This window comes from Vulpes vulpes, chromosome 1 (genome assembly GCF_048418805.1).
Source record: "Vulpes vulpes isolate BD-2025 chromosome 1, VulVul3, whole genome shotgun sequence".
Lineage (NCBI taxonomy): Eukaryota > Metazoa > Chordata > Mammalia > Carnivora > Canidae > Vulpes > Vulpes vulpes.
Window position 1 is genome coordinate 90,201,489 of NC_132780.1, and position 72,089 is coordinate 90,273,577.

The window sequence follows — 72,089 nt, forward strand, 5'->3', positions numbered from 1 at the left end:
CTTCTGCCTGTGTCTTTGCTTCTCTTTCTCTCTCTCTCTCTAATGAATAAATAAAATATTTTAAAATAAAATAAAATATGCCAAGTAAATAACGGATATGGAATTCATATGCAGGCTACCTGTTTTCAGACTTATAGTCTTAATTATTATGTGATTTCTGTTTCCCTTAAATACATAGTAAGAAAGTATAGAATTAATAAACTCATTTTTGAAAAGAAGTCTTAAATGAGTCATTTAATTAATTCTTCCACACCCTATGCAGAAATTTCTTCTTCAGAATCTCTAAAAGAAAGAACAACTAAGGCTCTATGAGATATTTCTAGTATTGAAGCTTCTGATCTTGGCTGATAGTTCATTTCATTGTTAGACCACTGCGATGGTTAAACAGATCTTCCTGACTCTAAGATGGTATTGTAAAAATCTTTCTGATCTCTTTTTCCTAAAAAATCTATAGCAAACAAGAACAAGAAATAGAAACTTATACCATGAATGAAACCAGAAAAACTGAATCTGTAAACCCCAAACCATAGTGAATGAGGATTAGAACAAAAGACATAATGGTAAAAAATCAAACAGAAAAAAGATGCTTGACAGAAATGAGTTAGTGAGCTGAGGGAAAGTCAGCAGGAAATGTAGAAGCAACATAATTTTCCTGATAGCCTCTGAAAAGACTAAAGAATTTGAGTTTAATAGTCAGCAAACAGGAGTACTATCAAAGTAGTAGTAAGGCTGGTTTTTTGTTTAGTTGGGTTTTAGTTTTTGGGTCTTAATTAGCAGAATGAGCAGTCAGATCTAAGGGTCCCCAATCCCACCTCACAAAGTAAAGTAACTTCTCTCTACTCTTTCAAGATACCTCAGGATTGTTCTCTGGGAAGTTTAACCAGAAAGACTCTGCATTCAGGGATATGAGGCCCAGAGGAGGAAGAAGGTAAGCAACAATGATAAAGGGGGAAGGAAGCTAAAGCCATAAGTCTCCAGATTTAAAAACCCATTAAGCATCCAACACAATAAATGAAAAAAGATGCACATCAAATTTGTCATTGTGAAACTTCAGAATATAAGGGATAGAGAGAAGATTCTAAAGGTTCCCTTTGTAGGAACATATAAGGATCATATAAGAGATCAAGAATAAAAATGACTTTGCACTTTTAAGAAAAGAAACCTAAAAGACAAGGGAATAATGCCTTTAAAAATTCAATAGAGGGATCCCTGGGTGGCGCAGCGGTTTGGCGCCTGCCTTTGGCCCAGGGCGCGATCTTGGAGACCCGGGATCGAATCCCACATCAGGCTCCCGGTGCATGGAGCCTGCTTCTCCCTCCGCCTGTGTCTCTGCCTCTCTTTCTCTCTCTGTGACTATCATAAATAAATTTAAAAAATAAAAAATAAAAAATAAAAATTCAATAGATATGTAAAAAAAGTTTTATCAAAAACAGGTTTTTTTAGATTTTGTAAAAAAGTTTACATCTATGGGGATCCCTGGGTGGCTCAGTGGTTTGGCGCCTGCCTTTAGCCCGGGGCATAATCCTGAGGTCCCAGGATCAAGTCCCACATTGGGCTCCCTGCATGGAGCCTGCTTCTCCCTTTGCTTGTGTCACTGCTTCTCTCTCTCTTTCTCTGTATCTCTCATGAATAAATAAATAAAATTTTTTTTTAAAGTTTACATCTAGCCAAGCAATCAAGTATGTATAAGTAACATTTGAGACATACAAAGTTCCCCATAAACGATTTCTCAAAAAAGCCCGTGGACAATACATTTCACTAAATGAAGAAGTACACCAAGAAAGAGGAAGAATGGGAATCAGGAAACAAGAGAAAGGTAAAGGGAATTCCCAGAATGACATCCAGGGAAGTGCAAGGACCACAGCTGTGCAGCAGGCCAACAAAGTCACCAAATCAGACTTAACAGGAAGTCAAGTCTTTGGGGATTTTTGTATATGGGGGTGATATTTCCAAGAAGATACTAGAATGTATAAACTATCTGACAGATTATATCTTAGGGAAAATTGCATAACAAGGCATTTTACGGACCTTTTGTGCAGTTTGGGAAAACAGAGTACTCTTAATACTAAACAAATGAAAAGAGAAAATGATCATTAGCAAAAAGTTACAAAAGAATGGAATTGTATGTAATCACAGTGGTTTACCTAATTTGTCAGTGAACATTTTATCAATAATGAAAATATAGAGTATTGATTAAAATGAATTATATTTTATGAAGAAAATGAGGAAAAAGGAGGTATAGCAAACATCTTTATCTATTATTATGGGAAAACAATAGATAATGTCAAAATGGGCGAGTTGACAGAAGGCAATCTAGATGTCTTATTTATAAATGAAAAAGTAAACCATAGAAGAAATTTCTGCTTAGTTTAATATTATTACCCCTGGGGAATATGACAGGGTTGGAGGAACAGGATGGGGAGGAGAACAAGGGATTATTGATAAACATTTTAGCATTAGTGACTTTCTATTTTCTTATAATATTTGCATAAAAATTAAAATGTTATTTTCCCAAAAAAATTCCTTACAATAAAACAACATTGAATTCTGGGATGCTTGAGTGGCTCAGTCAGTTAAGCGTCCGTCCAACTTTTGATTCTTGGCTCAGGTCATGATCCAGGATCATGAGATCTAGCCCAGTGTCAGGCTCTGTGCTCAGTAGGGAGCCTTGTTGAGATTCTCTCTCTCCCTCTCTCCCTGTCCCTCTGTCCTCCCCATATCAATCTCTCTCTCTTTCTCTCTCACAAAAACAAATAAATAGATCTTTAAAAATAAATAAAATAAAATAAAATACTATTATTATTAATTTGTTTTCTTTACATTCTCAGTTCTTTGGCCTTCTACCAGGCCGCAGATGGGTTCTAGAGAGCTATAAGTTTGTGTGTTTGTCTTCATTTCAATACTAATTGAAAATGTATAAGCCTATTTTGGATCACCTGAATAATTGTCATTTGGTGCCATCACTTTCTTGTGTATCTAATCAACTTAGCTCAAAGTAGCACTACTTTTTTTTTGGTAAGTTTTTATTTCAACTCCAGTTAACATACAATGTAATTTTAGTTTCAGGTGTATAATTGTTCATTCAGTGCTTCCATACAACATCAAGTGCTTATCATAAGTCCATTCCTTAATCCCCATCACTTATTTAACCCATCCCTCCACCCACCTGCCCTCTGGTTACCATCAATTTGTTCTTTACAATTAAGAGTCTGTTTCTTGGTTTGCCTCTCTCTTTCTTTTTCCCCCCTTTGTTCATGTTTTGTTTCTTAAATTCCACATATGAGTGAAATCATATGGTATTTGTCTTTCTCTGACTTAATTTCTCTTAGCATAATACTCTCTAACTCCATGCATGTCATTGCTAATAGTGAGATTTCATTTCCTTTTTATGACCAGGTAATATTCCATTCTTTTTTATTTTTTTTTCTCAGATCTAGGGTTAGGGTTAGGGTTAGGGCCAGGTTTAGGATTAAGATTAGATTACAGCCAAGATGAGGATATGCAAGTAGCACTACTTTAATAATCGCAAGAAAGTAAGAAAGAACTATAAATGATACATTAGTATCAAAGAAAGTCCAATTAAATTATGGCAGGTAATGTGAATGAAATTTATGTAATAATTTGGATGAATCAAGTATTGAGGAAATTGAGTCACTTCATAAGATGCACTGAAGTAGAGTGTCATAAACTCAGTAGGACCAGCAGGTATATTCATGTTGCAAGTAGCAATTTGGATTCAGCAAAATACTATCTGCCACATAAAAGTAATGTTCATTTGTGTACTTATTCATTTGGTAGGGTTTTAAAAATAATATATATTAAAAATTTGTATCATATAATAACTATAAGCAGCAGAATTTTTTTTTTAATTTATGATAGTCATACAGAGAGAGAGAGAGAGAGAGGCAGAGACACAGGCAGAGGGAGAAGCAGGCTCCATGCACCGGGAGCCTGACGTGGGATTCGATCCCGGGTCTCCAGGATCGCGCCCTGGGCCAAAGGCAGGCGCCAAACCGCTGCACCACCCAGGGATCTCAGCAGCAGAATTTTATACCTATTTTTACATTGGTACTTATTGGTACAAATGATAATATAATAACTTAGTTCAATCACGGAGAGTTCTTTTTCTGCCTTTAAATTAATTTCAACGTTAAATTATTCTGTTAAAAGAATATATAAGTTACTTAAATTTGAGAAGAACTGACTTACTTTTTGTATTCACTGAGAGATCTAACTACATCAGTTTAATGCAATCCAGTATGCCACCCATTTGAGGCCCTCACCAAATACACATTAATTTAGAAAGAAGTTCTTTTTTCTCTCACCCATTTTAGTCCACCAACTTTATCATCAAATGATGCAGTAAAAGGCCTATTGTCCTCATTACTGGGATTCTTTATCCTGACCTCTACTTGTTGGGAACCCTTATCTGTACATACCTTATGCCTCTCCTGAACTTAGAGAAAGGTATGAGAAAACATTTGGGAACAGAATATTTTAGTTTTGACACATTACTCTGACCTCTTTTGAAGTCCTTTTCTGACTCTAACCCTTTGACTCAGACCCTTATTTATTTTTAAGGACCCTTGCGATTACATTGGGCCCACCCAAATAATTCTGGATAATCTCCCCATCTCAAGATCCTTAATTTAATCACACATGCCAAGTGTCTTTCAACATGTAAAGTAACATACTACTGGTTTCTGAAATTTGGATGTGGACATCTCTCTGGTGGCACTGTTCTGCATATCACAGCTGGTGTCATTATGCCCAGCCAGTCCCAAGAGCAGGAACTCTGATGGAGGAGCCTACCTCGGAAAAGTGTGAGAACACGTTCTCTAGAAACAGAAAGGAAAGGGCACCGATGTGAGGTAAGAGAAAGAGGCCATTTTGCAGTCAATCAAGAGAAGGTTCTTTTTCTGACAAGCATTAAGGAACAAGCTGAAGACATAAAAAGGGTGGACAAACTTGGGAAAGCAGCTGGTGGAAAAGTCTCCAACTTAGGAAGAAAAAGCGACTGCCTCCCCAAGGACTTATCTGAGACATGAAGGTGGTGACATGCTTCAGACATGGGATCTGAGGCCAGTTAGGCCAGTTACCGTGTCCATGAAGATGCCACTAAGCCCAGTGTCAAGAGAGCCACCTCCATTTGTATTTCGAGTTTTATAACAAACCAATAACATCAGAATCAAAGGAGTTTTCCCACCACCTCCCTATTGTTAAGCCACTGGGTTTCCCCCCCATGATTCCTATAAGAAACCTGACACTAATTGGACTAGCATAAGAAGGGGGGAAAAATGAATCACAGATCGCACTGGAAATAAACTAAGGAATAAGAAAATATGACCTCTGCCCAAAAGAACAAAGATGAAAAATTGCACTGAGGGGCTATATATAGTGAGCATTTAGATTTTTAAAAGGACAACAAAACATGGAGTCTGATAAGATCTACCAGCTGTTTCTCTTTCCTCAGACCTTTGCCCAGAAGACAGCCACTGAAACTTGGGTGTACCTCTCTCTTGCTGTGTCATACACGGTTCCTTTCCTCCACCCCCCTCCCTGCTCTCCTGCAGCCCGGGCGCCTGTGTGTGTGTGTGTGTGTGTGTGTGTGTGTGTGTGTGTGGTTTCTCTCTCCCCCTTGTAAGAACACAGCTGCCTGTCTCCTGCTGTCACCGCTCCTCTGACTAGCTTCTTGCTGCCTCTTGCCTCTCCTTTCTGCTTAGCTCCTTGTCTTCTGGTAAGTGCGACAATCGCTCCCCCGAACCCTGTGAGAAGCTGTAGGGTGCTGTAGGGTGCGGTTTGTGGTGTTCGAAACTTGCAACTTTGAGATTGCCCGGTGAACTCTGAAGAACTTTCCATTGTTTTATTTATAATTGAAATGTGTTGCTCAGGAAGGGATGTGTGTGATAATTTGCTGGACTACCCAGTACAAGTGAAAGATTCTGAGGAGAGAAAAAAGGCAATAAAGTTTATTAAGAAGATAAAATTTAGAAATAATTTCTTGCTGTCAATTAATTAATATGGAAAGGAATCATTTAAAAGTAGCAGAGTTCTCGGACTTTAATTTTCTCCCTCTTGGTGATTTATCTTGAGGCTACTTTTAGGAATTGAGTTGTCTTGTGGTTTACAATGACTCAGTTATTCTGTATTAAAGTAAATGTGGGCAATGAGTTTAAAGGATATCCATGGAATTAATATTAAAAACATCAAGGACTGTGGCCTCTGAGGAATGAAGAATAAATCAAATACAAGTCAACTTTTGCATTTTAGACTAACCATACTAAAACTCCTGTGAGCAGTCAGTGTTAAATTCATTGCTTTGAAGTTGGGGTTTACTTTAGATTTTATTTCATACTAAGAAGCCTCCCTAACACTTTAAAACCCACATATGTATTTAAGCCAGTAAATGTTTACTGCTTTTAGTTTTGATTTTAAAAGGATTCTCTTCCCTTAATTTTCAAAGAAGTGCTAAATGCCATGGCTCCTTTTAGAAGAGCTTAAAATAACTTCTGGCTGGACAGCAGGTGCCATGTATCTTTCTCAGAGTTTAGGGGAGGCGTAAGTTATATATAGACGAGTGTGCCCAACAAGTCGGGGTCAGGATAAAGAAATACCAGTGGTGAAAACAATGAGGCTGTTTACTGCATCTTTTGATGATAAAGCTGGTGAATTAAAGTAGGTAGGAGAAAAAAGTACTTCCTTCCAAGTTAATGAGCACTTGATGAAGGCCGTAAGTGGGTGGCAATGGCTGTAGGTTGGATTTTCCGTTCTTATTGGGGTTCAAGCACTTGAGGTCCCCTGCCCTGAGAATGAGAGGAGGAAGCTGTGCAGTGCATGGAACAGTATGTTTTTGGTTTTCTTCTCGAGCTACCACAACAGCAAAACCTGTGCATTATGAGAAACTTGTCAAATTTTTGTGTCGTTCATTAGCAGCATCCCCATTAAATACCATTAACAAATAAAAGGCCCCATAACTCCTAAGTCAACTCTATTGCAACCCTAGAAATGAAGATGGCCAGATTCCTAAAATTCTTTGACTCACCTTGTACTTCAGCCCCTCTTTCCAACGAGCCCACATTATATGTGGATTATTTCCCAAGTTTATCCCCTCCCTATTCATTAAACAGTGCTATTTCTTAAAAATTAAATTATGAAGTTAGCCTAGAGCTTCTTGACTGAGAAAAAAGGAGTTGTAATCTGTGTTTTTTTTCTTAAAGAAAGTCAGTTTTTACATTGGAACACGAAAATATTAATAAAATTCAAGAAATTATTATTATGACCATCGCCATGGTTCCATACTAGCTTGTTGGTTAATTTGTACCTTCCTTCATTCTTCATTTTATCCAAAAATGGAGCTAGTTTGAACCTCAGAAAACGTGTTTTGCTGATAGATGATTATGTGTTGCTCATTTGAGGAAAGGAAAACACCAGAAAAGCCACAAAGTATTTCCTGTATGTAGTATTCATTTATTTATAATTCATTCATTTATTTATCATTCATTTATATCAATGTATTCATATTTATCAAGTCTTCACTTATGGATTAAAATAGACTAGGATTAGGACTGCTGTTGTTATGAATGATTTTAGTAAGTTCAGTGGCTCTTATATTAAATGTTTTAACTTTGAAAAAAATAACAGCATTTTAAACATTTTAAATACAGCCATCCATCCATGTACTTCCAATGACTGTAAGTCTACATAGAATAAAGTAAGAGAGTGATAACCAAATTGGCTTAAGCAATATGACAAATATAACATGAAAAACGATATCTTGAATTACTCCATTAATGTCAATCATAGAAATTTCTACTGGAATTTAAAGACCAAAACCAAAAATATGTTCACAGTATGACTTGGTTTGGAAAAATGGCTTCCTACTGTTTTTACATAACTAATTGCAATATCAAAGGTTTGCAAAAGTACATTCATTCTATGTTAGAAGCGATAATTAATAGGTGCCCTTTGGGGGATATCCTTACATTTTATGTGTAACTTGGTTAACTATATAAAACCTGACTATGCTTATCACTAGATACATCTCCCAGTATGGAGATGAATCACTCTGTGCAGCTCTCAGGGGAACCCCAGTCAACACCTCCAGGAGACAGTTCATCATTACCCAGTCAAAATGGCTTGGAGAAGCAAGATGATAAGGATTCCTCAACCTCACTCCAAGCACCAGAAGGGATAGCAGGTGTGCAGTCCAAACAGGGAGCTCATGATATCTCTGAGGAGTTGAATCGACAACTGGAAGACATCATTAACACCTATGGGTCTGCTACTGAAAAAGAGGGTCCCACCAAGGCAAAGGAGCAGCCTGAGAACACAGAACCACCCGACAATGAGGATGGGGACTGTGATGAGGCCACTGAAGAGACTGACAGAGAACCCATGGCTTCTGGAGAGCTGGCCACAGCCAAAGAACCTATCAGCAATAAAGAGCAAAAATTGGAAAAGAAAATCCTAAAAGGATTAGGCAAGTAGTTATGTTCTAATGCATGACTTTTCTTTGATTATTCCTAAAAAGGGACACTTCCGCTAACCTTTACTAAAAGCCACATCTCATTTTTGTATTGCTGTAATAGCTTCCTTCAGGGTCTCCCTATACTTCCCTTGCTCTATGCTTGTGTTTAGCTGCTTCCCCTGAAAAGAGTGAACTTTTCAACATGTTGCTCACCTACCCTGTCTCCCCAGTGATTTCCCACAACTCTTAGGACAAAGACTAAAATTCTTAACATGATCTTTTAGGCCCTAATGTTCTAACCCAAACCAGTCTCTCTCCAGCTTTATCTCCCATCACTCTACCGCATAATCCCCCTTCCTGAACTCTCTGCCCCTATCACCCACTACTACTACTGCCTAATTGCTAATCATTCTGACCTTCTCTATCAGTTTTTTAATGTACCATGCTCCATCTACCACAAAGCCCACATACATCCTATTTTCTCTACCTAGAATCCCTTCACTTTCAGCCCTTTGGGGACTTAACTTAGCAGTAAGCTCACAATTCAAGTGGCATTTTCTTAGCCTAACCCTAGATAAGGTCTTCTTGTTTTCTGTTTCTGTTGTACCATGTATCTTTCCTTCCAAGCATTTAGCAACATTTGAGAGTGTACACTTACTTTTTTGTGATTATTTGGTTAATGCTTGTCTTCACTTCCCCTAGCTCTTTTAGAACAAGAACAGGAACTGTGTGTGAATTCAGACATCATTGGATGCCTAGTGTCTACAATAGTAGATGACATATGCTAGGTGCTCAGTAAATATTTGTTAGAAGGATGAATGAACAAGAGAAATTGTGTAAAGCAAAGCTAGTGGAATCTGGATTTAAACAAAAGATAAATATAGAGATGGTTTGTATATAAAAGGATTGCCCATGAGATTAATGAGTGGAATGTTCTATTACTATATAAAATATTTTTTAACAAAACTCTTTAAAATGTTCAGTTATAGAATGTCAAAAATTATACAAAATATTTTTACTCTCATCCGTTTATTGATTCAGCAAATATTTGCTAATGCATAGTCTTTATGAGGTACTGTGCTGGGTACACAAAGATAAATAAGGCCTTTTGGTTAAGGAGCTCTAAGTATGGAGAGAAAGCAGAGGTGTAATCTAATTATTATATAGGATAACTGCTAAGAACAGGTACAGGAAAATTGAAGATTGTGAAGGATTTTACATAAAAAATGGCTGTGAGAAAAGGATGAGAGAGTTAATTTTTCAGCTACTAGTGAAAGCACGTTACTGTGCATAGGAGAGCCCCTCTGCCTGTCTTCGTTGGTGAGTTTCACAGCGACACTCAGGACAAATACCACCTCCTCTATGGTCCATTCCCTGACATGCCAAGCTATAGTTAGCATCACCTCCCTTACTTCTCCATTAAATTTTCTGCAGCAATCATTTGTTTATATACCTGCCTCCCAAAGGAGGTAGAGAATCTATCAGAAGACGCTCTAATGTCTTACTCATTTCCGGAAGATAGTGTGGCAAAGTGAAAGATCACGGGCTCTGGAGTCAGAACTGGGTTCAGATTCCAATAACAAGCTATCTATAAACCCCCAAATATGTCTGTGCTGGCATGGGATATCACTACGGTACTTAAAACCCATTGTGGGCAATACTTTCAAGAAAGGTTAAAAGACATTTAAATAAGACACTTGATAAACACAACATAAAGAATAAAATAACCCAAATAATACTTTTAAAATATCTACCAAGTTGCAAAGTGCAGGACTAGAATCACTCAAGGGTTTTGATCTTTGGGAAAGAGAATAAGGTTGTTCTGTGTTCAAAAGCTGTTTTTCCTTATCTATCCAAGACATTTCAGAAATGTCCCTTTGTATTAGTCATTGTTACATTTCTTATAAGATAGTACAAAGTCACATCGTGGAGGTGAATGGTTTCAAGTGTTCCTAATCCAGAAAGTTCTTTTGCTTTATCACCCTACAGCTATTTCTACAGAGGAGTGTGTATGTGCTGTATTGAGGGGATATGAAAAACATAGGGGTAAAATCAAAGATGACCACTTATGGTTTCTTCTCTGTCTTCCATGAGTTATTTCAAAATCTATGTTAACTGTGTAGTTACCAAATCAAAAGAATTGTAGAGAAAGAAAAAATTCCACAACTCTAATTCTGCCACTATCTACAAGCTACCAGATTTCAACTGAATGTTTGCCCAGAACCAGTGTTTGTGAAGCAGGGTGCCCATTTGTGCCCACTCTATGTACGTGTGAACACTGACCCTTCCATGCTCTTCCTCTGAGCACCATCAACGTATTCTTCTAAACACTGTCATGTTTTGGCTTCATTATGACAAATATCTTTAGGCTAATCAAAACATGGAACCACCATTTTCAACATGATTCCAGCCATCTGCAAGTAGCTATAGCAGGGTTCTTAGTTGTTTATCAATTAAATGGCACTGTGCTATCATCTAGACCAGTGTTTTTTTTTTTTAATTTTTATTTATTTATCTATTATAGTCACAGAGAGAGAGACAGAGAGAGAGGCAGAGACACACAGGCAGAGGGAGAAGCAGGCTCCATGCACCGGGAGCCTGACATAGGATTCGATCCCAGGTCTCCAGGATCGCGCCCTGGGCCAAAGGCAGGCGCTAAACCGCTGCGCCACCCAGGGATCCCTAGACCAGTGGTTTTTAAACTTAACTGTGCATTAGAGTCAAATACAAAATGTATCAAAAATGCTCTTGAGCACTGAAATTCAGAATTGGGAGGAATGTAATGGACCGAGCCAAAATACCAGGGTAGTTTTGATACAAACAGGTTGTGGAAGCAATGATTCTGCTGCTTCAGAAAGTGCTTCCTCCCCCCTTTTAAAGAGAAAGTGAAGTGCTGGCTGTGGTCTTTCTTAGAATCTATTTGGACCTTTTATAGAATTTTAGTAAATCATTTGACCAGTACCTGAAAATATATCCTTAGATTTTACTTAGGTCCTTGATCAAAGATACCTCTAATTGCTGCATGTTTATCAGATAATATCTGCTTTATTGCTATCTTTGAGATGCTGACATGTTCTGGCTCTCTAACCCAAAATTTTCCATAGCATATACTTTGGGATATTTGAGGTTTCAGACAAAGTCAAAGTTTCCTTACTGCTAGAGTTCTCTGACCTTTAACATACAACAATAAAAATCCCCAACAGAGATGGGCATAGTTTACATTTCCTGGACTTATTGGACCAAAGAGATCCTTCTTTTGCAGAACACCTTTGAATATTTGGGAAATGTCTCCACAACCCATGTATCCAGGACTCATTTTTCCTTTAGAGACTGCATATCCCACAATCACACACTACACACCAAAGCAATTGGAAGAATATTTTTAAATATCTTTAGTTGACAAAGTCACTTTCCCTTTGGCGTCTGAACTGAAAGAAACAAAAACAGAGTCCTATTAGACACCACCATGACACATCATGTCAACATCTAAATCATCCCCCTTGCCTTCCCCACCCCACCCTCCAGACTCACAAATATTTTATTATTCACTTCTCTGCCAACAGTAGGTGGGCTGCATGGGCACCCCATAGTAATAAGCATAAAACAATGATAAAATATAATATACATTCTGATATTTAGGTTGATAACTGATCGAGTAGGAAATCAGAGGTTTGAAGCCTGGGAAGAAAACAAAGCTGATCCACAGGTCCAATCTGGGCTCAGAATACATTGAGTCAACCCACTAATTTTATAAAAAGGGAAATTGAAGCTTAGAGAGTTTAAGAGTCTACAAAAAAAGGTTACTCACCTAGTTGATGTGATTTTGAGAGTATTCATAAAGAAAGCAAGGAGCAGAACTGAAGCCACTAATATTGCAGGATTGAGTATACATAAAAACTAATTGGTGTGTTGGTTAGGGAGCATTTACTATATAGCTCAGTTAATGGGTTCTGTCTTTAGTTACAGGTGACTTTCAGTTGTATCGTCTGAGGACTTTGACGAGGACAGTGGATTCTGAAACATCTTTAGAAAGCCATTCACTTACTCTTCCTTAGAATGGGCACTTTTCCAGATGATTTATTTCATCCATTTTAGCTTGATTTCTAGTGTCACTGTGAAAGGGGAATAAGCTGTTGCCTTGATACAAATCCTAAACTTTGGGAAAAGATGGTAGGAGACAGGAAGAATTCAGGGAAAAGAGGAATCAACAGAGATTGCAAGATTCATGAGTAGATTCACAGGGAAGCTGGATTTTAGGCCAGGTCCTTAAAGGAGAGAAAGGTTTAAAGAAATAGGTTGAATGGGAGAGAAAAACATGACTTGAGAAAAATGATTAGTACTATCTTCTGATCAGAATTAGGAATAGATGTATTCATTTCTTACTGTTCTTTCTGATATTTTTCTTTCTCACTATAAGGTTTTGCTTTATTTTGTTTTCCCTGGAATAATCTCCTCATTACTAGACTCTTAAAGTTATTTTTTCCTTTTAAGAAAGTTTTCTTTATAATTATAGCCAAGAAATTGCTAATAGTTCAAACATATCATCAACTGACCTAGTAAGAAGTCCAGGTCCACTCCCCAACTGAATGAGAGGCCAATGTTCCAAGTAAATATAACAAGGTGACTAAAACATTTTATACAGAAGGTATAAAATGTTGGCCAAATAAAAACAATGTAACTAGAAAATATAGGGCAGGTAGTATTTTCAAAGCTGATAGTCATTAAAACTAAGCAAAACAAACAAAACTCAGACAACACGAGGTGAAATGAGGGATAAGAGAATCCTGATAAATTCTTAAAGTTTTTTATTTTTTTCCCCAGAACATTTTGGGAAGACAAATATACCATCCAAATATTGTTATTTTTCTTGTTGTCTAAATCAAGCCAAAAATGGTTAAAACTATTCCAGTCATGGAATTTTACAAATCCTAAGAGCTAAACTCAGAATCCATTTAGTCAACTTACTAATTTTATAGACAGGAAAATTTAGGCCCAGAAAGTTGAAGACTATAAAAAACAAAACAAAACAAAAACAAACAAACAAACAAACAAACAAACAAAAAACTAGTCAGTGACACAGTCTGTTCTAGAACCCAGGGTCTAGTCTTTATGCTGAGTCCATTGGGAGTGTCCTTTTTATCAACATACACAAATCCTATTTCACTGAAGATGTCTATAGATACTCAGGAATTATTTGTATCATACTCACTACTTTTAAATTGTGTTAGAGAACAAAATTAACACCGAAATATAAATCTGGGTCTAACATTTGAAAGAGAACCTTCACAATCTTTTCAAGCTTTTAGCTTCTGCCACAGCACATGGAAATCAGGAAGGGGGAAGACAGGCACACCTGGGTATCCAAGACCAAATTTTAAGCCCAAATTTTAAAAGACAATTTTGAAAGAGAAAAAGCCAGGTTTCAGACACTCATCAAATCTTTTTTTTTTTTTTCAGGTACACTCATCAAATCTACATAAAATTAGTATTGATAGTTATCACTATGCTAAAAGTTTAAGAAAAATCCCAGTCCACATTTATATATCCAGCTGATTTCATTATCTCAATTTAAGTGTTTTAATGTCTTTGATGTAACAATCATTCCTTCGTATACCAATATTCCCTCAGGCTACATCTGTGCCATTGGTCATAGCCATGTGTGACATGGCTGTTCTTGTTGCTTTGGTGGTCCTACTTTCTTGTAGAGTTTCTTGTAGAGTGTTTTGTGGACGGATGGCCATATGCCCTTCATGTGCCTTCCCTGGCTTTAATGGGGACTTCAGGTCTGTCCCTTGCTTTTTTAATGACTAATCTTACAATCACACTGTTTTGGAATGACACACTGGGGAGAAGTCAGGTCATTCCCTCCCAATAAAATATCCCTGAAAAAAGTCAGTTTGTCTCTGGTGTCTGACACTATCACCGAATGACCTCATTTCTGTGGAACTGTAATTGCAGCCTTTATTAGAAGATGAGCAATCTCTGTCTATTTTTCTTCACCACGATAATCCCACACAGCATTCTAGTCCAGCAAAACCAATGCAAGTTTAAAACTAAGCCCCCTGATGTCACAAATTTTTTAATCCTGCACATGCCCACCTCCAATTTCCTGGATGTTTTTTGCTGTTGAATGATAGACTGATGCCTCTGAATGTTAACCTTTTATACATTATATAAAATAATGGGGTATGAGAGTAGAAAGATACCTCAGTGAATGTGCCCAAAACAAAACGGAACAAAACATAATCCTCTTCTCACAGCTGAAGAAAATAAAAGGAAAGAAGATTCTTAATGTGGAGAAAAAAAAGAGAGAGAGACCCATGGGACTCACTCAAATGTTTCTATCTCCCCCAGATGAGACACATAATGTTTTATGTGCTAGTACTCGGACTGAGAAATATCCTAAGTGTATATTAAATATCACAGGTGAGAGTAAGACCTGTCTGTCCTCTAGTCAGTCACAAAGTAGTCTTCAGGACAGCGTTCATTTCATTTACGTGTTACTGGTGAGCACAGGTTGGCTTTGCTCTGTTCCACTATTACCAACATTTACTGAGAACTTACCATGGACAAAACATGTGCTGGGTTCTGGGCCAAATCTGATCCACAACAATCTCTTTCCCCTAATAGATGACACTCACTCAGGACAGCAGTCTTCATCTGGGTGCCTTTCACAGACTGAAGACAAGGGATGTCCTGACCAATGCACATCTCTCCCTGGCTGCTAGAGAAATAGCTCACAGCGCAGGTGCAGTGGAGGTGGGCAGCAGGGATTCTCAGCTTAAATGCAGCACGAGGCACCCAGGCCATAATTGGAGAGCTGGCAGGTTCCTCTCACACCCACCTTCTCCCCGTCTCAGGTCAGGTCTCTAATCTGAACTGACTCACTGGGCAAAGATGGACAAAACCAGCTGTTAGGAATGAGGTCATGTTTTTTAAGAAAAAGTTTTCTTTTATTTCTCTGGGTTTCCTGGCATCCAAATTCCACATGGGAATGGAGTGATTTAGAGCAAATAGACCAACCTTGGACTCAAGCCTCAGCTCTGCCAGTACTAATTATGTAACTTTGGTCTTCTCTGGGCTTTAGATTTTTAATCTATAAAATTAACCAGTTGTCTGGCTGCTCTTTAAAGTCCTTCTAGACCTAAAATTCTTTGATGCCATTAGAGTTACCAGAATTAGCAAATAAAAATACAGGATGCCAAGGGGAATTTGAACCTCAATAAACAATGCAATTTTTTTTGTACAGTCATGTCCCATGTCCTGTATTTCATCTGGCAAGCCTAATTCTATGATTTATCTGTCTCTCCAGGATAAAAGCAAATATTTTAGCAAAAGGGAAATGCCTGTTCTTGGGAAAAGGTTGTCAAAGTTGTTAATATTCTTACATAGATTTAGGCCAGGAAACATGGCCTCTACCGTGTGGTTTGACCTTCCGATTCTAATTAGCCAGAGTGGCTGTCACTCTGTTCCACCTTGATCAGACTCTTTGAAAAGGTATCATCAGTGGTACATGCAGGCCTCAGGGTCCCTCTCCTCCCCACCAACACTCAGACCAATGGCTAACTTGAAAACAAGATTTCTAGGCCCACAGAAAGGCAAACAGGGAGGCTGAGCTGAAGAAGACGAAAGAAAGAACAATGAGGAAAGAGAAGAGTTTGAGATTTACCATCAAATAATTGTGAACAGATGACTCTTAAATTGTAGCATAAACTTCAATGGGGACCGGACAAGGAGACTCCCAACAAATATTAAGGCCTGGGCAGGAGGAATGAAGGCCCAGGAAGGCAGAAGCCATCATCACAGAAACACCAAAAAGTCTGTGGAAAAGGCCCTCCATGTCTTGGCTTGATTTTCCTTCTATGTAGATTTTATTCTCTGCTAGATAGGAAATACAATCAGATCATTCCCACCCAAACCTATCTCATGGAATGCATTCATGCACAGGAACAAGAGAATGATTCCCCCAAAAGAGAGAGAAAAAAGAGGTACTAAAAACAAAACTAACCAAAAAATGGCATACTAAACTGTCAAATTTCTGTGCTTTGGGCTGGAATTCTAGAACTGCATGTATCGATGCTGGCAATTTCATGGGAGTCAGAAATTTTGATTGGCTGTTTTGCTTTTATTTTTTTTAATTAATTAATGAGGGGAAATGGATGACTTAGCCTTATATAAAGTCAGCATTTTTTATTCTTTTGAATATTTTCAAAACATTTAAAACACTTTTTTCATATGTCTTTATGGTTTTTATTTTCTTTGAAGGCAAAGAAGCCAACCTGCTAATGCAAAATCTGAACAAGTTGCAAACACCTGAAGAAAAACTTGATTTTTTATTCAAGAAGTATGCTGAATTGGTAAGATCTCTGATTAGCTTTTTCTGTCAGAAAGATTCAGGCTCTGGCTAGAGCTGACAAAAAGAGGCCTTTTGTTTTTCAGGTAGCTCATTAGAGACCATAGCTGGTTGCCTCACGCAAGCCAATACAAGAATCCATAAAAGCAGAATTTTTTTAAAAGGAAAAAGAAATAGAAAAACTGAGGAAAAACAGGTCAAAAAAGAAAGAGAAGAGAGTTGGAGTCTATTCTGCCTTCAATTATATGTATAATTTGGGGAATGGAAAAGAGAATTATAGAGAATTGAAAATTGTGGATATTTTAAAGTTCTTTTTGGGTTTGTAATAAAAGAGAAATACACTCAATATAAAGGCGGTATAGGCAAGAGAAGGTGACAGGAAAAGAGGTAAGAACAGGTGCATAGGTGTTTTGAGAGGCCCCCTCAGGAAGGGAGAGGGATGAATTTATCCTACCTTCACTGTGTAACACCTTCTCATTTGGCCTGGAAAACTTTATTTGTTCATTCAGCCAGTCACTCAGTCATTCAACCATTCATTCATTCTCTTTGATCTACATTCTTCTCCCTGCCCCTCTGTGGCAGTGCTTGGTGTGGATCACTCTGTGCCTAGTGCTAGGTCCTCCCCACGGAGGGTCCATCTGGAGGCCATTCAAGAGGCTGGGAAGCCACTCAATGGACACCAGAGAACCGGCAAAGTGCACTGCCTCCCCACTGGTACTCCTTCAGTGGATCAGTTGGGGAAAAGAGGAGGGTTCAGTGTAGCAGCCTCTCCGCTAAAGCAGCGACATCTGTGCCCTACTCCCCCGGGTGTACGGAGTATGCAACCCACTGCTGGGATGTGACATCCGCTCAAGTGAAGCTAGCCAACATGCTTCTCCCTCACATCTGCTGGCTTTCTTTAAAACAATGTTTTCACTTACTGATTTCTTTTGGACAAGCAGTGACAGAATGAAACCAAGTCCACACGCAGCAGAACATTTCCTCTAGGTGGCAGGGTGAAGGCAGGTTTACCTTTGCCACTAATGAAGTTTCATTTGGAGCCTCTCACTGGCATGGGCCTCTCTGAGGCCCTAGATGGAATTGCTTTTACTTAATTTTGTTTTCTGTGTGTTTTGTTTTGAAAAGAGAGTCCAAACTTGAAGGAGCTTCAGGCATGGAAACCCCTTGTCTTATCCCTATCAGTGGAGTGCAATCTAACAAGTGATTTGTTTTCTTTCTTTTTCACTCTTTTGTCTTGTGGTTCCTGTTTTTCCCTTTATTCCTCTCCTCTTGTTGCATCCTCTGGGCTGAACTGTCCTGCAATGGACCTGGAGGGACTCTGAAACACTGAGTGACTGGCTGGTTGCTTAACTCTCCTAATACTTTTTAATTTTTTTTTAATCACATAAACCCCACATCATGATGATACGAGAAATGCTGCAGACATGAGCAAAAATCTCTCTAATGTCATAATCTAAAACACAAACTTTGATTTATCCATCTTCCTTTCCAATTCTGCTATATATGCAGAGATACTTTTTATAACAATTACTATCATAAGGTACGTATATAATTTGGTACCTGGTTTTTTTGGCTCATATGACAGACATTTTCTCATGTAGTTCAGAGTCTTTATAATTATATTTTATAATAGCTATGTCTTTTTCCATGAAGTGGCCATTATCTCCTGGTTCTCGAGTCTGGAGACATTAGATTCCTTCCACGATTTGCTTTACCAAATACTGCTGCATGCTTCACCATCATGCATTAGATCTGTACCTTCTCCTTTATTTTATGATCTTTGGGAAAAGTTCCAGAATTGGATTACTGAATCAAATAGTATGAATTCCTTCTGGTTTTTGTGTTTGTTTGTTTTTTAATGGTCATAGTACTTTCCAAAAGCATAGTAGAAATTTATAAAGCAAGTACCGTGTATCAACTTTTTTTTTTTATCACAGCTTGCTTAACATTAGCTATTAACTGTCTATGAACAATTTCAATGGCATAAAATAAGTTAGGTTTCAAAAATATTTTTCCTAAAAATAAGGCCCCATTCTCACCTGTCCATCCCTGCTCTCTTCAATATTTCCCACATCATTTTCCCTTTGCCACTTTGATTTACCTCCTTCTACCAAAGCCAGTCATGTTTCGTTTCTAGCGCCATGCTTCATACTTGGCTGGACTGGGCAGCATTCGAGCTCCGCACAGGAAGCCATGTGCAGTGCTGCAACCCACAGAAGCACATCAGAGAAGCACCACTTCTCCCATCTGCCGAGATTTTCTTCCTAAGCCACAGCTGTTCACCATGGGAACTCCCTCCGCCTACTCACCTTCCTAGTCAAGAGTCACCCCACCCAGGTTATTTTTCCAGAGCGCCTACTCAATTCAAGCCTACTTACTATACTTTGGCATTTATATCATGTCCTGTAATGAACTTTAAAACCCAAAAGATCATTCTAGAAAGAATGAATAGGAGATAATTGGCCAAAAACTCATTACATTTCTTTTTCAGAAAGGCAAAATTATGAATAATTTCAATCTTTTACTTAAAGACTAAAACCTATTTCATTGCTCACTGATTTGGATATTAATATAGAAGGTGTCTGACATGTATTAACATAGAATAAATCATCAAATTCAAAGCTGTGAATCAAAATGCCACTCTAGCTAACTCACCCTTACAGACTCTGAATACTGTAATATCATCTACGATTGTTTTCATTAATAAATAAGGATATATTTATTAATAAAGATACCACATGACTAAATTAAGAAGGGACTTGGGAGAAGTAGGTTTTCTAAGTTTCCTCAGTTTTAATGTAGTTACAACAAACCACTAATACTATTCTGATTTAGTAATTGGCATTAATTTTACTTTTTTAACTTAATAATGAAAAAGAGAGAGCAAGAAAAATAGCAGATAAAAATCCAATATGACTGTTACAATTGTACAGAAGTGCTGTGTCTAAGTGTATCATTAAATCACTAAGCCAGTAAGTATTTGACTAAAGTTGACTCAGTTACAATATGTTCGCTTTCATTAAGAACCATATATATATATATATTCACAAGTCAGAAGTATTTGAATAAAGTTAGCCACACTCTTCATAAATTTGTCAGAAAGTTAAGAGTTTTTATTTAGAGCAAAGCAAGATAGACCTAATGGCAAATATGTATGACTTTGCAGTAAAACTAGAACATTACATGGTTGATAAGCAAGCAAAAATCATCTCTTCCAACTTACAAAACACATGTAGGGTATCTTCCTCCTAGTGCTCAGGTAAATCCATATGGGGTAGTACTCCCTTGTTTGGCAGTTTTGCCCACCGTGGGCCAATAGTCAATGTCTGTCTGGAGATATTATGAATGCCACAATTGGGGGGTGCTACTGGCATCCAGTAGGTTGGGGACAAGGATGCTGCTAAACAGCCTACAATGCTCAAGATAGCCCCCCACAACAAGAAATTATTTGGCTCAATATGTACAAGTGCTTAAGTTGAGAAACCCTCAACTTAATCTTCAAAAAGAAAAAAGTCTAAATAATAATGGCAATAACAATAATAATATATAAATTTCAGATAGAGATAATAGGTCATTTAAAATCAAATATACTCTCTCTCTAAAATTTTTTCTTTATAATTAAAAAAAAATGAAAAAAAAATGGGAGGCACCTGGATGACTCAGTCAGTTAAGTGTCCAACTCTTGATTTCAGCTCGTGATCTCAGGGTCGTGAGATGGAGCCCTGCATGGGGCTCTGTGCTCAGTGAGGAGTCTGCTTGAGATTCTCTCTCTCCCTCTTCTTCTGCCCCTCCCCCCACTCTATCTCTAAAAAAATAAAATAAAAATAAAAAATAAATAAAATCCAAATATAAGCACAAATGTAACTATGGTACAAAATGAAAAAAACTCAACCATCCTTTTAATAGGAGGTTAGAATGAGAAACAATAAAATATCAATGATTTTCCAATTGAACCTCAAGAAAGAAATCAATTTCAATCAATGTTTATGGTCATATGGGTCTAATTTTTCCTGTTGTTAATTCTCACTAATAAATGAAAATTGCCCATAAATGTGAAGATTGAATATCATTTATGAACATCTCCAGCTTAATCCAACAATGATCATTTTGGTGTGGCAGGAAGGAGTGAGGAAGAGAGTAAAATAAGTCATGAACTGAAGTAAGTGTGACAGCTAGTTCAAAAAGAACAAATACCTTTTCAAGACAGGGAGATTGGGGCACATGCGAGAGTTCATATCGTGTGTGATCACTTGCATCAGATTCTTCAAGTCACTAAGAACACCTGGGGTTCAGAAGCCCTGACAGTCTCACAGGGGCTTTTCCTCCTCTTGAGCCAACAAAGTCATAATAAGGATAAGCACCTACCTGCATTAAGCACCATTTTGGCACTCAGGAAACTGAGTCCAGCAAAAGAAAGGCTCTGGATGAACTGATACAGCCTCACTGACTGTCTGTCTGAGAACAACACATCTGGCATGTGCTAGTCTCTGATGACTTCCGTTGGTTGATCCCCAAACTGCCCCCCCCCACCAGAGCTAGAATTCCATTAAAACATCACTAGATTTGGCAAACAAAATAGATAACACCCAGTTAAGTTTATGTTTCAGGTGAACAAATTTTTTTTCAGTAAAAGTGTCCCATCCAATACTTTAGATATACTTTTACTAAAATTTTTTAATTATTTGAAATTCAAATTTAACTGGGTGTCCCACATCTTATCTTGTGACTTCATCCTTGAACTGTAGCATCCCAAGATGGGAAGTCGCATGGAACTATGTGGTAGCAGCTGGAGGAGCATGAGAAAAGGCCCCCACTGTGGTTGGCAAAAGTGCGTGTCATGATTTATTGGCCATGAGCATGGAACCTGGGGATGGTCAGAGGGCAGGGTGTGTTATGGATACTTGCCATTCTCGCTGTTGAATTGTGCAGTGGCTACTTCTGAAGCTCTGGTGGAAAATCGCCAATGCTAGGTAGTTGAGAGGTATTTTCTCTTCCCTCCCTGTTTTACAAACCACAGACTTCACCTTCCGCTTACCAGGAGGCTGTTTTATGCTTTCTTATTCTTTAAAAAATAGTTGCTATAAGCTTGTTATGAGAAATAATTGTGAGAACAAAATATAAACCAGGCAGACACACTGTTGACCATTGCACCAATGCAAGACATTATCATGAATTCTGACAGCTTTACAGATTCCAAGATATGCCCTTCTATATTGACCAGTATCACTGGATAGATTCAAGAGAAGGAAAACTATTTATAGACCACCAAAAAGAATAGGAAGGGATCATTATAATGTTAAAGAAAACCTATAAATGATATGCTCTAAAAGCTGTATCTATGAGTATCACAAAGTCCCATTTGTGAAATTTTTTGCAGAGGGGCAGTGACAATAGCAAAGAATGTTTCCAACAACCACAGAGTAATCCTTTGGTATTTCCTCTTTTCATCCTTTTCTATCAACTCAAAAGCAATTTCTGCCATTTTCTTTTATTTTTGCATCCCTCATGTCTAGCTGGATGAGCATCGCACTGAGCAAAAGAAGTTAAAGTTCTTACAAAAGAAACAGGTACAAATCCAAAAAGAAAAAGACCAGCTACAAAGTGAACACAGCAGAGCTATCCTTGCTCGAAGCAAACTGGAGAGTCTATGCCGGGAGTTGCAGAGACACAACAAGACACTGAAGGTATGTTACCACCACCTCTCTGAATAACACACTTTCTGGCATGCAGCTCAGCACGGGCTTCTGCCACTCATGGAAAGAGCATGAGTTTCTGATTTCCCATAAATTATTTTAACTCCCCAAGCGTGTTTCCTCATCTGTAAAATGGGGATCACGCCAACGTCACCATGTGGCCAGGGAAAAATTAAACAAGGTCATATACATAAGGTGCTACGTAGTACCTGACACAGAGCAGGCCCCCAGTAAAACATGTACCATCCCCCTTGCCTTTTTCTTGCCCCAGTTTGTTTTATTTTTTAGGGTAAGACTTAGTTCTACCCTGTAAAATACAAATTTGTAAAAATTCCACAGTTTTTGTATTATGATGAATTCTGCAGAACACAAGAAAAAATGACACAAAAGAACACAAGAAAAATAAGTGACACAATACAGCAAGACTGAGAGCCAGAATGTCAACAGTCAGCTGAGAAAAGAAGCTACTTGAAAAAATACTGAAGCTCTTCAGACTGACTTAATTATTCAATCTAAAAATAATAGACTGATCACTTCATTCAGTCTGCATGGGTTTCATTAATTACAGCAGAAGCCTGTAGCAGTGTGCCTAATTTGATTACACACAGACACTAGCTCCATTCAATCAATGAAGCAAGATGCAGGGCTCTCCAAGATAATACCGCCTGCATCCACAATCCCCTTTCCAGCTGAAGATCTTAAAGCTTTTGACAAACAATAATTAATTAGACACCAATATTCCAGTGAGATAGTTATTATTACATGTGTTTAAAAGGAAACATTTTAAGAAGCAGAGAGATTGATATCACTGCTGAGTTTGTGCAACATAGCAGGGAAGAAAACTGGAAGAGAATCATGACTCTTATATTACAGATTGGTTTTTGATATCGAGGAAATGGAAGGCCAGCGTGATGAGCTATAGCTCTCAAATTACAAGTTGTAGGAGAAGGGCTTCTGGCATCCTTTCACTCATTGCACTAGGGACAATCAGAATTGCAGGTTAAACGGGGGCCCAGGATGACAGCATTATTCTCAAGATACACATTCAAGCAAATAGCACTCTGTGTTTACATAAATCCTCTGGCTTTCAATAGTGTTATATGGTAATGAGATAAAAATTAAATCAAAGATAGTGGAAAGTTTATCAACAAAGATATTTAAAGAATGGGATGGGGTACCTGTGTGGCTCAGTCAGTTAGGCGTCTGACACTTGATTTTGGCTCAGGTCATGATCTCAGGGTTGTGAGATCCAGCCCCACGTGGGAGTGTAGAGCCCACTTAAGATTCTCTCTTCCCTGACCATCCCCTCTCTAAAATTAATTAATTGATTGATTAATTAATTAAAATAATAAATGGGGTGATGTTGCTTGTGCTTTTTGAGTAACATTCAAAGAAAATAATGGAAGTGGCAAGAGACCTATAGGTATAGCCACACACCCTCACCAATGGCTTCCCGTTATGGACAATGAAGTTAAGTATCATTATTACACCAGGACTTGTGCTAAGAGCCTTAACACAACCTTGTGCTAGGGTTAATAGCTCCATTTTATTGATGACTAAACCGAGACTTGGCAATTCAAATCAATTATCCAAGGTTATGCATATATTAAGTATCAAAATCATGCTTCAGATTCAAAATATTTTCTGAGTCTCCTTCTCCATTTTTCCTTTACCCATGGATTATTTAGAAGTTTTGCTTAATTTTTATAGCCCATTGAACATGGTCTATCTTGACAAACATACTATATGCACTTGGAAAGAATGTCTGTTTTTCAAATGTTAGGTGTAATTTTGCATATGCAACAATTAGCTCTGGATCATTTATGTTCTTACTGAATTTTTGTTGTTCTATCTATGGCTGAGGAAATCTCCTAGTATAATTAAAAATCTCCTAGTATAATTTTGAAACTCTCTACTTCTTTTAATTATGTTAAATGTTTGCTTCACATATTTTGAAGCATTAATTTGACAAGTATACACATTTGTGATTGTTATATCTCCTTGATAAATTGTTTTATCACCATGACATGTCTTTCTGTAAAGATCTTATCTTGATGTTTACATTATCTGATATCAATAAAGCCCCATCCAGTTTTCTTACTCTTATTGTTTTCAGGGTATATCTCTTTCCGTCCTTATTTTCAAACTTGGACCTTTATATTTAAAGTGAGCCTCTTATAGACAGTATATAGTACCTTGCTTCTATCATTCTTATAATATCTATCTTTTAAGAGTACTAGTCCATTAACTACAGTGAAATTATAAGTGTGGTTGGATATATTTCTACTATTCTATTATTTATTCATCATCTGCCATCTCTGTTGTCTGGTTCTCTATTCTTTTCCTACTTTCCTTTGGATTATTTGAATATTTTAAAAATTCCATTCTAATTTATTTCTTGGATTTTTAAGTATACTTCTTTGTACTTTCAGGGGTTGCTCTGTAATTACTTAAACATTCTTAGCTTTCTACAGTCTACCTGGAGTTAATACTGTATCATTTCATATAATGTGTAGAAACACTACAACTTAAATTGGTCTATTTAGTGATCCCCCTTCAGACTATAATTGTTATATGTATTACATTTACATACATGTATAAAGCCCATGAGGCAATGTTATAATTTCTACTTAAATGATAATATACATTTCTTTAAAAATTAAAGGCAAAACTGTCTTCTTTATTTACCTAGATATTTATCATTTCTGACACTTTTTATTCCTCTAAAACTTCTACTTTCTGTCTGGTGTCATTCCCTTCAGTTTGGAGAACTTCCATTAGTATTTTTTATCATACAAGTCTGCAATTAATTCTCTTTTTTGTTGTTTGTGGGGTTTTTTATCATTAAAATGTCTTTATTTTGCTTTTATTTTTGAAGGCTATAGTCATTGGATATAAAATTCTGGGTTGGCAAGGGTTTTTTTTTTTTTAATTTCTCTCTCTCTCAGCCTTTTATAGGTTCTGTATTGTGTAATCTAACCTCCACAATTTCTGATGAAAATCAACAATGATTTGAATTGCTGTTCCCCAGTTATGCAATATGCCATTTATCTCTGACTACTTTCGGGGTTTTTCTATTGATCTTTGGCATTCAGATTTTTGACTTCTTTATGCTTAGCTCCAGTTTTCCTATATTTATCTTATTTAGGATTGACTGAGCTTCTTGTATCTGTAATTTCTGTCTTTCACCAATTTTGGTAAAGTTTCAACCATTTTTTTTCAAGTATTTTTTATGTCTCATTCTTTCTCCTTTCCTCCTAAAATTCTAACTTCATGAATGTTAAACCTTTTACTATTGTCCCACAGGTCCTTCAGCCTCTCATACGTTCTTCACCAATCCATTTTCTTCTATCTTCAGATTAGATCACTTATATTGATCTAGCTTCACATTCACTGATTTTTTTTTCTCTGTCATCTCCATTTTGCTCTAAGTCCACTCAGTGATCTATAAATTTCATATATTATGACTTTTACTCCAGAATTTCCATTTCGTTCTTTCTTATAGATTTTTTCCTCTCTTGAGATTTCCCATATTTTCATTTGTTAAGATAATACTTTCCTTTATAATCATTAAGCATACATATAATACCTGTTTTTAAATTCTTGTTTGCTAATTATACATCTGGTTCATTATGGAATAGGCCTCCTCTGATTACCTTTTCTTATAAGAATGGGTCACATTCTCTTAGTTCTTCATATATCAAGTCATTGTAGACTGTATCCTGGATGTTGCAGCTGCTGTGTTGTGGAGCATGTGGATTCTACTATACTCCTTGAGAATGTTGTTGCTGTTGTTCTTTTTAACCAGGGATTTAACTTGATTAGAGTCAAACTGCAAATCCTCTCTCAGGGAGCAATTCAAGTTCAGTTCAGTTCTTTTTTTCTTAACTAGGCTGCTTTGAGCCTGCCCTGAGCATGTGTGGTTCAGAGTCAGCCAAAGATTTGGGCAGAATGTATTACAGAATTTAGGGCTCTCTCTCTCTCTCTCTCTCTCATTTTTGGGAATCTCCCCACATCTTCCACTAGCTGTAGTTCTTCAGAACTCTCCATTCTTCAGAAAATAGTAGGTAGGTTTTCTATGACCGTTTTACCTGTCCCATGCAGCTGCTAATTTCAGTCTTCACCCAAGATGAAAGCTGAAGAAGGACACAGAGAGAGAAACTTACAGTATATCATTCCCTTTTTACAAGTGTCAACTTCCCTATAGCATCTGTCTGACCTCCAGTTCTCCAGTGTTTTTAAGTAGTGGTTTCTTGCATTTTGTCCAGACCTCATACTTGTTATCTGTAGAAGGGTCAAAGTGATATGAGCTTCCTTGGTCATACTAGTAAAACAACATAAGTATATCTGCTACTAAAATCCATGTGCTAGGAGCTTGGGAAGATACAGAAAAAGAATGCATGCCAGGCTCTTCCACCAAAAAACTCTTAACTATCGCTATTCTTTATTAAAATTGATTCTTTAGGGGATCCCTGGGTGGCTCAGCAGTTTAGCACCTGCCTTCAGCCCAGGGCATGATCCTGGAGTCCTGGGATCGAGTCCCACATTGGGCTCCCTGCATGGAGCCTGCTTCTCCCTCTGCCTGTGTCTCTGCCTCTCTCTTTCTCTCTTTGTCTCTCATGAATAAATAAATAAAATCTTTAAAAATAAAATAAAATAAAATAAAATAAAATAAAATTGATTCTTTAGTGGGTCAAAAAAGAACCCACAAAAGATCACAATTTAGGGTAATCTAGAAAAAGACCAGTGAACCTATGAGACATGGATTTATTTCAAAAAAATACTCATATATTTGAAGCACTAAATGTGAACTTCAAACTATACTGAAAAAGAACTTTCCAGTAAGAGATGGGTGTTTCAGGGAACATGATTTTAGTAAATAAATAAGTAGGATTTGTTATCAGAATGTCACAGAATTTTAACATGGAAAGGATTGTAAAACTCATCTAGTCCACCTTACTCATGTTTGTATGTAAATTAATAATTTGTTGATTAATTGAATTAACATTTACTGAATACTTATGAATCACCTGCCAGGCCCAGCACCAGTTCTAAGATACATATTGCTGCTTGCAAAGTCTCTTTTCTTAGTTATTTCATACTTTATTTTTCAATCTTATTTGCATTATCAATTGTGACTTTGAACAATGTGCTTGATAAGGAAAATTTGTTCTCTGACATCATCCAAATGATTGAAAATTTTTTACCAATAGAACCAAGTTTTATAAGATTTTGCTAGATTTATTTTTCCCTCATTGATAAAAAATGTACTGTAAAATGCAAAATGCTACTTTGTGGGTCAGGATTCAGTGCTGTAATGGTTTGACCTGTGTTTAAACCATCCTAACACCCACACCTTCTTTCTGTACCCAGTTGCCAGTGATAAGCTCAAACTTGCTAACTATCATGGGATGGTTCTTTCATTTACTCATTCATTCATGGATGGAATAGTTATAAATGCAAATGGCATTCAGATCATGGTCTGTAGGTCTACAGCTAGGAACCTGTTGACTTCTAAGCTAAGCTGGAGCAGTAAGGAGACAATCACTATTATATAGATATTCAGTGACTCTTGGCAGATGGCTATAGTCATTCTTAGTGAAATATATATAGTAAGAGCATACAAAGAGCAGAGAAATATAATATCTCAGTTAATGTCCTCAGATTAGGAAATGATATTTCCTACAATACCCCTAAGAAGGTGTCACCAAATAAATGTTTTATGACTTAATTATGATTCAGATATCAGGAGGTTTTTTTTTTTTTTTTTTTTTTTTTTTTTTTTTTTTTTTTTGATATCAGGAGTTCTATCGGAGTTGGAGAATATGTTAATATGGTAGAGGAAAGAAGATACCTAATGATAACTTAAAATATTTTCAGAGCATAATTCTTAGCATCAGTTTTTATTTTGATCACATAATTCTACCATAATAAGGATTTGAACAATTACTTCTATTTAAATCATTTTTTCTTTTTAAAAATCCTGTTACATAATTTGATCACAGGAGGCAACTAAATGCAGTATAATTTTACTTGCCAACCATGAAGCAAGCTTTCATAATAACAATTAATCAGAACTGAAAGGCATCCTAAAATGTCTATATCATTTTTCAGCAGTGCCTCTATCTTTGGTATGATATAGCAAGATTAAACCCTTTGATTCTAAAAGAATGAGAGGCATCATCACAAAGCAAATACTTCTCAATATAGATATGGGGGAAATTTGGGCACATTGTTAGTAGTTAGCAATGAAAGGAGAGTTTTGATTTGGGAGAAAAGAGAACAGAAATGATATAAAAGTTAATTTCCAATTCTTGAATGTTAACAAAGCAAAAGAGGGAGAAATTAGATGTTTATTTGAGAGTTAAAGAAAATTTGAAACTTAAAATCGCTTTCAGATTCAAAATTTATATTGAACATTTCAATTACCCTATGTGACACATGGGCTGATTGTTCTTTCAGAAATAAAACACCCAGCAAATTTTCTAAGATTTATTTTTACATTCTCGAATTGCTATAATTGATCTATAACTATCTTTGTTTCCTTTACAAGCTTGCGATGAAAGTTTTCCTTACTAAGAAAAAGTTTATATTGTGATCACTTATATTTACAAAACCTGGGTAATACAATTATGTGGTTAACATGCCCTAGTTCTTTTATAGAGGAATATGAGATCTATTATTCTTTTTTCTGTACCAAACCAAGGAAACACAGAATCTGTCTCATCAATCAGTAAAGCTGAGTGGCCTTTTTTCCAGGCCACAGCCAAGAGATCAAAACCCTGTTACTGCATGTTTGTTAGAAATTGCTACAGTTTATGCAGTCAGCCAGAGACCCGTCATCTTTAAAACAAGCCTATTCATCACTAACTATCCATTTCAAGGCCTTCATTGCACCTGCTCCGAGTAACCATGTATTTACAACTGAAACCTTTGCTCATACATTTATTTTGGGGCTGAGCAAGGTTGGCTCCAGAGAACTGAGGAAAAAAATCCTACTTAACCCTGCACACTAATCTCCTTTCCTTTACCTAACCCTGAGTTCTATAAACCCAGATGCATGTAAGCCAGCCTAACAAAAGACTTTGCTTTTTATCCACAGGAGGAAACCCTTCAGCGAGCACGTGAGGAAGAAGAGAAGAGGAAGGAGATCACCAGTCACTTTCAGACCACTCTGACAGATATCCAGGCACAGATTGAACAGCAGAGTGAGCGAAATATGAAGCTGTGTCAGGAGAACACAGAGCTTGCAGAGAAACTGAAAAGCATCATTGATCAGTATGAGCTCAGAGAGGAGGTGAGAACCACATCAAACAACTTAGGGGCACATAAATAGATTCAGATCTGGGCTGTGAAGATGGAGGACGTGGTTAATAAGAAAGTTATGGCCAGCCCTCTCAATTGATTAATATTTAGAATTGGATTTCTTTTACTAGCCAAAATAAAAACAGGTGGTGTTGCAAAATACCTGGCTGAAAGCCATATGGGGTTTCTTCAAAACTGGAATCACTGCAAAGCAAAGGTAATAAATAGGAAGTAGGAGGCCATGAGCACAGTTATCCCGGAAAATAGTATTTCTCAGCTTTTTAAAAATACTCTCTACAGAGCCAAGAAATATCTCACAGATTCCCTCTTAAGAATTATCATGTCATCTGAATGAATCTGCATTCTTTATCCCCCTCAAGCCAATAAGAGTATTAAAAATATAATTATAATATTCTTGATATTAGTTATTCAGTTTGTGCCAGGAAAGGTGCTGAGTACTGTACTTTGCATGCAATGTCATTTCATTGTCTCAACAAGCTTATGCACTAGACAGTACTTTCTTATCCACATTACATGGATGGGAAGCAGAGCCTGAGATTAAAGCACTTATCTGCAGTCACAAAAGCCAAAAGAGTTTTGCTTTCAATAGTTTACATTAGGGAGACTATGGGGACCTTTTATTATTCCAAAACTATATTTTAATATTTAATATATTTTTAAGACTCCAGAAGCCCTCTCAGGATTTTTATGTCATGTTATTTTCCCCATCCTACCCATATTTTAAATGTCTGCCTTAAATATCACATAGCAATCACAGTGGCTGTGTTGGCAACATGCTAAGATTTTATCAAGAGAAAAACTGAGCACACCAAAGCAGTAGTTAGGTAAATCAAGAAACCCCTCACAATAAGCCAAAATGCTATGCTACCATTTTATCCTGTCACCAAGATCAGTCCTACTCCAGAATGATAGGTTCAGGCAAAAGCAAAAGGGAAGAAGCTTACAAACAAAATGTCCATACTCTATAGAGAGATCACAGGTAAGAATGGCCTGGTAGACCAGTAGTACATTCTTAGGAATGGTTCTGGATAAGCTCTAAGCCAGAATTCCATAGTCTTCTTGCCACTGGGACCTACTAGTGACCAAGAAATGATCTGCACTGAAGTAGAATTAGAAGCTTCTCTTCACCAAGCTAGTTGAAAGGTCAGAAGATATAGGGGAAGCAGTAGCACCTTTGCTATTAATTCATCTGTGACCTTTGGCCTTGTCTTGCCCATCAGAGCAAGAGTTGAAGTGGGTGGGAGGGCTCCCCGCTAAGTGCCAGGCCCTGGGCCATGCTAGTCCTCCAGAGCTGCCTCACAACCTTTGAGACAAGAATGTGGAAGAGAATTCACTGGAATAAATTGTGATTAAAAGCAATTTTATATTCATAGTAATCATCAAAATACTGAGCAATTGTGCAATAGCGCTCACAATATGCATCAGTTTGCCATCTAGCATAATAAGTAGCATCATATCTGTAGTTACTAAGTTTAGAAAAATAATGTTGAGAGCTTGTAGAGCTCACATTACTGAACTCTGGCCCCTCTACCTTTTGCAGCCATCTTTGTGTAGTGCAAAATGCAGGGGACTCCACCAATTTGTGACTTTTTTACAAAGCCATAAGTGATGCCAATGTATTTATTCCCTACCCCCCCCCCACCTTTTCTTTAAATCTTAAAACCTGGAGAACATATATGCCAATATTACTTTTTATTTTATATTTCTCAGCACCGGTAGTAAGTCAAGCCTGATCTGTGCAATTTATTTTCCCTTAGCATCTGGACAAAATATTTAAACACAGAGAACTGCAACAGAAGCTGGTGGATGCAAAGCTCGAACAGGCACAAGAGATGATGAAGGAAGCCGAGGAGCGACACAAACGTGAAAAGGAATATGTATTTATCATTTTAGTCAGTGTGCTTGTCTGGTCTGCCTGGGGGTCAGAGAACCCCAAGAAAGCTGGTTTTGATTGTAGTTACAGAGCACTAGACAGATGGAGAGAGCCCGAGCTTCCTAGAGAACTACACTGGCCAGCCAGTAGAAGGCACTGTACCTACACAGTTTTTTATATAAAATAGTCACACATCTGTTCAACAAATCTTTTTCAAGCACCTGCCATATGCTAAGCATCGTTCTAGGGGCTGGGTACAGCAGTGAACAAGACCAAGAAGGCCATGTCCCAGCACAGAGACCAGAATCTAAGAAAAGACAGGCAAGGGACACCTGGGTGGCTCAGCAGTTGAGGGTTTGCCTTTAGCTCAGGGTGTGATCCTGGGATCCTGGTATGGAGTCCTGCATCGGGCTCCCTGCAGGGAGCCTGCTTCTCCCTCTGCCTGTGTCTCTGCCTCTCTCTGTGTGTGTCTCCCATGAGTAAATAAATAAAATCTTTAAAAAAAAAAAAAAAAGAAAAGAAAAGATAGGCAATAAGCAAGCAAGGAGGAAAATTTCAGATAATAATCAGTGCTACTAGGGAAATAAGGAGGAATTGAAAAGAAGAAGAGCAGAAGGACGGGGCAGACTGTATGTAGCCTGGGGGACCAGGAAGCCTTCTGGAAGGGAGGATGCTTGAGCTGCGCCCGCCTCACGAGAAAGAGGTGGCCTCCGGCAGTAGTGTGAATAGCAACAACGAAAGCCCTCAAAATAAGAAATAAAGCATTTAATTATATAGAACCCAGGAAAATAGCTATTCCACTGTTGGTGTAATTACTCTCTTAGGCAAAGTATACTTCCTTTAGGATATCAGTACCTTTGATATATAACATATGAGACATGACAGAAGGATAACTAGACAAAGCTTCACTTGAAAAAGACTAGGGGTGGTTTTGAGGTGACCCAGCCTTAGCAAGAAACTAGTGTGCTGCCCTATTTTCTACGCTGGTTTAGCAAAATAGCAGATTTGAGTCCAAAAATATACCGCCCTCAGTTCTTCAGAGCTAGCCACCAGCCTGGGTTCCAGCTCTGATGCTTCTTTTTGAAAGTGATGAAATAATCAAGTGAGAGCAGGAAAGTTTATTCATCCCAAGCAGAACATGCAGCCACCTTCCTCCCTCACGGTCAGGAACTGGGTTCCTCAGCCTGCTCTGTGAAGCAGGGGCTCAGAGGGCCAGAGGGGACCCTGCAGGTCCTGTACCCCACAGCTGCCTCAGACCTCCAGAGGATGCGTTGATTGTACTTCTATAACAATTAGCCTTCACTGCTCACTGGGAGGTGTTGAGGAACAGATAATTCACTTTACAAATGGAGAATTTGAACCGTGAGAAAAAGATAAACTTGGATTAGAAAAACAATGCTTCTAAGTTTTTAAAAATAACTTTATTATTGTTTTTTGTTCTAATTACCAAAAATGGACATTTTTAAAAACAGGAGTAAAGAAAAAGGAAATCTAAATCAGCTTATCTTCAAATACACTAGAAACTTCTTAAACTGATGGCCACCTAATTGACTAGCTATGATGTCCATGATGTCCACCATTCTCTCTGTCAACACACTAACAGATGCCTATAACAAGTTGAATCCTGTAGCTAGACAACCACTTGAGTTTCTACACATGGGTTCCCAAGATAAGTAAGATGGCACTGACCAAAAATTAGCTCTTTGCTCCCAAAGTTATTCTTGCTTTTGTATTATGAAAACCAACAGAATGACACAGAAATGGATGAAATGTAAGTGTGAAAAGAAAGAGTTGTTTCTATGAAAACTATGCTTAATGCTTTGAAAGACTAAATGTAGGCAAATAGCACAAACAATTGTCAAGTTAGATGGGAGTAGCTATAAAAGACAGAGAGAAAGCTATACAATTCCAAAGAATGATCCAATCAAGCTTCTTCACAAAAATCTTTAGGGCTGTAGGTTCTAGTACTATTGTTTAAAAAAGTAAAAAATATATATATATAAATTTTAAATAGCACATTATGGACATAATTTTTACAAAAACAAAACAAAATATATAAGAAACTCCTCTGAAGTCCAATCAGAAGACCTATATCCAAAACAAAGAGCGTAGCTCTCTATCAAAACTAACAAATAAGGGATCCCTGGGTGGCGCAGCGGTTTGGCGCCTGCCTTTGACCCAGGGCGCGATCCTGGAGACCCAGGATCGAATCCCACGTCGGGCTCCCGGTGCATGGAGCCTGTTTCTCCCTCTGCCTGTGTCTCTGCCTCTCTCTCTCTCTCTCTCTGTGACTATCATAAATAAATAAAAATTAAAAAAAATTTTTTTTTTAAATTTTAAAACTAACAAATAAAAAATAAATAAATAAATAAACATACATCTTAAGTTAAAATAAGATATTTTATTATTTTTAAATATTGATTGATTGGAAAGAGAGGGAGAGACAGAGAGAGCACAAGTAAGGGAAGGGGCAGAGGGAGAGGGAGAAGGAGGAAGCAGACTCCCTACTGAGTGTGAAGCCCAACACAGGGCTCAGTCTCATGACCCTGAGGTGGTGACCTGAGCCAAAATCAAGAATCAGATGCTTAACAGACTAAGTCAATGAGGCACCCCAAAAATAACATGTTTTACATATATTTGTGTCACTTTTATGCCTAGAATAACTTTTTCAATGTAACCTATCAGCTCCCAGTTACGGCTGTCTTTGATATAAGGACCTTGGTTGTACTCGAAAGGCTGTCTTGTGGAAGCAGGATAAGACTTATTTCATAAATATTCTACAAGATTTGGAATAATAGGTCAAATTTCTAACCCAGTGTTTCTCAAAATGTAATTCAGGGAACACCAACATCCAAACTATCTTGGGTATTTGCTCTCACTATAGACTTCAACCACACCCTACACTTCCTAGTTTACATTCTTTGAGAGGGATCTACATTTTAACATGCTGCCTAGCAGATTCTGATGCATGCTATGGTGGAGAACTGTGGTCTGGGAGAATAACTTTGAGTTTAATATAAAGGAACACTTGTTCACAACAGTGATCCAGGTGGGGGTGCTCTGGAGATGTCCAAGCAGAGGCTGAATGATGGTTGAGCAGGACTGCTAGAGAATGTTCCAGAATTTGGTGGGAGGTTAAATTTTGCATGATTCATGCTTGAGTTGGAGATTATTTTTCTCTTTTTTTTAACCAGGAGAACCACAAACTTTTAGTGGAGAATCCAACTGTTCAGACTAGCTGCTTTCTAAGATATTTTGCAAAGTTCCCTAAAACTTACTTAAAGAGGGTTAACCAGCAAGTTATTAAGTTTTATACACAAATTATCACCAAATGGTGATGTAAAGGACAATTTGACAGTCTCTCCATGCATTCTTTCTTCTCACAGTTGCTGAACCAGGCAGCAGAGTGGAAACTTCAGGCCAAAGTACTGAAGGAACAAGAGACAGTCCTGCAGGCTCAGGTGAAGTGGGGGAGACAACAGTGCATGAGGTGTACTCTCCTTGCTGTCCCCACATAAAGGGGCTGTGAACCAAAGATAGTCTGCACCAGGATTTATGTGTCACAGGGGGGCAGGAATTAGAAATGAACACTAACTTCATACTTATGATTTTAAAGTAAAAAGAAAAGCACAGTATTATATCTAAGAAAAATAAATTCTCCACAACAACATCCAGTCAAAAGGTTTGTTGATATATCAGTAGGGGCCCTGAAATGGTTCACTAGAATGAGCTGGGGTCCAGATTCCTGCCTGTCCATAATATGTCTCCTTTCTCTCCTCCCCATTACCCTATTTAAGTAAGAATAAAATGGCAAATGGTCAGATGCACCATACAGAACTGTCAATACTGAAAATATCTGTACTGGTTTGATATCGTTTATAACAAAGGAAATTAGAAAAATTAAGTCAGCACCTAAGTTTTTGTGCTATCATAGGTTGGCCTTGTCAGTGGTTAATGACTAGAGACGATGGACAAGTAGGGCACAATTTTGATTTGGCTCCGTGATGTCATGTGCGTGTTCTAATGAGACTATAAGAATTCATAATTCACACTCAAAGCCTCAGGCAACAGATGACTCTATCCCTCTTTCCCGTGCCCTTGTGGCCCTGCGCCTTCTGGGAAAGGTTCCCTGTCATATTCCAGGTGAGTCATCCTAGGGCTGAGCTGTAAAGAAGCACTAGCACCCCAGCTGGGAGAAATGTCCTAGTGAGAGAAGGACTATAAAGTCATACAGAACAAATAAATTCACAGAAGTTGAGGAAGTCAGAAGGCTTCCAAGCTGGGCAGTGTTAGTTTAAGACCTGAGTGATTCACTTGTAAATGTTGATGTGCTGACTGCTATACACTTATTCACTCTAAAAACCAAAGCAAAAAACTTGTCATTACATGAATAAACAAGTTCAATGAATACTTCTTGATTTTAAAGAAGCAAATAAGAAACTTAAAATCACAAGTTGTATCACTGCAGACAAAGACACAGATAACATTTTTATATCTAACCTTCCTAAAGCAGACTTTTCCAGTGTGAACCAAATGCAATGAGAGAGTCATGTATTCAGCTAGCATCAGAATGTAGGCCTTTAAAGACCTGTGGAATAAAACATAAAGGTGTGACCCAACTTCCCACCTATACCCCCTCAAATTTGAAAAAGCATCTACCAGGGGTTTTAGACTTGCCCAGGTTTCTCATTTGCCCATCAATACTGGACTGAGTCCAGGGACCTGGGTCAGAGTCCTGGCTCTGCTGCTCAGAATTTATCTAACCCTGTGCAATTCATCTGAACCTCCTTATACCTAAATCTCCTTGACTGTAAAATAAGGATACTATAATGTATCACAAGCTTTGGAGTTCTCCGATCCCAGGGAGACTTTACTATTCAGTATTCAGTATTCCCAAAACATAACAGCATACAAGGCAGCAGCTACTATCTAAAATACAGTTGTTTTTGACATTATGACAGCTCTCCTTCAGAGCTATGGATGGTAACTGTTCATATGTTTGGTTAAGTTTATAAAAAGAAAATGAGTTAATGAACATGTAATATATGCAGTTTGCTTTCAAATTATGCACTCAGAGCACTTAGCTCCATGCCTGACCCATAATAAGCATAATTATTTCAACCAATATTTATTGAGCACCTGCTTAGCGCTAGGCAAGGTTATAGGTGTTGAAGATATACTAATCAGTAAGAGAATCAAAAATCTCTGCCTAATTAAATTCACAATCTAGTGATAACAACAACATTGATAAAAATGCTAACAATTAGTTGTATGAACCAATATCACTATTATTTCATGGGTGAAGATCTATATAAGGATATACGAGACAAAAGGAGTCTTATTTGCAAAAAAAAATTAAGAGCCACTGGAAAAGATGATCTCAAGACCCTGTCAGCTCTAGTTCTTGAATGCAGAGAATTTCCAGAATTGAAGCCGTGTGGTCCTAAGCTGGGTTAATCTTGCCTTCTCCTCTATTGCTTTGTTTTTCGTGGTGTGTGGCTCTTGGCAAGGACCGCTCCCTGCCTTGTCTGTCTCTTGTCTTCAGGCACTTTCTAAAACTCCAGGAATAACTTAATCTTCAAGAAGAATATACAGGCCCCCAAAACCTATATGTAATCATGTTTAAAGTTTCTCTTGATAAGTAGCAACATTTTATTTTTAAAACCTTTAAACTTTGAGAAACACAATCTACCACAGGTTAGTTGGCATAGCACTTGAACACTTCCTTTGGTTTCACAATCTTTAAAGGACAGGGGTGGTAGGAGGCAGAGGTCTTAAGTCCCCATTTCTACAATCTGAGCAAGGACAAGGACAAATTGTGTTTTACTAGACGAAGTCACTTTTAGCCATAAGACAACAGCTTGCCAGTTTGGGACATGGTTTTCACTTAGGGAAGAGATGTCTGGCTTTCAATTATATGAACCAAGGCAACAGAGTAAATGACAGAAATGATCAATGGGATACAATTGTCACTACAAATAGAGTGTTCATTGGATCGATACAGATGAAGATGGTAGATGTGGAAAGCCAGCAATCGTAACAACGCAGCCACAAAAACAAAACAAAACAAAAAAACAGCCCAAGGGTTAAAGATCATCAGGTAAATTGTTAAAGACAGTAATCAGAGCCTTTAAACTCAGAAGTCCTCACCTTCCATATAGATGATGAGAGATTACTCTGCAACTATTATTATTGGACTTGTTCCCAAACCGAATCTCGTAAGTTTGCTAGGCGAATTCCTGGACATGCTTCTGTTTCCTATATGCTATAAATGTTTGTAATTCAAATTCAGTGCTCTATTCAAAGAATGTGAGTGTCGCTCACCCACTTACCAATGAAAATGTTGGGGGCAATTGTTGTTATTACTAACCCTAGAAGAGTTTGTTTCTATTTCTGCTTCTGGCAGGAGCACTGTGGATGACCTCTGAATGTCCCTTCCATGCTTCTCTGAAATCCCAAAATAAGAGCAGGAATATGACACATGAAACCAAACAGGCATCATGTCAGCATAATAGTGAGAAAGGAACATATTAGCAAACAAATATCCATAAAATAACAGGAAGTGTCTATTTTTAAGTAGTATAAGTAAAGAGAGAGTTGGTTACCTGGGAAAAGTTATAATCCACACAGATTTTGCCACCTACAGCAAAGAGGTCAAATAAGAAGAAAAGCTGAGTACGAAAAACAGTTCTAGAAGGGAAATGGGGAGTTAACTGGTTCATAGGTGTCGAGTTTCAGTTTTGCAAGATGAAATAGTTCTTGAGATTGGTTACACAACAATGTGACTATAGTTAACAGTACCGAACTGCACATTTAAAGTAGTTGAGATGGCAAATCTTATATTACATGTATTTACCCTAATTAAAAAGAAAAAAAAACAGTTGAGGGAAGAAAAAAACAGGCACTAGAAAAAGGCCAGGAGAAGTGGTAATGAAATGAGACACTACTTCCTGGCACTCTGGGTGTGTCTGCCTTCTCCATGCCACAAGAAAACATGAGGAAGGGAAACAAAATCTACCCAACCTATACACCCAAAAGAGCATTTTGCCCAAAGGAAGGGGAGAAGCTGACCAAGGTGGGTGCGGTTGTTCCTTGCTGATACTGTCAAGCAAGGGACAGTGCATGTGCACACTCCTGCTCTCCTGTCTGCAGCCTGCGACTACAGGGCTGCAAGAGTGGGTTTGGAAGAACCTACTCAGGAGGCCAGAGTATCTACCACTATCCTGTAACTCTGCAGGAATTACTGAGAAGTGAGGAAAAGAAAGGAGAGAAAGTCAGAAAAAGAAGCTTAACAGGAGATGTGACCAAGAGTGCCAATAAACGGATTTTGTGATAGAATGTGAAGAGGATCAGCCCAGAGTTTCGGTTCTCACCCTAGACCATTAGATCATGTGCAGTATAGGTAGCCAGACCTATAGAAGCTTATCTTCGGATTAACAGGCTTAACCTACTCATGGGCCCTGAAATCAATTCAGTGGATTCCAGCCAGTACTTTGAAAAAAATGAAATGGAATTAAATAGAATATGTCAAGAGTACTTTGCACATAAGGAGTTAATGAGTAAGGATTATCTTATGCACTGTGTGTGTTTGTGTCTGTGTGTGTGTGTGTGTAAAACCCTAGAGTACTTTCCTCGTTATGAATTCCCCAATGCCCCTTTACTCAGTCTTCTTTAATCTGTGTGCCAAGGAATCACAGGAAACAAATTTCAAATTTTAGGCCACCAGAGTTGTTCCAAGCTCTGTCACATATTCACAGAGCTAAGGGATGATTCCAAGATGATGGCCAGCCATTGTTTGACTTTTCTTTGGAAAATCTATCCTGTGGAAGTGTTTTGTGTTAATTATTTTGTTGTTCTTGTTTAGTGCAGTAAAATCTCTGCCATTCTAAAACATTTCAGAATAAGCCATTCTGGATAAGCAGATTTTCTGGGTTCTAGGGCTTGTTTGATTCCCATAGTCTACCTCTCACCCCCAAGACTGAGAAGTCTCCAGAAAAAGAACCCTCCAGAAAGCAGAACTCTGCTTTCAAAATGACAGTGTCACAGGTACCCCCAGCTAGTCATTTTGTCCTCATTTGAAGAGTTGGAGCAGTTCCAGGCAGTCAACAGTACTAAACACTCATTTGAAAATGCAGGCTTTACTAACAGGTATCATCCATATTAAATTTCCACTCACTCAAAGCATGCTATTCTAAAATCATTTTCGAAAGCAAGATTTTATTATTGCATTACTTTCACTAGCAACACACTTTCCTTCTCTGTCTTGCTTTATTCCTACCTCAAACTCAAGCCTTGGAATAAGGATAGATAGGGGTGAGCCACACATTTGCCAGTGTTAACCCATATGATGTTTTATATTGTGTGCACATTAGAAAGGGCATTCCTTCCTTGAGACTCATTCTTTCCATCTGTAGAAAATTAGTATGATTTTGATGAAAAGGGGCATTTAACTGCTTTTGGCTAAAACACTGTATTCATAAACATACAAAAGCAAATTGACCAAAATGCAAATAGCTGTTGCTTAGTGTGGCACAAGCTATATAATGGCGGCCACCCATGTCTGGCCCACCTTTCATACCACTTCTTTTCATCTGTCTACATTCTCACTCCCTTCAAGACCAAGTTCAAGGTAAGCCTTGTCCACAAAAACATGGCTCACATGAACACCTGCCATGCTTACTTCCTTCTCTGATGGGCACTATACTTAATGAACTTTCACTTTGTAGTCACTATACCATAATCAAGTTGTCTTTGAGATTAATCTTCCTATCAGGAGTGCAAGTCTCTCAAAAACAGTAGTCATGTGTTAAATGCTTTTGTACATATAGTCGATGCATATGTTCAGTGCTCAATAAAAGTTTGTTGGTAAAAGTTATAATGAAATGATGACATATGTTACTATTTCATTTTTCTTTAAAGATCTCCTTCAGTCATACTCACTGACTTAGGTTGATCTCATAGTAAATACAAGAACTGAACATATTACTAACATTGTATTGAGAATTCCCTTTAATCACTTTTCTTCTCAAATAATGAACAATGACAAGTTGTTTTGTTCTGGAAGCATTCTGAAAGCAGCTCTAAAAGAGATCTACTTTTTCCCCTGTTAACAGCTTACCCTCTACTCTGGAAGGTTTGAAGAGTTCCAGAACACACTAACAAAAAGCAATGAGGTGTTTGCCACTTTCAAACAGGAAATGGATAAAGTGAGTATTACTTATTCCCCATAAACTCTGACATTTTCTATTATGACAGGCAATTCTCCTTTGGGTTCATTTTTCTCTCATTAAGATAACTCAATGCATTTCATGAAGTAATTAAACATTTATATATTCAAATGAGATTTAAACTGTATTTTTTTTATTGGTAAGTATCTAGTGAATTAATCTCAGGAAGAGTCCAAAAACACTAGGATACATTTTCACTTTGTGAAAGAATATTTTCTAGTCCATAGAGAGCAAAAAAAAAAAAAAAAAAAAAAAAAAAGACAAGAGCTAGCAATTTCACATTATGTTGTTTATACTGAAATTTCTTAAAAATCTAATTTTTAAAGATTGAAGGAACAACTTTCATATAAATATGCAAGAGTACAATTTTATAGTAGAAAAACCATTTCATACAACTCTTCCAATCCTTCTTAGAAGAGAATATATGTAGTATGATATAATTGACAGAGCCTTGAATGAGAAGGAAGCCTGAATTCAGATTCTGGGTGTGTTGTTACTCCTCAAGTAGCATTGGACAATCCATTTAACTTCCCTTCAATTTTCTTTTTCTTATCTATAAATTAAGATACTATTCCCTTGCCTACTTCACAAGATTGTGAAATTCAAATAAATTAATATATTTTAAAGAATTTTAACCTTTCTTATACTCGCTTACAAATATAAAGTACTAAATATTATTATTAGACATAATATTTAAATTTTATTCAATACAATATTTTCCCAAAATAAAATCAGCATCAAAATTGTGTTTCTTAAGAAGCATTGGCATTAACTTTTTTTAAGTGCACAAAGTATCTTTCTAAAACACTTTCTTGGGGTGCCTTGGTGGCTCAGTCAGTTAAGCATCTGCCTTCAGCTCATGTCATGATCCCAAGATCCTGGGATCCAGCCCTGCATTGGGCTCCTTGCTCAATGGGGAGCCTGCTTCTCCTGCCACCTACACTCCTCCTGCTTGTGCTCTCTCTCTCTCTCTCTCTTTCTCTGTCAAATAAATAAGTAAAATCTTTTTTAAAAACAAAAAAAATTAAAACATTTTCTTAAAATTATATGATAAATTTCACAATTCAGTGAACAAACATAAGTAGGCCAACACTGGTTAAAAGTTACAGCTTTTCGGGATCCCTGGGTGGCACAGCGGTTTGGTGTCTGCCTTTGGCCCAGGGCGCAATCCTGGAGACCCGGGATCGAATCCCACATCGGGCTCCCGGTGCATGGAGCCTGCTTCTCCCTCTGCCTGTGTCTCTGCCTCTCTCTCTCTCTCTCTGTGACTATCATTAAAAAAAAAAAAAAAGTTACAGCTTTTCCTCTCGGGATGGAACTATCTATTTTTCAAAAATCTTTTTTTCACTATACAGTACTAAGATTGGAATAAATATTGGAACAGGAATTTTTAATTAAGGATTTATTTACTGACTTTTAAAGTTGACCTGAGAATTAGCATACACACACAAAATTGATGGGCATATTGCATTTCTTTGACTGTGGTTCCATAGATTTCGTCAAATTCTTAAAGAGGTTGATGAAATTTAAAAAGTTTCTAAACTACTAAGTTGGTTAAGAAATGATCAAAATTAAAAATCAGTTAAGTCTCACCCAGCTTCCTTATAGAGCCCAGGGGCTGACAGCCTGGGCCCAGCCTCTGGTCTCCAAGTCTACCCCAGCCTCAGCATGGCAAAAGCAGCAAGTGCCCAGGGGTGGTTCATCCAGAGAAACTACACCTGATTACATGCCTGACCTTCCCTTCATCCAAGTAGAGCAGAGAGCCAAAGTTTCAGGTTAAAAAATGATGGGCTGCATTTCATTAAATTCTGTATCCCCTACACCCAGTTCCCTACTGGTGACCAGCATATGTTGCATTAAATAAAACAAAGTAACTCTAGCCCCACTCTTCTGCTAACTCACCTGAATATTCTTCCACTTCTCTGAGCCTCAATTTCCCCAGTGATAAAGTGGAGGTGAAACAGAACTTTCCTTATGAAACTATTTCAAGGGTGAAATGAAAAATGCGTGTAATCACATTCTATGAATCCCACCACAACCTACAAATGTAAAGACAAAGGGAGCAAGAAGATGGTGGTGGAGTAGGAGAATCCTAGGCTTGCCTCAGCCAGCAAACACTAGATAACTATCAAATTATCCTAAATACCCCAGAAATTGACCTGTAGATTGGTAGAATGAACTCCACAACTAAAGAGAGAGAAGAGGCCATATCAAAGAAGGTGGGAAGTGCAGAGCTGTGATTCTGGGGAGAAACAGATCACAGCTGCTATGGAGGGAGGGAGCTGTGGTCATGGAGGAGAGAGAGAGAGAGAGGAGCACACAGGGGAATGCACAAGGAGAACATTTCTCCAAAGCCATTGGCTTAGAAAATGAGAGGGGCTGAATTTTGTAAGCTGTTAGAACCAGCATGTCTTAAAGCCTGGTTTAAAGGTCAGCAGGCTTGGCTGGAGAGAAGCAGGCAAGAAACCCAGGGTAGACAATGTGGAAGCAGTCATCTGAAGAGCACCTGGGACAGCACACAATGGGGACATTATTCAGTCTTCTCATAGCATGTCCGTTGGAGGCATCATTCATGGAAACACATCTCCAGGAAAAAAGGAGCTGGCCAGCACCATTTCTCTCCTCTGTCCCTCCAGCATAAACACAGAGCCACCTGCAGAAAGCAGCACAGCATGGATGCTGGCTGCCGTGGCATACACCAGAGACCTTCCCTGAAGCACCAGATTCTGGGCACTACATGACCTCTTCTTCATTAAACCATTACTTTCAGGAGCAGGAGACAGAAGTGGCCTTTCTAAGACATAGAATACAGAGACTTAGACAAAGTGTTAAGATGGAGAAATTGATCCAAAGTGAAAGACTAAGATGAGACCACAGCCCAAGACCTAAGCAAAACAACTATAAGTAACATGTCTGATGGAAAACTTAAAGCAACAGTCATAAGACTACTCACTGACCTTGAGAAACAAATAGAAAACAACAGTGAGACCCTTACTACAGAGATAAATAGTTTAAAAAGAATCAATCAGAGATGAAGAATGCAATAAACAAGATTGGAAACAGGCTTGATGCAATGAACAGCAGGATAGAAGAAGCAGAGGAACAAATTAGTGACCTGGAAGACAAAGTAATGGAAAGTAAAGAGGCTGAACAAAAGAGAGAAAGAAGAATTTTGCAACATGAGAATATACTTAGGAAACTCAGTGACTCCATCAGATGTAATAACATTTATATTCTAGGAGTCCCAAAAGAAGAAGAAGAAGATAAAGGGGACAGAAAATTTATCTGAGGAAATAATAGCTGAAAACTTCTTCTCTTACCTGGGGAAGGAAACAGATATCCAGATTCGAAAGACACAAAGAAAAAGAAAAAAAAATAAGTAAAAAATTAAAAAAAAATTAAAAATTAAAACAATACACAAAGAACTCCCATCAAAATCAACAAAAGCAGGCCAACACCAAGACATACTTATGTCTTTTACTTACTTATGTCTTTTAATTACTTATGTAATTATATTTGCAAAATATAGTGATAGAGAAAAAAAATCTTAACAGCAGCAAGATAGTCAAAGTCCTTAACTTACAAAGGAAAAGCCAAAAGGCTAGCTGGGGAGTTCTCAACAGAGTGTTGGCAAGCCAGAAGGGAGTGGCATGATACATTCAAAGTGCTGAATGGGAAAAAAAATCTGCACCTAAGAATACTCAATCCAGGAAGGCTATCATTCAGAATAGAAGGAGAGATAAAGAGTTTCCAAGACAAGCAAAAACTAAAGGAGTTTGTGACCACTAAATCAGCCCTGTAAGAAATATTAAAGGAGACTCTTTGAGTTCAGAGGTGAGACCTAAGGTGACAGTATAAAGGCAGGAAGCACAAAAGCAGTAAAAGTGAATACTTCTGTAAAAATCAGTCAAAGAATTCTCATTAAAAAGGTATAAAATAGGGATCCCTGGGTGGCGCAGCGGTTTGGCGCCTGCCTTTGGCCCAGGGTGTGATCCTGGAGACCCGGGATCGAGTCCCACATCGGGCTTCCGGTGCGTGGAGCCTGCTTCTTCCTCCGCCTGTGTCTCTGCCTCTCTCTCTCTCTCTGTGACTATCATAAATAAATACAATTTTTTTAAAAAAAGGTATAAAATATAATAACATATACTTAAAAGGAGGAGAGAAGAATGAGTTCAACCCTGAATGACGATAATTTTAATTTAAACTGCTATTTGCAGAAGAGGTTATATACAAACCTAATGGTAACCACATATCAAAAACCACTAAAAAACATGCAAAGAACAAAGAACAAAGAGAAAGAAATCCAAGTAAATCACTAAAGAAAATCAGTAAAACATGAAAGAGAGAAAGACAAGAAAGGATCAGGGAAAATCTCCAGAAACAACCACAAAACAAGTAATAAAATAGCAATAAATACATATCTATCAATGATACTTTGAATATAAATGGACTAAATGCTCCAATCAAAAGACGTAGGAGTCAGAATGGATTAAAAAAAAAAAAGATCCACCTACATACTGCCCTCAAGAGACGCATTTTAGACCTAAAGCACCTGCAGATTGAAAGTGGGGGGATGAAGGAATATTTATCATGCAAATGGATATCAAAAGAAAGCCAGAGTAGCAATACTTGTATCAGACCAAGTAAACCAAGTAAACTTTATTTTTTTTAAAGATTTTATTTATTTATTCATGAGAGATACAGAGAGAGAAAGGCAGAGACACAGGCAGAGGGAGAAGCAAGCCCCATGCAGGGAGCCTGACATGGGACTCAATCCTGGGACTCCAGGATCACGCCCTGGGCTGAAGGCAGCTCTTAACCTCTGAGCCACAGGGGCTGCCCCCAGGTAAACTTTAAAACAAAGCCTGTAACAAGAAAAAAAGAAAGGCACTATATAATAATAAAGGGGAATGATCCAACAAGAAGCTTTAACAATTGTAAATATTTATGCACCTAACATAGGAGCACCCACATATATAAAACAATAACAAAAGTAAGGGAACTAATTGATAATAATACAATAATAGTAAGGGACTTTAACATATCAATGAACAGGTCATCTAAACAGAAAACATACAAGAAAATGGTGGCTTTGAATGACACATTGGACCAGATGGACTTAACAGATATTCAGAACATTCCATCCTAAAACATCAGAATACATATTCTTTACAAGTGCACATGGCACATTCTCCAGAATAGATCATAGATTATAAAATAGGCCACAACAAATACAAAAAGATTGAAGTCATACCATGCATCTTTTCTGACCACAATGCTATGAAGTCAATCACAAGAAAAAAATCTGGAAAAAACCACAAGTACATGGAGGTTAAACAACATGCTACTAAAAAATGAATGGGTCAGCCAGGAAATCAATGCAGAAATTTAAAAATATATGGAAACAAATGAAAATGAAAACACAATAGCCCAAAACCTTTGGGATGCAACAAAAGTGGTCCGAACAGGAAAGTATATAGCAGTACAGGCCTACCTCAAGAAATAAAAAAATATCAAAAATCAAAAAAACAACCTCATCTTACACCTAAAGGAGCTAGATAAAGAACAAACGAAGCCTAACACCTGCAAAATAAGGAAATAATAAAGATTAGAGGAGAGGATGTGAGGGCCACCTGGCTGCAACATCCACCACTCCATTGACCACCAGGATTGATTCCGTTGATCTGGCTAGCTAGGTGGGTGTTTCGATAGAGGAAGACTGTTCTTTAGTCAGGGATATACAAGTAACTACATTCCCCTCCAAGAACTTCAAACAAGCTCTCAAGGTCCATTTGTAGGAGAAGGTAGGGTAGTCAAGCTTCTAAGACTCAAGACCCATCCAAATGAGGTGCTACATGTGGCAGTCTGCTTTTCTGAAGAAGAAAAGGAAGAAGAAGAAGAAGAAGAAGAAGAAGAAGAAGAAGAAGAAGAAGAAGAAGAGATTAGAGCAGAAATAAATTATATGGAAACTAAAAAAGCAATAGAACAGTTAAACTAGAAGCTGGTTCTTTAAAAAAAAAATAATAAAATTGGCAAACTTCTAGCCAGACCTACCAAAAAGAAGAGAAAATAAATAAATAAATTTTAAAAATCAAAGATGAAAGAGAAATAACAACCAGCAGCACAGAAATACAAACAATTATAAGAGAACATTATGAAAAACTATATGCCAAAAAATTGGACAATCTAAAAGAAATTGATAAATTCCTAGAAACATATAGATTACCAGAACTGAAATAGGAAGAAACAGAAAACTTAAACAGACTGATAACCAGCAAAGAAATTTAATCAGTAACCAAGAAAATCCCAACAAACGAAAGTCTGGACCAGATGGATTGACAGGTGAATTCTACCAAACATTTAAAGAAGAGTTAATACCCATTCTTCTCAAACTACTTGAAAAAAAAGGAAAAGGAAGGAAAACCTCCAAATACATTCAACCAAGCCAGCATTATCCTGATACCAAAACCAGATAAAGACATCTCTAAAAAAGAGAAGCACAGGCCAATATCCCTGATGAACATAGATGCACAAATTTTCAGTAAAATACTAGAAGCCAAATCCAGCAATACATTAAAAGAATCATTCGCCATAATCAAGTGGGATTTATCCCTGTGTTGCAAGAGCAGTTCAATATTTGCAAATCAATCAATGTGATACATCATCGCATTAATAAAAGAAAGGATAAGAAACATATATGATCATTTCAATAGATGCAGAAAAAGCATTGATAAAGGAACATACCTCAACATAATAAAGGCCATATATGAAAAACCCACAGCAAGTGTTTTCCTAAATGAGGAGAAACTGAGAGCTTTTCCTTTACAGTCAGGAACAAGACAGGGATGGCCACTCTCACCACTTTCATTCAATATAGTACTAGAAGTGCTAAACACAGCACTCAGACAACAAAAAGAAATAAAATGGATCCAGATCAGCAAGGAAGAAGTAAAACTTTCACTATTTGCAGATGATATGATACTATATATAGAAAACCCAAAGACCACCAAAAAACTGCTAGAAGTGATAAGAGAGTTCAGTAAAGTCACAGAATACAAAACAACATACAGAAATCTGTTGCATTTCTATACACCAATAATGAAGCAGCAGAAAGAGAAATTAAGAAAACAATTCCATTTATGAGCACCAAAAACAGTAAGATACCTAGGAATAAACCTAACCAGAGAGATGAAAAATCTGAACTATAAAACACTGATGGAATAAATTGAAGATGACACAAAGAAACGGAAAGACATTCCATGCTCATGGATCAGAAGAACAAATATTGTTAAAATCTCTACACTACCCAAAGCAATCTATACCTTTAATGCAATCCTTATCAAAATAACAGCATTTTTCACAGACCTAGAGCAGTCCTAAATATGTGTGAAACTACAAAAGACCCCAAGCAATCTTGAAAAAAACAAAACAAAACACAAAGCTGGAGGCATCACAATTCCTGACTTAAAGTTATATTACAAAGCTGTAGTGATCAAAACAGTATGATCAAAACAAAAATAGGCACAGAGATCAATAGAACAGAATAGAAAACTGAGAAATAAACACACTAATATATTGTAAATTAATCTTTGACAAAACAGGGAAGAATATCCAATGGAAAAAAGAATATCTCTTTAACAAATGGTGTTGGGAAAACTGGACAACAACATGCAAAAGAATGAAACTGAACCACTTTCTTATACCAAATACAAAAATAAATGCAAAGGCCTCCTGGGTGGCTCAGTGGCTGAGCCTCTGCCTTTGGCTCAGGGTGTGATCCCAGGGCCTGGAATCGAGTCCCACATCAGGCTTCTCACAGAGAGCCTGTTTCTCCCTCTGCCTATACCTTTTCCTCTCTCTCTCTCTCTCTCTCTCTCTCTCTCATGAATAAATAAATAAAATCTAAAAAAATAAATGAATAAAAATAAATTCAAAATGAATTAAAGACTAAATGTGAGACCTCAAACCATAACAATCCTAGAATTTTTTTGACATTAGCTATAGCAACTTCTTAAATATGTTTCCTAAGGCAAGAAAATTAAATAAAAAATAAACTATTGGGATTATATCAAAATAAAAAAACTTCTGCACAGTAAAGGAAACAATCAACAAAATGAAAAGACAACCTGTGGAATGAGAGAAGATATTTGCAAATGACATGTCTAATAAAGGGTTAGTATCCAAAATATATAAAGAACTTTTAAAACTCAACACCCAAGAAACGAACAATCCAAATTAAAAAAAAAAAATGGGCAGAAGACATGAATAGACATTTTCCAAAGAAGACATCCAGATGGCCAAGAGACACATGAAAACATGCTCAATATCACTCATCATCAGGGAAATATAAATCAAAACTACAAGGAGATATCACCTTATGCCTGTTAGAATGGCTAAAATTAACAACTCAGGAAAAAAATAAGTGGGAAATATCAGAAAGGGAGACAGAACATGAGAAACTCCTAACTCTGGGAAACGAACAAGGGGTGGTGGAAAGGGAGGTGGGTGGGGGGTGGGGGTGACTGGGTGACGAGCACTGAGGGGGGCACTTGATGGGATGAGCACTAGGTGTTATGCTATATGTTGGCAAATTGAACTCCAATCAAAAAAATGCCAGCAAGGGATCCCTGGGTGACGCAGCGGTTTGGCGCCTGCCTTTGGCCCAGGGCGCGATCCTGGACACCCGGGATTGAACCCCACATCAGGCTCCCGGTGCATGGAGCCTGCTTCTCCCTCTGCCCGTGTCTCTGCCTCTCTCTCTCTCTCTCTCTGTGACTATCATAAATAAAAAAATAAAAATTAAAAAAAAATGCCAGCAAAATAAAAAAAAGGGAATAAAAGAGAATCATGTTATTTTTGAAAATAAAAAATAAAAAAAATTAAATTAACAACTCAGGAAACAACAGACATTGACAAGGATGCGGAGGAAGGGGAACCCTCATGCACTGTTGGTGGGAAGCCAAACTGGTGCAGCCACTCTGAAAGACAGTGTGGAGGTTCCTGAAAAGTTAAAAATAGAACCACCCTATGACCCAGCAATTGCGATATTAAGTACTTGCCCAAAGAACAGAAAAACACTAAGTCAAAGGGATATATGCACCCTGATGTTTATAGCAACATTGTCTACAATAGCCAAATTACGAAACAGCCCAAGTATCCATAGACTGATGAATGAATATAGAAGATATGGTACATTTAGATATGCAATAGAATATTACTCAGCCACAAAAAATGAAATCTTGCCATTTGCAACAACATGGATAGAGCTAGAGAGTTTTATGCTAAGTGAAATAAGTCGGAGAAAGACAAACACCATATGATTTCACTCATATGTGGAATTGAATAAACAAAACAAATGAGGAAAGGAAAAGAGAGAGAGAGAGAGAGAGAAAGGCAAACCAAGAAATAGGCTCTTGGGACGCCTGGGTGGCTCAGCGGTTGAGTGTCTGCCTTTGGCTCAGGGTGTGATCCTGGAGTCCTGGGATCGAGTCCCACATTGGACTCCCTTCATGGAGCCTGCTTCTCCCTCTGCCTGTGTCTCTGCCTCTCTCTGTGTGTCACATGAAGCCATAAATAAAATCTTTAAAAAAAAAAAAAAAGAAAGAAAGAAATAGACTCTTAACTAAAGACAACAAACCAATCGTCACCAGAGGGGAGATGGGTGGGGGGATGGGTACAATAGGTGGTGGGGATGAAGAAGGGCACTTGTCATGAGCACTGGGTGATATGTGGAAGTACTGAAATCACTATATTATATACCTAAGCTAACATTATACTGCATGATAACTTACTAGTATTTAAATAAGAACTTTTAAAAAAAAATGTAAAGCCTAAGAAAATAGAAAGCTGCCTTTGTGTAACTACTTCTCAGATGTGTCAAGATAGTATCAACATTTTAATGGCTAAAAAGCCTGACCAGCTTTCTCACTTAGAGTCTTCTATTTAATAAAATCATTATTGCAAGTTCATTCTTGTGACTGAATAAAGCTACTTTAAAGAAAATGCAATTGACGAAACAGTGTGGACCTAAGTAGTTTCCTTCTTCATGAATTGGCTCTGGTGCAAGTAAGTCTTGTTTACCACTGACCTAGATGATTCAGAAATAAATATGACTCTCCCCACTCAATCTTCATTCCTTGACATCAAACCTGCTTGCTTCGGCAGCTAGTAAACAAGAGGACTTTTCTTGGTGTCGCATATGGAACTTATAGCTTTTTTCGATATAGTAAGTCTTCAGGATTAACATTAAAATACTCTAATTTCTGTAGACAACTAAGAAAATGAAGAAGCTGGAGAAGGACACAGCCACGTGGAAAGCTCGGTTCGAAAACTGTAACAAAGCTCTGCTAGACATGATAGAAGAGGTAAGGAGGGTTTCCCCAGAGCTGATTTCCCCCTGCCTGGTCCAAATATCCATACTTAGAAAATAATTATGACCTAACAACACAAATTATTATCTTTGAAAAAGAGCTGATCTTTTTCCCTGAGATGTGACATATGAAATTGTAATAAAAATATTTAGAGCAAAATAGAATTGGGACCAGACTCCCAAAGAGCTTTGTGACCCTAAGTCACAGCCTACTTGCTGAGTCCAAAGCCATCCTCAAATCAGCACCATGCCTGCTCGACTACATTTCTTAAAGGCAGGACAAGTGTCTTGCTTGTCTTTGAATTTCCTCCCTGCCTGGCACATGGCAGGTGCAGAATATATTAGTGAGTTGATTTGAACATATTGAGAGAAGACACCAGCCTGAACACCCAGGGTATGTACTACTTTATAGACAGATATGGGGATGGATCTTTTTAACTCCTCCAACAGGCATTTAATGACTGATATTATGTCAGGCTCTGTAGCTGTTGAGACTACAAAGCCAAAGAAACATGGCCATTATCTGCGAGGCAGAGTTTAGAGGTGAAGGCCTCTCCATATCAACAGAAAAAAAAAAAAGTCTTGAAGGGTACAGAGTAGCACAAAGGTGGGGGCGAGGAGTGAGATGATGAGGAACAATTTCATGCAGAAACACACCAACATTTTTACAGAAATGGAGGAGAATTGAACAGTTTGAGCAGCATCATGAATTAGTGTGGGGGGAGTTTCTGTCATTATAATTACTGTTCTAACAATTCATCCCAAATTGCAACCAATTCCAAAGAGATGAGCTTATTATTCAGCAACATAAATCAAACAGTTGCTGGATTAGCATACAGCAGTTTATCTATAGACTAGATGAAGCTCTGCTGACAGCCAGGTCTTGCTCCATCTCATTCATTGTGCCATTAGAAGACTCCTAAGTCTTGGAAGCAGAAAATGCATCTACTTAGAGATCTGGGAGATTTGGACTGTGGCAGGGGGGAAGCTTGGCCATCTTTCTTACCCAAAGAAAAGGATACAGTGATTAAAATTCTACCAGAGTCTACCAGACAATGGAGAAACAGATTCGATGCCCCTGGCCAGGAGTCCGTCTGTTCAGCCACCATTCTGTGGTCAGGGCCCAGAGTCTGGTAGACAGATTCCGGACAAATGGTTTTGCTCGTCTCCAGAGAGCATCCTGGCAATGTTGCTTTGTTGTTTTATGCCTTTTTGGCTTTCTGTTGTTTTCAAATCACAGAAAGCGCTGAGAGCTAAAGAATATGAGTGCTTCGTGATGAAAATTGGGAGGCTGGAGAACCTCTGTCGAGCTTTACAAGAAGAGAGAAATGAACTCTACAAAAAAATTAGAGACGCAAAAATGCCTGAAAAGGACAACCAAAGTCAGCACACCTCCGACGAAGAGCCCGAGTCTGCTGTGTCTGGGGGTGCAGGGGTTGATGCCGAGGAAGTCAGTAGTGTTCACAATGCTGTGAAAAATCTGGCCACAGTCTTCATGGCCATTCATCATCCAGAGTCAACCCTTAACCAGTCCAAAGAAATCCAACCAGAATGCAGCAGTCCTCAAGAGGGTGGTGACTCGGCCCCCAAGGAGCCAGAACAATCCCCTCTGGGCCCTTTATGTCATTCAGAGAGTTCCCTGCCTCCCCTAACTCCTCAGGCTGAAGCCAGAATTGGCAATGAGGCAGAAGTGCCTCCCAGGCCCAGTAATCCCCCCGTGGGGTGGGGAGCAGAGGCCCAAGACTGGGGTCTCTTTGCAGCAGCCCAAGCTGATCAGCAGCCCCAGAAGCCAGAGGCAAAAGCTTCCAGTCAGGCCCCACAGTCCCCAGCTGAGGCTTCCCTACCAGTGATGGAGGCAAGTGGTCCTGCTCCACCACCCACAGCAGGTGAGCCAATTCCACCTGAGGTGCTTGCATGTGGGCCCAGTGGGCCGCCACCACCACTGGAAGAAGCAGCAGAGGGGCTACCAGGAGGGCCCTCAGTGGGCCCTGGGCAGCCCCCAGTGGCTGACACCAACCTGGAAGGAGTAGACTAAGCCTCATGGTGCCTTTGGAAGCTATTCTCCCTGACTTTACATCTTCATCATAAGACTGTCTTCTGAAGAGGCGCTAAGGGCTAGAGATGTCTAAGGGAAGAGACTTAATTAGAATCAAGACATTTTTAAATGTTATGCAGAGCACATTCAGCCTGTGCTATTTGTTCTCAATTTATAACTGATTTGGAGCTTTTCTGTGTAACGGGTTGACAGTATAATTTTCCCAAATGGCAACAAAACACACAAATAGGAAATTCCTACTAATTTTCCATTGAGATGGTATTTACTTCAATTTCTTAATCAGCAGTAAGATTTGGTGTTTCAGGGCTCCCACTATAATATGTAAATATAGAAAATGCAATGTTTCACTTATTTCCCTATATAGTTTTAATAAGTTCTGTAGTAAGTAATGGATGTCCAGGTTCCATTTAAACATTATATACATAATATATTCATATATGTAAATATACATATATATGTATATGTGTGAATATATACATATGTGTGTGAATATATACATATATGAGTTTATGTACCTATATGTGCACCTGTATATTTTTAATATATATGTATACAAATATGTGTGTGTGTGTGTATATATATATATATATATATATATATATATATATAAAACACATACATTTCATCCTTTTTTGGAGTTCTCTTGTGCAAAATATTTAGATGATAATCAAAAAAGTATCTCTTACTTGCTTGGGATGAGGGTAGGCTAATGCTCTATGAATCAGAAGTAGGTTCAGGATTCAGGTCTTTAGGCCATGTAACATTGGGCAAAAACAAGTAACAGGATATTGGGAGATCAATAAACCCAACCAACGGATCAAATGACTGAACAGCAGTTGGGTTAGACTGTGAGTGTGCAAAACACATATAGACACAAAGATGCCACAAGAAGTCGTAAACAGAAAAGGGGAACAGTCACAGCTGTAGACTGCTCACTTCTTCCAACTGCCTCTCAGACACAACTCAGCATTGCCTTGCAGCCCCATGTGGGGAAGCAGGCACTCATGGCTACCTGCAAGGAGTAGCCTTCCCACTAGAAGTGGGAAAACAAGCAAGAGCGTAGAAGGGTTGAGGGTCCTCCAATTGAGATGAGGTTATGCTCTTGTTCCCTGCCTCCTGTGCATGGGAGTCTTGAGAAAGAATGTTCACCTGGCCCTGCCAAGTCCCCAGTTCCCTCACTGTCTTCTATTGCTCTGGAGAGAGAGTTTCCCACCATTCTTGCTGTCACAGCTTTCATCTATATTCTCAAAACACCTGCACCTTTTTTGTAACCACTCCCCATCCTGGACTTTGCAGGATATTATACCCGGCCCTCGTCTCAATTATTGCTAAGTAGAAGCTATTATTGTTCCAAAACAGAAGTCCACGCAGGGTCTCAATAGGCATGATGAGGTGGCCAAACCAACAGGTTATCTACTTTGCAGAATTCTCTACAAAGAACAAATGGGTCCCTTCTCGAAATGTCTTGAAAAATAGATGAGGATTTAGAAGAAAGCAAAAGCTAGAGACACCTGGAGTGGTCCACATGAGTATTACATTACCATTGCTGGACAAGAACTTCTAATATCGCTGAGAGCATAAATTACTCGACCTAGGGGAGAGGGAGACTGGAACAAAAAAAAAAAACAGGAAACAAGGGAGCACAGGAGGACAAAGAAAGGGGAGAGGAGGGAGAAAAGGAAAAAAAAGGTCTAACCCAGCCCTACCTTAAAAGTTGAATTCAAGTAGAGAAATGGATAAAAGCAAGATTCTTTACTATTTATCCAGAAAATCATTCTTCAGTGTCACATGTGGCCGTCTGCCAAGGAATACAAAGTGCTTGTAGGCAGCAACCATATGCTACAAGAATTGTAAACTGCATAAGATTTGTTTAGAGAAGACTGTGAGGGTAATGACAAATGCTAATCAGGAAAAAAGCATATCACTATTGAAGAACCCATATATTTTTATTTATTTTTTTCCATGTATTTTTAAAGCTCGAAATATTTTTTTAATTTTTATTTATTTATGATAGTCACACAGAGAGAGAGAGAGAGGCAGAGACATAGGCAGAGGGAGAAGCAGGCTCCATGCACCGGGAGCCCGACATGGGATTCGATCCCGGGTCTCCAGGATCGTGCCCTGGGCCAAAGGCAGGCGCTAAACCACTGCGCCACCCAGGGATCCCCATAAAGCTCGAAATATTATAACCACAGATGATCTAGCCAAATTCAACATTACTGGAAATCTTAGAGATTTGAACATTCATTTAATTCAGAGCCAAATACTCACCGTAACAATCCAGGAGGGTCTCCTTTCCTACTATTTATAGATGCTAAACTTCCAAGAATGGAGTAAGATTAGATAATCATAGTAAAGTCTCAGTCTGAATGTTTAGTAAGAGAAACAGGCAGGAGAGGAGCCAAAATCTGGTAAATCAAATATTCTAATACCCAAAGTTCATGATTTTTTTTTAATCCAAAAAGCTTTCAGAGCAACACATTACTCACTACTGTGTATGTCTTGGGCAGAGTTTCAATACAATACCTTGCCTAAAATTTGCAAAGCTTAATACAGGCTCTGGGAGGATTATTTTAATATTCAAAGAATGTTTTATTATGGTCCTTTGTGTTAGAATTCGGCCTTATTAATTATAACAATAACTCATGAGACCTGAAGGAACAAGGAGTTTCTATTCTTTATCAAGTTCACGTAACTCTAGAGGTGTCAAGTCTACTTTCCAGAAACACCAGCATTATTTGTGTTTTCTTAAATTAAATAACTATAATTTATGTATATTAAAGTTACTTCTCTTCCCAAATGCTCACTTTTGTTACTTCTATGTGTGTCAATAATACCTAACAAAGATCATGGCTTTGTTTTTGTTGTTGGTTACATTTTTTGGCCTCTGAATAGAATGTGCATATAATGAACACTTTGAAGATCTTGAGGTGTGTGTGTGTGTGTGTGTGTGACAGAAAGAGAAGGAGGGAAAGAAGAGAGAGAGGACATGACTGCCCAGAACTAGTGAGAGAGCAAACCCCCAGCTCCTCTGCCTGACCTTCAGCTGCTGGTGGGTAGTGATCACATGGCCACTGCTTCTCTCCAGTGCCAGTCTCCAGTGAGATTGTTTCCACAGGGTTCTCTGCCAGATGAGCTCTCAGAAACACTCTGAGGAGTCAGGGAGTGGGTGTGGAAGGTGTCAACTCATTTTACCCCTACCTGGTCCTTCTAACTGCCCCAAGAGTTTCCCTAGGAAGACCCGAAGAGGCCTGACTGTCCTGCCTTTTGCTTCTACTCTCTTCCGAGTCTCTACTGATCCAGGAGGCACAACTAGAACAAAGCATTTGGTATGCTTGGAGAAAAGAATTATCTAGCTAAAATGGAGAAAAGATTAAACCCTACCCTTAACGCTGTTTTTGCTCCTTTTTGCCTGGTATAGATATACATTTTAAAAATAGCTCGCTCTCTCTCTCTCTCTCTCTCTCTGTCTCGATAATAAAGTATTATGTGTTTGTTGCAAAACTATTTGAAGCTGCTTTTCAATAAGATTAAGATATCATTAGGGGAGAAATCATTTCGGGAAAATGTCCTCAGCAATTTCTCCTCTAACCAGCAGTTAAATCCAATATTTAGGGAAAATAAATGTAATTTAAAATGTAAAGGGGACACCTGGGTGCCTCAGTGGTTGAACATCTACCTTCAGCTCAGATTGTGATCCAGGGGTCCTGGGATCCAGTCCCACAGCAGGCTCTCCGCAGGGAGCCTGCTTCTCCCTCTGCCTATGTCTCTGTCTCTCTCTGTGTGTCTCTTATAAATAAACAAATAAATAAAATCTTTTTTAAAAAACAAAAATAAATAAATAAAATGTAACGAATTGAAGTGCCCAGCTGGCTTAGTAGGGAGAGCATGTGACTCCCGATCTCGGGGGTCATGAGTTCAAGCCCCACATTAGGTGTACAGCTTATATAAAATGTAAAGAATTCCCTAAAAGAAGAGAGGAAATAACAATGATGACTTTGGTCTCTAAAATTTGTGGCCATCAAAAACTGGCAAGTAAGAGTTAGGATGCAAGCAGGATACATGGGTAAGTTTATACAGGGTTTAAACCAATTACATTTCTGTCCTTTACAACCTAAAAATCAAAGTTATCATTAGATCAGGTATGAGGGCATTCCATTCAAATAGTAGCATTTATAAATGATAGTAATAAAGATTTTTCTCAGTCCCATGAAGTCGTATCTTCAATACTTGAAGTGAATGAAGTCTCCTTGCTGATATCCCAAGAGAAGTTCTATAAATACCAGTTGCTGCTATATATGTGTCTGAATGTTCCCACATACACATACACATGCACATAAGTACACAGTGTAAAATCTGTCCAAGATTCAATGCTGCACCTGTCAGTGGGCCTTTACACCTGTATTTTCAAAGGATATTACTATTATCTTTCCTGATGAAGACACTATAAAAAGAAATCAGGAAACTGTTTATATAAGGATATCTGATAGAAACACTTAATTAGCAAAATAAACCTACAAATTTATTGATTTGTGGCACAAAAATCATTTGCAGAAGTCAATTCACTCTTCCAGAAGATAGGAAAGGAGATAAACCACCAGCACCACAGTCAGGTTGGCTACATCCAATTGCAAGTCCTTCTTCCAGTCTTTCTTCCTGCTGGATTTTAAAGGCTCACCCTTCCATTACCAGCCATGTCTATCCCATTCTTAACTTGAATTCTTTACAAAGTAATATAACATTTGATTACTTCACATCATAATTAAAATATACCTTGGTATAAAACTCATCCTGTCTGCGCTGACCATCAGTATGACATTTTATGTCAAATAACACAAACGCACTGCAGAAGCCAAGGAAGAAGACATTATGTCAAGATAGGGAAAGAAGAGAGAAAAAGAAGCTTTCAATCTGAGAACTAATACAATAATGAAAAGTAAAAAAGGTAAAAGTTTAAGAGCAATAAAAAGAAGACGCAGGTGGACCCTTTTGTGAAAGCAAGATGCTAAACGAGGGCAAGAACCATAATGACTTTAATGCACTCCCACACCACAGCTTCCACAAAGAGGATTCTTACAAACATATTTCTTAGTGCAGTGGGTTTTATTGGTTTTCTTTTTGTTTGCCTTTCTTCTAAAACAATAAATGCATTCTTTTCAGTAAATAATAATAATAATAATAATAATAATATTACATCATGGAACATGTAGAAAACAAAGAGAAATTACCCTGAATTCCATCACCCTACCCTAACTTAACCAGTGTCAGCATTCCCTGTATCATGATATATTTTACATTACATATCTTTTTTATTTAATATGATGTTAGTTTGTCTTTGGGGAAGTAAACAGTAGTCCAAGAGAGAGTAATAGCTATTAATTGCTACCAGATTTGAGTGTTGATGCTATGTATTCAAATCTGCTACACTCTACCATATAAACATGGAAGCATATTATGTTATCCATAGAATAAATATAACTAGGCAAATACAGTACACAGCATTCTCACATGCTGTTTGGACAAGTTATGCTACGCATTGCACTTAAATGTTCTACTGCATATACACAAGTTTCCAAGTAAACCTGGACATAGCTAGAGTGAACTTAATGCAGTTCAGAAAATAAATAAATGAATAACCAACTCTAGAGAAATACAAATGCAGTGAATGAGAAAACAAGAGAGAGAAAGAGTCAAACTCTGGTTTATGAACTGACAAGATACATATGATAATACTACAAACCATAGCATTGGCTAAATAAAGGTCAATGTTCTAGAATAAATCTAAACTCAACATTAGTGAGACAGTGTTTTTGCTGCCCTACTGAAATGATGGTCATCAACATTAACTACAGCCAATCTATTAAGTAGGGCCAGGCTAAAAACCGACATGAACCTGAGATTACTCTAACATCTACCAGGCAGATGCAACCAGCCGTGGAGTACTCAGAGATCTCATACTCTAAGAAAATTTGTAAGTCAGTATTCAAATTTATAGGAGCGGTACAACAAGGATGTCTTTCATCGTGCCCAAAGTCATGAGGTTAAATGTAAGTTGTAATGTAAGTTGTAAGTTGTAATGCTCTCCATAAAGAAAATTCATGTTCAATAATTTGTTTTCTTCACATTCTTATCAAGGAGTCATTCCCTGGAATAAAATCATGCAAGTCTGAGCAAGGTGTGAAGTGTGGGATAGCACTAGCCCAAGAACCAGGTCACTAAGTCCCTAGTCCCTGTTCTGCTGCCTACTAATGGGGTGACACTGGAGAAATAACATCTTTGTTCCTTCACCTATAAAATGAGAGCCTTGGACTACATTACATGATGGCTGAGGGTTTTGACATCTCTGATTAAATACTCAAGAAACTTAAGAAGTTATATAGAGCTTCCACTACTCAGGGATAGTTTTATTCTAAGAGATCTGCCCATCACCTTGGGCTCTTCTATTAAAAGTCAGGCAAGGGGAAAGAGACAACATTACCCAAATAAAAAAAAATGTTTTTAATTTAATTTATTTTTTTAAGATTTTATTTATTTATTCATGAGACACACACAGAGAGAGAGAGAGAAAGAGAGAGAGAGAGAGAGAGAGAGAGAGAGAGAGAGATTGAGGCAGAGACACAGGCAGAGGGAGAAGCAGGCTCCACGCATGGAGCCTGATGTGGAACTCGATCCCGGGAGTCCAGGATCATGCCCTGGGCCAAAGGCAGGCACTAAACTGCTGAGCCACCCAGGGATCCCCCTATTTTTCATTTTAAAAATGAGAGGAAATCACAAATTCTTGGATTTCATCAACAAATGCTGAAGACCTTCTATGAGAGTCTGTACTAGCCCTGGGATGGCAGTGGTTACAAGGCTAAAGAAAGGATCTCAGGACCATCCATAACTTGACTCTATCTGCTCAGGACCAGAATGCCTGGTTGAGCCTGAGGATTCCTGGGGGACTCAGTACCAAGGGAAGGGGCTACAAGAGATGCTGAGAGGCCTCATATGCCCCTTCATGTTCTGCAACCAAAAAGCAGCACAGTGACTTCCAGCAGCATCTTTATCACAAATGGTACCCAGATCTCCAAGTGGAAAAGTTGTGCTCCTGCTAGAGAAGGAGGGCTTTATGGAATGTGTGTGTATAACTTGTGTGAATGAGTGTGAGTTCATACTTGTATGTGAGGGTATGTGTGAGCATATGTGTGTAGCATGTGCCAGTATGTGTGTGTAGTTTTGTGGGCATGTGACATATGCATACAGTTCTATGTGAATGTTTATGACTATATGTGATAGTATCTATGCATAATAAATTGACACGGCCTATGTAAGTGTGTGTAATGGTGTGTGAGTCTATGGCATGTGCGTGATAAGACTGGGAACTGAAAACCTGAACACCACAGATGTGATTTTAATCATGCGGCTAACTTGTTTTTCATAGGATCATGTCTTGTTGCAGACTTTTGTTTGCATGACTAATCCTCTTGTTTACAGTGGCATAGGGTTTGTCCTTTTTTGGCTGACAATCTGCCTTCTAAGCAAACAGGATGGTGGGTGAAGCTGCAGCTGCAGGGGCATCTAGTCATGAAATAATAGCACACACAGCCAGCCCAAGGTGATAGCCCCCACTGACTCACACCTCTCATCCTTAGGCAAGGCTACGGGTATGTCTTGAGAAATGCTCAGTGCTATTCTTCACATAGACCAGCCACAGCTTGAGCAGGGAACACAAGAAGTGGTAGCAAACAGGCCAACTTAATTCTTGTCTTTCTAACTAAGAGAGGACCTCCTCACATGACCGCTATTTCTAATAAAGGTGGCATCCTTAGAGACAGACTCATAGTCTCTTCATCCAGCTGAAATCAAGCCCCTGAATATTACGAAGGTTTCTCTGAATCAAAAACCAAAGAAACAGTGTCCAATCTAAATTTTAATCATAAATGAAGGTAGCAAACCAGAGTTGATTGCAGCTGCTACAAGCCAATCAGCCATGCCCATGACTCATCCTTTGTGTGGAGAGATTTTTTGCTGTGATACAATTCATCTCCCAAAATCTAGCTGCGTTGTCAGAGTTGGACCATCTGGCTTCTCCCTTGCTCGTTATTAGAAAACTGATCCAGAAGTTCTCCAAATCAGTCTGGGACTAATTTAAAGCAATACCCAAAGGAAGGAGAGTGAAAGCTTTTTTGACAAATTAATTACCTGCCACACAAGTTAACTGATGATCTTCAAAAGTTAAAGGAATCAAAACAACTAAACATTAACAAAATTTAAGGCAAGAAATGAATGGCAGAAAACAGTCACAACAAATACAACAAAGTATCAATATCCAGGATTCAAAGAGAAATCACAGAAAGCAATAAGAAGAGACGAACAACCCAGAAGAAAGTGGGAGAGTCAGAAGGTGAGGCCTACCAGGCTGCAGGTGATGAGGGGCAGGGCCATAGTAGTCTATAGAGAATCTAGAAACAGGAATGAAACCAACTCCGAGACAGTTTGCTTTTTACTACCACCACGCACAGCAATCCTGAATATCACCATGGAAAGCTGTCCTCCCTTCCGGAGACGACGCTCCCACTATGTATCCCCCATTTGCATACCACTGGCATGAGACATGATGGGTAGTTCATAGAAGAAATTCAAATGACAGAAACATATGAGGCCAATAAAAACAACAAGAAGACATTCTATTACTTTTGCCCATTAGACTGAAAAAAATTAAATATTTATAAAACTCAATTTTAGCAAGGATGAGAGCAAATGGATACATTCAGGTACTATTGGTACAGGGGTGTCTGGGTGGCTCAGTCGGTTAAGTGTGTGACTTCAGCTCAGGTCCTGATCTCTGGGTCTTGGGACTGAGCCCCAAGTCAGGCTCCCCAGTCAGCGGAGAGTCTGTTTCTCCCTCTCCCTGCTCATTCTCTCTCTCTCTCTCTCTCTCTCAAATATAAATAAAATCTTTAAAAAAATTGTTGGTATATGTCACCACTTTCAAAAATCTACAGACTGTTAATGTGGATGAGAACTAATCGCTGATTGTCAAATAAAGGTATAAAACTGCAAAAAAAAAAATTGTTGGTATAATATTGGGTCACCTGTCTTTTTCTTATCTATTTGTAGGAGTTCTTTTGAAAGGCAATTTGGCAATATGTACTCAATTTTTCTAGTGTGCAAAATAAACATTATTTGGCAAAGAACAGACATATTGTTCTTGCCTACCTGCACCTTTTCCTTGGAGGAAACACTATCCCATGGATACATATGATCTAGATGGCTAGATGGGACCATCAATCACAAAGTCCTAACAGCCCCCCCCCCCCCCCCCCCGCCGCAGCCTCAGGGCTGGGCATAAAACAGCAGACCACTTGGCATAGTATGTAGTGGCAGCCCCAGGATCTCCACAGAGGAGCTTCTGGACGATGATCTGCTTGAAAGAGGGGCAGGAGGCAATTTGACTTGTCTTAAAGCTGCAGTTGCTTCATGGCAGCCACACTGTTTTTATTCATGTTATCTTGGGGTTTATGGGCACCCAAAAGCCCTCTAATCCAGTGTGCCTAAATTCACCACGAAAGGTCCAGTCTAATCAATTGGTTCTTTCTGCTGGAATTCGGCTGACCACATGGAGATAGCCTGTGTGCAGAATAATGTCCAGAGGGAATGAATGAAGTCGAAAGACAAGGAGAAACACATTCCTGGTAACCCTATTTGGGCTCTTGAATCTAGTTGGTCTTTTCAGATCAAATAATTTCCCTTTTTGTTAAGAGGATGTGAGTCAGGTTAGTCATTTGCACCCAAAGAGCTCTGAGTAACAAAGATGAGGAGAAATTTAAATAGGTGAAGTTGGGCACACCAAAAGGGAGTTTTAAAATTGTAATAAAAAAAATAAGTAAAATTGTAATAACAGAATGTGTATCAAAATATTTTTAAAATCGTATTTATCACTTTAATTTTTTAGATTCTCTTTAGAAGTTTTTTTATTGCAAAAATGATGAACTAGTACAACATAAATTCTTGAATGTAACCCATCACCCAGGTCAAGAAACAGAACACAGCCAAGCATTTTAGAAGTTCCCCTTCCCTTCTCCATCACTACCCCACCCTCCTCTCCAAAGGAAGCCACTCACCTGATGAGTAATGACATGGATTTGTTTTTGCCTCTGTGTGTGTGTGTGTGTGTGTGCATATGTGTGTTGTTTTGAGTTTTTTTACTTTATAAAAGTATTATTTTGCATCTGCCTTCTTGTTTGCTCATACTGTGTCTGTGAGATTCATACATGTTATGCCTGTAGGGGTAGTTCACTCATTTTCATTGTCATAGAGTAATCTGTTGTAGGACTATACCACAATTTACCTGTCCATTCTAATGTAGACTGACACTTAAATTGTTTCCAGTTATTGACTACTACAAATAATGTTGCTGTGACATTTCCTAAGTGTATACTTAGAGAAATTGTTGGGTTATATGGCATATATCAAATAGCTTTCCAAAAGGAATGTACCAATTATTTCAATGATCAGTGTATGCGAGTTCCAGCTGCTCCTTGTCCTCCTCCTGGGATCATCAGCCATTTAAACTTTAGCTATTTGGATGTGTGTAGCAGCATCTCATTGTAGCTTTAATTTGCCTTTCCTGGATAATTAATGAGATTGAGCCATCTTTTCTTACAATTATTAACCAAGTGGGGAGATCCTCTTTTGTGACATTCATATTCATGATTTTTTTCCCCTTTACTTTTTTCCTATTGAGTCATCTGGTTTTTTTCTTGTTCATTTGTAGAGTTCTTTAGACTTCTAGAAAGACTTTATTAATTAATGTAATTACAAATAAATTCTACTCTGTGACTCTATGGCTTTTAGTCTCATAATGATACACTTTGATAAATAGAATTTGTCAATTTAATCATATCCAATTTAACAATCTTTACCTTTTTGACATGTGTTTCCTGTTTAAGAAATCTTTGTCAACCTCAAAATTATGAAGCAGTTCAAAGTTTCATGTTATCTTCTAGAATCTCTATTCTTTTATCTTTTACATTTAGGTCTACAATCTACCCAAAATTAATTTTTGAGGAGAAAGTGATATAGTGGGTCAGATTAGTTTTTTCCTAAATGGATATGCCACCCATCAAGCTCCACTTATTTAAGCAAAACATTTTCCTCCGCTGCTTTTTTAGTGCTATCTTAGTCATAAATTGAATGTCCATTTGTGGGTGGATCTCTTTCTAGACTCTCTGTTCTGTTCCGCTGGTTTGTTGTTTATCCTTGCAGCAATTCACCGTTTTAATTACTATAGGTTTATAAGTCTTTATAGCCAAGAATCCATGTCTTCTACTTCTCGTTCTTCAAGATAGTGTTGGCTATTCTTAAACTTTATTTCCTTGTTTAATTTAGAACCAGCTTATCATTCTACACATGCGCACACACACACGTTTTTATGAAGATTGGATTTAATTGATAAATCAGTTTGGAAAGAATTGATATTTTACAATATTGAGTTTTCCAATCTGTGAATGTGGTAAAGATCTCCACTTATTTATGTTTCTTCGATTATTTTTCAATAAGATTTTATCATTTTCTGGTGTGTTGACTCATTTTTCATTATGTTTAATTTGGTGTTTGTGATATATTTAATTTTTTGAAAATATTACATTAACTTTGGAATAAACTCAACTTGGTCACAAAGTAGTATACTTTTCATATTATTATATTTGGTTTGCTACTATTTTGTTTAGGATTTTTGCATCTATGTCCAGGAAAGAGATTAGTTTTAATTAATCTTAATTCTCTTATGTCTTTGTCATTATGAGAAAAGTAAGTTTCCTTACTTTTCTATTCTTTGGGAGAATTTGAGTTGGTAAATGTTCTTCTTTCCTTAAAGGTTTAAACAAATTCTTTGGTTAAGCTATCTGGGATTTAAGTTAAGGATTTAATTATCTTTAATAATTTTGCCCATTTTTGTATCAATTATTGGGTGCTGTATTTTTCAAGAAATTAATCCATTGCATCTAAATTTTCAAATTTGTTAACACAAATTGTTCATGATATCCTTTTAAATTTTTTTTTTAACTCTGCAATGTCTGTAATATTTTTTACTCCTGATACTGGTAATTTATGCCTTCTCTTCATGTCTTTTATTAGTCTTACCCAAGAGTTATTAATTATAGTATAGTGTTCACAGAACCAACTCTTGGCTTTTGGTTTTATCTATTTTATTTTCTTTATTGTACATTTTGTTTTCTGTTTCATTAATTTGTGTCAATTTCTTAATGTTTAATTGGCTGTTCTTTTTCTAACTCCTTGAGATAGATGTTTAGATCACCGATTTTCTTCCTTTCTTCTTTCCTAATATATGTATTTAAAACTATCTAAGAATGGCTTTTCAATTGCAACCCACAAGTTTTGATCTGTTGTGTTTATTACCATTCAACATATTTTTTAATTTCCAATATTTTTCTTTGACATATGTTTAAAGGTACATTGATTCATTTCTAAATAGAAAATTTTCTATTTATCTTTACCCCTGAATTAATAGCTCAATTCTGCTATGATCAGAAACCACATTCTATATGATTTAATTTATTTGAAATCTGTTGAAACTGTATAGCCCAGCATATGATCAATTTTGGCAAGTGTTCCACATGCAGTTGTTGAGTGCAATGTTCTATATATAGCAAATAGGTCAGTTTTATTGATCATGTTGTTCATATTGTCATCCTGCTTGATTGATTAACTTACTGATTTTTAGGTCACTAACTCTATTGGTTACCGAGAGAAGTGTGTTAAAATATTATGCTATAATTGCATATTATTTTTTAAAGTTTGTATTTAATATAATTGCATATTTTTATATTTCTCTAGTTTGTTCTTCAAGTATTGCCTTGTATCTTACTAGGTGTAAAATTCTGATAGCCTTATGTTGGAATGACCATTTCATTATTATAAAACATCTTTTTAAATCTTTAGTAATGTTTGTTGCCTCAAAGTCTCCTTTGTCTGATGTATAGATAACTGAGCTGTCATTTGGATAGTATAAACATACTATATCTTTTTCCATCCTTTTATTTTCAACTTTCATGAATTCTTGTAATTTGTACCATGCACTTATATACAACATTTTTTTATTTGGTTTGTTTTTTTTTCTTTATTTTGTTTTGTCCAACCTAACAATTTTTGCCTTTTTATGAGAATTTTTTATTCCTTTACCCATGATGTTATAATTTGTATATATACATTTAAACCCACTATCTTGTTATTTATTTTAAATTTGTTCCATCTGCTTTGTGTTTCTCCCCCCCCCCTTTCTTTTCATATCTTCTTTTGGACTATGAATGTTTATTATTTTTATTACCCCATTTCCCCTGTTAACTATTTTTAGTTATACAATCTTTCGTTATGCTTTTAACTATGACCATAGAGATTTCAACACTCATCTTTAACTTTTCAAGTCTAATGAATAGTATTACACATCATTTTCTGGCCAAAGCAAAACCTTAGGACATTTAACTCCATCTAGTCCTTTTCAATGTCCTCTGATTCATCTTTCAGTTTATGATCTCTCTCTTCAACTCTATCTAAGCCATTTTAAACCAATCTATTGAGTTCTTAATTATAGATAATAGATATTAATGTTCAAGTTTAGATATTCCATTTGATTTTTTTGTAGTTTCCAGGTACAGTTTCCTGTGTCATTCTCTATCTCATCATTTAAATTCTGGAACGTACTAATCACAATTATTTTAATGTCCATGCATGATCATTGCAATATCTGGATGCCTTCAGGTTTTCCTCCCCCTCAGTTTTCAATAATTTTGCCTTGAGATATACTGGATAGTTTCTTATCTTTCTTTTAAGATTTTATTTATTTATTTATTTGACAGAGACAGCACAAGCAGGCAGAGCAGCAGGCAGAAGGAGGGGAAGAAGCAGGCTGAGCAGAGAGCCCCAAGGGGGGAGGGGTGTTCAATCCCAGGACCCTGGGATCATAACCTGAGCCAAAGGCAAATGCTTAACCAACTGAGCCAGCCAGGCACCCCAAAAATGTTTGAAATATAAAGCTCTGGATAGTGTCATCTTCCTGAAAGGAGCTTATTTTTGCTTCTAATAGGCAGTGAAGGTGGAGCAGATTACCTCATCCAACCATAAATTGAAGTGATTTTAAGTTGAATTTCTGCCTTTATAAAGAGTCATCTATTTCTTATGGTGTAGTCATTTGATGGTCCTAACTGAAAGCCTGGAGTGTTTGCCAGGGCCCTAAATCATTGGCTGATGCTAAACTCTAATTTTTATTTCTGATACTTCATAAAACAGCAGGAAACTTTACTTAGCTCCTCAGCCTCTCAGCCACAGCTTGGATATTTGCAAGTGCGTGGAGAGGAAAACCAGTCTGAATGTCACTTAATTTCTCTAGGGTTTTGTTTGTTTGTTTGTTTGTTTGTTGTTTTCCTTCTCTTGAAGACCTGTCCTTCCAGAATTTTGCTCTGAGTAACTCTCCAATGCCTTCAGACAGATGCTGTATGTATTTTCTCCAGCTTTTCTAGTTTTCTTGGGGGGAAGGTCACCCTACAACAAGTGATTCCACTTTTACCAGAAGTAGAATTCCTAATCAGTTTGTCTTTTGAGCATCAATTTCATTTTCTTGAGATTCTGGAGATTCATCGAATTTTCTTGGAGCTCTAAAATCAATGATCCCCTATGACCTTGCCTCCTTCGAGTTTCTGTTTCTTGTAAGAACCAACCATGAGAGATCTATTTTGTTGTTTTAGCTAATATTTTGACCTTTATTATTATATAATGAAAATATTAAAGATCAACCATGGTTTGAAATGAGAAAAATAAGTTATAAGCCACGTACCAAAGAGTCTGAGGCCACAATTGGTCCAGCAGGAAAGTGTGCCATGAGAAATTCATGATGCCTACCCTAGAGTGGGGTGGCAGCAGTGTATGTGCCAGACATTTGTCAGACAATCCACTTGTGGATTCATCTCTCTGAGAAATCCACTTAATTGTATCCACTTAAATTTTACAGAGATTCAGCTAGTGCCTCTCTCTTCAAGGTGGGTAAGGATTTGCTAATATGAAAGATATTCTTCCCATAAACTAAGAAACTAGCAGCAACCAAATCCCAATGACCCATCACTTTGTATAAGAGTTTAATAGGTTTAGTTAGATAGAAAGGTGAGGGACACATTGTTGGGGTCTTTGTCCATTCAGGCTGCTATAAAAATTATCTTAGGCTGAGTGGTTTATAAACAACAGAGATTTATTTCTCACACTTCTGGAGGCGGAGAAGGCTAGGATCAAAGTGCTGACAGATTCAGTGTCCAGTGGGAGCCTGCTTCCTGGTTCATAGATGACCATCTTCTTGCTGTGTCTTCTCCTTGCAGAAGGGGCAAGAAAGCTCTCAGGGGCCTCTTTCATTACAGCACGAATTAACATTCATGAGAGCTCCACCTGTGACTTAGTCACTTCCCTAACCCCACCACACCGAGGGTTAAGACTTCACATATGAATTTTTGGGGAACACAGCCAAACCATACCATTGGTTGAAACGCAGCTGTCAGAAAATGGAGGGTAATCATATGGCAGCCGCATTTTCTAGACCCCAAATAGAGGCACTGCCTGGCAAGGGCTAATACTCTTATATCAGCAATAAGAACGTTAGAAATCAAGACTGCCTGGGAGAAGCCAGCACAAAGGTATACAAGTACAATTCTGTCACTGATTCAAGATATTCTTGATGTTCACTGACTTGGTTCCAAGATGGGGCTTTAGAGAGTTGGCCTTTTTTTTTATGAGATTTTTCAAAGCAGTTACAGGAGGGACGGGCCTGCCTGGGGTCTGGCCTCAGCCTCCAACCTGCTCCGGGCCAGAGCATCTGCAGGGAAGCAGATAACTGACTCCTAACCTGCTTATTTCAGACGGTGGCTTTGCTCCTCGTCTCCAGTCTCCCAGGCAGCTTCCAAAGGCCTTTACTCTGAAACTGCCTGCAAGCCTGCAAGCAGGGCGCCCCCCCCCCCCCCCCCCCCCCCCCCCCCCGCTGCAGCTGCCACCGCACTGATAATGGGTTTGTACTGCCGCCTGCCCGCGAGAGATTTGCATCGCGGAGAACGGCAGCGCCACCTGCCGGAGCTCCGCGGCAGAGCCAGCCGCTCGCAGGCCCGGGCCTGCCCGTCACCCAGCAACCGGACTCAAAACCACCTTTGTGCAGCGATTAAGTGGGCCGCGTCTTCTGCCAACTTTCCTGGCTGTTTACCACAGTTAGGCTGAAAAAGTCTCAAGGAAGTTTATTCTGTTCTGAACAAACGAAAGCAAACTGCAGTTGGGATCCAGGCTGTATTCCACTTAAGCGAGAAGTGGGCAAGCCTGCAAAGGCAGAGTTTCACACAGAACACAGTTAGGAGGTGCTTACCCCCGACTGGACACCGGGGAGGCACCAGGATGGAGGTGTGGACGGCCTACACCTGACAAACATGGAGAGATGGAGAATCTGTATCTGCATCCTACGACGGACGAAATTACGAGAGGAGCGCAGCCACGATGTATTCCACAGAGTCTGCCTCGGAGCATGGAATTTGGAGGATCTGAATTTTCCATCTTTCCCTGAGTCCCGTGGCCACTGTCACTAAGCTTAGATTAAGAAGTCATGATGACTTTTTTTTATTGTTGTGGGGCTTTTATTTTTTATTTTTTATTTTTTGAGTCACTAATTAACAAATGATATATTTGGAATTTTGTTCTCAAAATAGCTGCTTTGCGATGCCCTAAGCATCCCCTTGGCCTGTTCTCATAAAATCTTGCCAGGACAACTCTCCAAGGGCAAAATACTTTCCCTGCATCCACAAACTCTTCTATATGTGCTAATAACAGATGTCTGACAATGATCAGTAAAATACATTTGTCAATATTCTCAATGTCTAATGACATCAGAAAATCTTACTTGAAATACATACGTACCTACTTACATAAGTTAGTCAGTGAACACCCTAGTAAGTCAAGAACTCCACAGTGATTTGGTCACACATGCACAGCTGTGCAGTGAACCTAAAAACCCTGAGGGACCCCTTCCCTGCTGAGAGACTCTGGTGCTTCAGCCATTGTGTGGTCACTGTCCAAGCATATTTTAATGAGCTATACAGGTGTGCCTCCTCCATTAAGAGGAGACCAGGTAAATACAAATGATAGGAAATGGGCAAAGAAGTGTCATGTTGGATGCAAGATGCATAGATTTAAGACAGAATGCAATATTCACAAACTAAAATTCCTTAAGCTACTACTGTGAGAATTATATTTTAGGCCCTGCTAAAGTTTCTGGTATTTTACTATGATTTTACTTTTGAATACATAATGTATGATTTATTAAGTATGTTAGCACAAATTGCATCCATAAATAACCAACATATTTCCCACCCACCCAGTGATTCAGCTGCTGACCTGATAAGACTTTTCTTACATGTCTTATTCTGTAATTCTCATAATTCAGCTCGCGGGAGGCTCCTAGAACTGCTGTTGGCTGCTACAAATCCATATTTAGACATAAAATGAGCTGCTGGGAAACAGGCACACACCTCCTGTACATCTCTCAGAATCTTCCACAAAACTCTAAGGCCACTGCAGCCCTCATTCCTGCCAGAATATCTGCACCATTCTGAGGGCAGGCATCATGGTATAGCCTGTCTCTGAGGTATACAGATGGTAAGCACTGGGCAGGACCCCGGGGCTGATCCTTGACTTCTGTTCACCTCTTCTTCCCACCATCCTTCCTGTCCTTCACACTCAGCAAGGCGCTACTCACTGTCATCTGACCAAGGCAAAAATACTCAAGCCTTGGTGAAAACAAACAGGAAATGACATCAAATAAAATAAAATAATCATAGACACTGATATGGGCGGGAACCTTAAAACTACGATTCAATCTCTGATCTGACTCAGAGCTTTGGTGCCCTCCACACACCCTGCCAAACGGTCATCAACATTTTAAAACACTTGAGTGATGGGGAATTACTCCAGAGTAGCTCTACTTGATGTTTAGATGAGTCTTCCTTGTATCAGCCAGACTATGATGTGTTATATATTCTATTTTGTATGTACGATCACTTATTCTCCTCAATAATGCTGTGAGGAAGATACTAATACCCTGCCTTGCAGCTGAGGAACAGAAGCTTACAGAGGTTAAGTAGCCTGCCCAGAGTCACCCAACAAGCAAGAGATGATGCAAGATTTGAACACAGGTGGTCTGACTCCAGAAGCTCTCTAAATTATGGGTTCTGCATAGCAAAATGATCTCCACCCCCTCTAACTCCCACTCATGGTCCTTACTCTACCCCCCTAGGCCAGAGGAGCATCTAATTTCTCTTCTCCGTGACCTCCGAGAGCAGCATAGAAGAGGTGCCGGCTCTTCTAGCTGCTATTCACCCGGGTCCTTCAACACGTCTCGTAGGACATGGTTTTTATTTCCCTCCTTCTCCAGGCCCTCTGATCTGACATATTCCACTTAGTCTATGTTCCTCTGAATATGTTACCCAGATCCTAACATAACCACATCCGTGATGTGGTTTGATCAGTGCAGTGTTGAAAGCACGACCACAGTCTGCATTCTAGACAAGTGCCATCCAAAACAACTTTCTCTGATGATAGATCTATCGTATGGTTGCACTGCCCTACTCGGGAACCACCAGCCGTTCTTGGCTATCTAGTGCTTGAAATGTGGATACTAAAACTGAGGAACTAAATTTTTCTTTTACTTCATT

The 72,089-nt window shown here is 38.2% G+C and overlaps 1 protein-coding gene across 1 annotated transcript; it reads left to right on the forward strand.

Annotated features, from left to right (window-relative positions):
• Positions 1–5,588: 5,588 nt before the first annotated feature.
• On the forward strand, positions 5,589–56,223 carry TXLNB (taxilin beta). The gene is made up of 10 exons (XM_025997808.2): positions 5,589–5,737; positions 8,036–8,479; positions 16,733–16,824; positions 22,334–22,504; positions 29,616–29,810; positions 31,597–31,716; positions 35,099–35,173; positions 40,826–40,918; positions 51,208–51,303; positions 52,549–56,223. Exons 2-10 carry the CDS (start codon positions 8,050–8,052, stop codon positions 53,341–53,343), a joined length of 2,067 nt encoding a protein of 688 aa, XP_025853593.1. The 5' UTR covers positions 5,589–5,737; positions 8,036–8,049; the 3' UTR covers positions 53,344–56,223.
• Positions 56,224–72,089: the final 15,866 nt, after the last annotated feature.

What these genes read in the sequence shown, in the direction of transcription:
- TXLNB (XM_025997808.2), top strand. Translation starts at nt 8,050, where the DNA reads ATGGAGATGAATCACTCTGTGCAGCTCTCAGGGGAACCCCAGTCAACA. An exon ending in TCAAGAAGTATGCTGAATTG is followed by an intron (nt 16,825 to 22,333) that starts GTAAGATCTCTG and finishes CCTCATGTCTAG; the next exon opens with CTGGATGAGCATCGCACTGA. An exon ending in TGCTAGACATGATAGAAGAG is followed by an intron (nt 51,304 to 52,548) that starts GTAAGGAGGGTT and finishes TTCAAATCACAG; the next exon opens with AAAGCGCTGAGAGCTAAAGA.